Genomic DNA, 72,089 nt, shown 5'->3' with positions numbered 1-72,089 from the left:
ATTATTATTATTATTATTATTATTATTATTATATATGTATATCATTTTGGTCATTTTACATGTTAATCGCTAATCTAACCAGCTAATTTTACCAAATATATTTTTACAAACCGTTGATACAATCCGCTTGTCAAACCCGCTAACACAATTCGCTATTTGTTAACCGTTAATACAATTTGCTATCGCTAACCGCTAACCGCGGATTACTAAACAAGCCATTAATCCTGTAAGGGGTCGTTTGGTTCACGGAATGTCAGATTACCTTAGGGAATGTTAAATTGCTGGGAATGTTAGATTACTGGGAATGTTAGATTCCTGTTTTTGGTTAAAATTGAGGTATGTAATATAATCATGTTTGGTTTAGGGTTATCTTTATTCACACACTATAATATCCTTAACATATTTTCATATATTTTAATAAATTTGAAAATTAAAATAAATAAATAAGATAACGTTATCATATATAATTAAATAATTTTAAAATATTAACTAAAATATTGAACTTGAGAAACAAAATTATTTTATATGCTAACCTAACATAATAAAAATAAAAAATATATAATTACAAAAATAATTATATATATGTGTGTGTGAGAGAGATAAACTAACATAACCAATGTTATCTTACATAACCTTAGAAATTGAAAGGAATCACATTCCCTTCAAAATCCTATGTGGAGGGAATGTGACATTTCTGGGGAATGTTAGATTCCTGAGATAATGTGAACCAAACATAGGAATGTGAGCTTTGGAATGTCACATTCCTTTGGTTATGTTATATAACCTGAACCAAACACCCCCTAAGTCCTTAAATAACGGCTACGAATTTTTTCTATCACGCAAAATAAAAATAAAATATAAATTAAGAGTATTTTTTGAAAATAAAATGCGACGCCACCAAAGTGGTCCTACGAGCCTTCACGTACCGCGTGCCGATAGTCAATTTGAGGTGCCGATTGTCCAACGCCTACCGTTAGGTATTTCCGGCGAGACTCATACTAGGCCGCTGCAACAAACGTGGACCCCATCTCTTTAAATGCCAAAGACTAAACTCTCTCAATAGTCATCTTTGTGACTATTAATTTATATTAAATAAATGACTATGAAAATTATTTTGGACTACGTTTGACGGCACCGAAGATGGGAAATTTAATTAAAAATTGAAAATTATTGTTAAAAGTTTAAAACTATAGAAGTAGGTAATTAAAAGATTAAAAGTGTTTGTAAAAATCAACTTTTGTTGAGTGATGAGAGAAATATGTAGTTATTAATTACTTAAATATGTGCACTAGGTAAACAAGCTCTAAAGTGTTGGTCTTCACTGTAAACCCCGCTCTTGTGTAATGACCCGAAAATCAAAGAGGAAAAGTAAATGGCGTTAGAAAAGTGCTGTGCAATGGACTCAACTAAGCGAGTGTTGGCAATAATCAAACTTTTAATCTTCTAGTACGACTGTATGAGAATCGCGCTCCACCTACACGACCAACTGAGAGTGAGTGAAGGGCAGATTGGAGCAAATTTGGGATGAACCCGCATCTAATCCGTTAAAGATAGATTTAAAATTTTTCATATGCATCTGCATCCACTAAAGATGTGGATACAATCCAATCCGATAATGGGAATGATGAATTTGGCAGATTAGATGCGGATAAAATGATAGATTTTAAGTTTTAAAATAAAATAAATTATAATGCGAATATGCGATATTTCAAGCATTTAAAAAAAAAAAAAACAAATCACAATTTTTAAGCATCCAAATATCCAATTTAAAAATTACAAATAATTAATTTTTAAAATTTAAACAAATTTAAATTACAAATCTTCATTCCCTCAGTGAAGACGTTATTAACGCTTTATGCTTCATTAGGTTGAGAAAGTATATTTGAACAGATACTACAATGTAATAGAGTCACTAAGTAGCATTCAAAAAAATAATAATAATTACAAATCTTCATTCCCTTTCAATTCTTTATTCATCTTTTGCATAAATTTTATTGAGCTTGTAGCCTTATAATTGTAACACCATGAAGAAGAATAATTCTGACTTGAAGAGTAACAAAGGTGAAAAGTTGAAAACGACAATTGAGAAAGAGAGACATGTAATGTTAGACTAAGTGTAGAAAAATTAAAAATTAATATTGAATTATAATTTTAAATTGGCCTACAGTACACCTAGTGTATGACACTCCACACAGGTTATTAAGCTAGCTTATACTATAGTAGTGGAGCGAATTAGACATAGTGAATTTTGAGAAGTTACATCTGCATCAAATTAACTAGTGATGAATTTCCATTAATAAGAGGATATGCATCTTATCCACTTTAAATTGACGTGGACCATGCGTGAATTTACGTGATTAGAATATATTTGACATATCCTTACTCACCCCTATCGGCCACCACTTCATCAACAAAGATTTTTAAAAAGTCATTTTTTTTTACTCTTCAAGTCAGATACTACTACTACAATGTAATAGTCAGTAACATTCAAAAAATAAAATAAAATAAAATTCCACTAATCATTTATACAAAACTTTTAAAAGAGGATGATTGAATATAACGAACTCATGAGTCATGATGCTGTAATTAAAAATTAAATCAAAATAATATTTCTCAATTAGAAAAATATGGAGGGTAAAATTATTCAACAAGTATGCATTTATGATGTGATCCAGAAGAGTACTATGTATTACAAACTTTATCATAATTAGTTATATGTTTAAATTATTTAATTATTAGTTAGCTAAAATGATTAGTTGCACCATGTTCTCAAGTCCATTTGAGTCATATTCAGGTCGTTTGGGGAACTTTGTTGAATTAATATAATATTAACCTTTTTTTTTTTTAATAACTCAAGGTTTTTTATTTTATTGGGTTATATCCTCAACTCTATGAACTAGTCTCTCAAATTCATGAAAAGTTAAATCAAGTCAATCTAATTTCAACACCAATCTATTTTGCTCCACCTTGTGTGAGAGTTATTATAAGTTTTCAAAGTTTTCAAATTGACAGTTGATGATAAAAAGTGGTAAATAAACCAAAGAAAAAAATTGACCATTTATGGTCTAATTAAAAATCAAAGATAAAATTGATAAAATGTTAATACTCAAGGACTATTTGTGGAATTAATGCTTTCAAAATTTAGTCATTGATTTTTGTAGCTATTAAATTTAGTCCTTGAGTACGTACTGAACCCTTTTCAATTGTAATCCATTGTATGTTTTTTCCTGTGTGAATGGTTAAAATTGAGGGTGCAATTATGACTACTAGAATAAGAAAATTAGAGCATTGTTTTCCACGTGTGAAAAATAATTAGCGCTATGGTCTTGACTTTCTAATTTTATGCTAAACGTTAAGAATTCACATAAGAAAAAACTAATAGTGGATGTGAACAAAGAAAATTGAATATAATATATTAATATTCAAAATTCTAGAGTTACATTGAGTATCAAATGCGGTGTGGGTACAAGTCTCTGGATGGTTCTCTAATTCTTCAATTGATGTATTGAACACTCCATCATTGAAGGGCCTCCGGGTTTCAAGTGGCTTGATCTTCAAAGAAGGGCTTGTATATATAGCTTGTTCTTCTTGAAGGGCCTCCGGATTCAAATGGCTTGATCTTCAATAGAGGTTTGGATCAACATGCATCAACATATGAAGGAGGAGGGGCTTTTACTTTCAGGATCACAATTATTGTGATCTCTGAATAAGCTTCAGCTTTCTTTCTATGATTTTTCCTAGGATTTGTGATTACATAGAAATGAGAGCTCCTATTTATAGCGGTAGGATAAAAGAGTTTTGATAAGCTCAAACTCTTTTGATATTATCTAATTAAACAAATTAGATAATATCAATATTATCCAAAATATTTTAAATATATTCAAATATACTAATATTGATAAATAATCAATATTTATCAAAATTTAAGTTTGAGCTTATCAAAACTCTCTATCCTACCGCTATAAATAGGGCCTTTCATTTCTATGTAATCACACATCTTAGGAAAAATCATAGAAAGAACTCTGAAGCTTATTCAGAGATCACAATAAAAATCTGATATTGAAAGTAAAAGCTCCTCCTCCATAATGATCATACCTATGCCCATTGAAGGGCCTCCGGGCGTTCACGGTGGGACTCGGGTGATGAGGAAAGCCGTGACCGTCACTGGAGGCCCTTCAATAGGCATAGGCATGATCATTATGGAGGAGGGCTTTTACTTTTAGGATCACATTTTTATTGTGATCTCTGAATAAGCTTCAGAGTTTTTTCTATGATTTTTCCTAGGATGCGATGCGTGATTACATAGAAATGAAAGGCCCTATTTATAGCTGTAGGATAGAGAGTTTTGATAAGCTCAAACTCTTTTGATATTATCTAATTAAACAAATTAGAGAATATCAATATTATTCAAAGTATTTTAAATATATTTAAATATACTAATATTGATAAATAATCAATATTTATCAAAATTTAAGTGTCTACAGTGGATTAGAAGTAGAAATAATTTAATACTTAAGAACTAAATTTGATAAGTTTAAAAGTTGATAGACTAAAATTGAAAATGAATGATAATTAGAGTACTTAATTTGAAATTAACTCTGTTTAAAATCAAACCATTTGTTGAAGTGTTGAACTTTGATTATTTGAATTTGACTTAACTCGACTGCGGTACAATGAATTTGCCCCACCCAACATATGGTGACTGGCAAATTTTGTTGTGGACCATGATCTATGTAGTAGTGTGGACTATAAAGTATGTATCATTTTGATTAGACTTCAGCTTTATTTGACAATATTTTTATGTTTTTTAGTTTTTTTTTTCCTCCACACTAGTTTCATTATAACAATACTAAAGTATTATTTTAATTCTACTATAGTTTCATTTGATAATATACATTATTATTTGAGCTCTAATTACAGTAATGTTCCTGGCCAGATTTTAGGGCGTGCAAGATGGGCAACAACACATGCATGGCCTTAATTTTTAGAGGACCCAATATTTATTTTTGACTTAGCTACAAGAAATTAAAAAAAAAAACTACAATTAATCCTAAAACTCATTAATTTTATCCCAAATCACTTCTCTCTCCTAATAATTAGGACGTAATTAATTAATTAAGCATGACAAAATCATTCTGTTTTCCTAACGACACAGATGATGTCAAATCCTGAATCTGCAGAGATAACTTAAAACTTGTAGTCCTGTACCATTCACTATTCATCATTAAAGATTGCGTTTATACTTTTGGTAGGGTCTCATTTATTTATAAGAACGATGCCACAAAAATCTAAAAACTTGTCCTGGTAATGTTGAATTATTATTTTAATTGCACTTCAGGTCATTTGACAATAGAGTTAATTCCATTTTCGGTCATGGATTATAGGTGACAGTTCACTTCTAATCCTTTTTTTTTTCAAAACATCTTCCTTTGGTCCTAGTATTATTGTGGCATGACCATTTTTTGGTCATCTATCAACAAATCAGTTGAAATAACGTTAAATACAAGGGTATTACGATCTTCAATTATGACTTTTTTCAAAAAAAAAAAAAAAACATAAAAAAATATAATGAGTCAACGCACTTTGTATTAAAAAGATCAAAATGTCCTTGTATTTAACGAAATTTCAACGATTTTGTTGATAGATGACCAAAATTGGTCATGTCACCAAAATGGGATGCTCTGAAAAAAAAAAAAAAAAAAAGTGGACTCCTACCTATAAATCTAGGAATAAAAATGGAACCCGCACCGGCTTAGCTAATGGTTTAGTGGACAGTATTTGGGGTAAGAGACCAAGGTTCGAACATCTGTGGTGGCATTGTGGGAATTATGTCCGAAGTAGGCAGATTCCTTGTGCGCATCAGCATTTAGCCCTGTCTACTAACCCATTGAGTCACCGTGATTCACATGCTCTGTCGGGTCGGAGTAGGCAGATTTCTTGTGCGCATCAGCATTTGGCCCTGTCTACTAACCCATTGAGTCACCGTGATTCACATACTCTGTCGGGTCGGAGTGTGGGGCGCCCTTAGGGTTGGGGATTCATTCCAAAATGGAATTAACTCTTTGACAATATATGTTATTTTATGATTCTTGATTTTAGTTTCATTTTTCACGTACACTAGTTTTATTATAACAGTACTAAATTATCATTTTAATTATACTATAGTTTCATTTGATAATAATATGTTCTATTTTTTAGTGTCATTTTCTACACACTAGTTTCATTATAGTAACGTATGTGTCGTAAACTCGTAAAAACAGAAGTGAATAATTCAGTGTTGTGTTTTCATTTTAAATGACAATGTTTTAATGTGTGAAGACGTGAAGTATTCTTCTTAGCTTATTGATAGCTATAGTTAAGGTTGATGCGTGTTGGGTTCAATTTGAAATTTAATGTTGTGTTTCATAATAAATGACATTCATCAATCACAATGAAAGAGATTTTTTCCAAACTAGAGCAACCCCAAGAGATTTTTACATGATTTTTTTATTTTTATTTTTATTTTTTTTAAGTGGAGGAGAGATGAGGGGAGAAAGAAGAGAAAAACACACACTTACATACGGAGTAATGGTTTTTGAGGGATGGTTATTCTCTGCATCCGTGTGCACCATGCATGATGCATATGAATGCAAAAATGACATCGTTTTGACTAAAAGGAGTCAAAACGCGCGTCCCACTTTAAAAAAAATTTAGTTTCGATTCCCCCCAACAGCATTATGTTGTTCATTCATTCTGAATTTTTAGTTTATTGATTCTGAATTTTTAGTTCATTGATTCTGGATATTTAGACGTAAATCGAAACTGATTTTTTTTTTCATTCATGCTGGATATTTAGTTCATTCATTATGGATTTTTAGTTCATTCATCCTGTATTTTTAGTTCATTCATTATGTATTTTTAGTTCATAGATTCTGGATTTTTAGTTCATTGATTCTAGATTTTTAGTTGATTGATTCTGGATATATAGTTCAAATTATGCACAACATAATGTTGTTGCTGGGACTCAAAATTGATTTTTTTTTTTAAGTGAGACACACATTTTTAATAAAACGACGTCGTTTTTGTATCCGTGCGCACCATGTATGGTGCACACGGATGCACAACATAATTTGCCATTTTTGCATCCGTATGCACCATGTATGGTGCACACGGATGCACAACATAATTTGACCTTTTTTGAGATAATAAGTTTTGGAAGTATCCAAAAAACTTCACAATCAACGCACAACCAATTGACCCAAACAATGAAGTTAAAAAATCTTGATAAAAAGTCAAATAAATAGATGCAATAGTTTAAAAAATTGAAGTATAAAATAGATTGATATCAGAGTTAATTTCATTTTTTGTCTTAGATTTATATGTGACAGTTCACTTATAGTCATTTTTTTTTAATCAAAACGTCTATTTTTGGTCATAGTATTATATATATTGTGGTATGACCAATTTTGGCCCTCAATCATAAAATCATTAAAATTTTGTAAAATACAAAGACATTTCTCTCTTCAATTATAAATTTTTTTCAAAAAAAAATAATAAACATAAAAAATATAACGCGTCAGCGCACTTTGTATTAAATTTTAAACCTAAAATAGATTCAAATGGACAATTCACAATTGGACTTTTAATTTTAAAAAATTGAAATTAACCCTTACTGACACCCCCCCCCCCACCCTCCCCCACACACAATTACCTAAAGATTAGGTCAATTTTGACATGGCATCTACGTTGAATAATTATTATTATTTTTTTTAATATACATGTCCTTGAAATGTGTTAAAAAAATCATGACAAAACTACGATGAGAGCTGGTTGAACTTTCGTTTTGTACATTTTTTATTTATCATGGCAATTGTTGTTGAGGATCACTACATGTTTGAAATGTGTTAAAAAAACTCATGACAAAACTATCATAGATGAGAGTTGGTAGAACTTTTGTTCTGTACATTTATTTATTTATTTATTTATTTATTTATTTATTTACCATGGCAGTTGTTGTTCTCCATATATATTTAACTCAAGGTTTATTGCTCTATTTGATAAAAGTTTCTTTAGAACTTATAATTTATTTTAATATACAAATAAGTTATAAGTTCTATTTGGTAAAATATAAGTAATCAATATTTTCACTCTTTCTGCATTTTCTTCCCGTAGATTTGCGATGTTCTACCACGGATTGGACGCTACTCATGTATGTAGATTTGAGAAGGGTAAAAAAGAGCTTGAGTAATTACTTTTCAATATACTAAATCCCAAATGCAACTTTGAATAGCATTTCAAAAAATAACATTTTGAATCAAAAGCTAAGGAAAAAAGGTAATTACTAAATATTCAATTTTGTCTATTTAATTAAGTTAAACACTTAAAGTAAGTTAAACAATTAAATGTTGTTCCGAAAAGTTATTTACAAAAAAAAAGTCATTGACAAAGCTCACCTTATCTTTGGGAGGAGACATTGCCTTCTCCAGACAAAAGGTTTAAATTTGGTAGCTGTCTTCAATTATTGTAGCTTTACCATGTTTTTAATTTTTTATAATGCATTTCGCCCTCCACATATAACATAGAGAATTAAAATGGTTGAATTATAACAACAACAACAACAATAATAATTATTATTATTATTATTATTATTATTTTCAAATTCAAGCATCTAATTACATTTTCTTAAAATTTGTAAACTTATTTAACCGCCCCCTTATTCATCACTCTAACATTAATAATAAAAGTGCATCCTTACTAACTATTGAAATTTTAAATTTATAAAAGAGTTAATTACTGAAATGGTTCTTTGATTATAATAAAATTATCGATTTAGTCCTAAGTTAACATATGTAACAACAAAACAAACGGAGGATCAAATTAATCAAAAAAAAAAAAATCAATGATGAAATTAGTAATTTCAATATACTCAATTGACCATTTAGTTAATTAACTCTTTATAAAATACCAAAACAAATGAAAAGGTGCACCAGTAGATCTGAACATTTGGTAGCCGTAGGTAGGTAGCTGAACAACATAGTATTAGTTGAACAAACCTAGCTGAAATTTCATCGATAAAAAAGAACTCTAGTCTAGCTTCCTTTCAGGATTTTCACTATCTCTTGCCAAATAATAATAATAATAATAATAATAATAATAATAATAATAATAATAATAATACCACACAACAGTACGAAAGTTGCACCAACTTCAAACCCGACAGTGACAACTCACAAGCAGCTAGGTTGCTCCTACCTTGTTTTTTTTTTTTTTTTTTTTTTTTTTTTTTGGATGCTCCTGCCTTGGTTTTTTGGTTGAGTAAAGAATCACAAAGAGATAAATCTGTTAGATTAATTATGTCATATGAAATCATTAATATGTGACAATAAGGATCGTAATGAAAAATTAACCTTCATCTATAGCTCTAAGTGACTGAGTTGATGACGATTGAGTAATCCTAGACTACCTACAAAATTTATGTGTGCATTTCTTGATTTTGTCTCTCACTTCTATTCACCTCTCTCTAGATGGTGTATGAGGAATGTAAGTGAAGACTGGTGACCTTAAATAATTACGAGCCATCATTGTGGTAGTTGTATATAATTAGATCTCTTAAATCATAACTAGAATCCTAGTGAATTCTAGCTATTAGGCTATTAGTATTGCACCAGCCTAATTTACTCATAGTTGATAATCTCAAATTAAAAATACAGAAATTCAAATTTATGATCTAATACTTTAATAATTATAAATTTGTACCCTTAGTTAACTTGACCGAGATTATCCAGTATGATTTTATCATTAGGGATGATAGCTAGCTCGCAAAATTTGCAGATATTATAGAAATGAAATTGATGTTACGTACTCGAAACAAAAAAGAGATAAGTTGCGTTATTTCTATGAAAGAGCTCAAAGCACGTGTTCAATCATCCACCACTATCTGTCTATCTCTTATCTTCATTTTTTAAAATTAAATTATATAAATTATACTTTATAATTATAATTATAATAATGTGTCCTGAGAGTATGCACATTAGCACATTTTATTTGGTTTTTTCATATGAAAAAATTGAAGATAGATTTTTAACTAGTGTGGGAGAGGATTTCTTTTTATTTTTTTTTAAATTCATACAAGTGATAATTTTTGTGGAGCCTATTGATTTTACTTTCAACAGAAATTAATGAAGGCATCGCACACCTAATTGGTGCGTAAATGAGCTTTATATATATATATATATATATATATATATATATATATATATATATATATATAACCGTTGCCAGCTTTTTTTTTTTTTTTCTTTACTCCCTTCTTGATCCTCAATTTCTTTTCTACATGGACTGACATAAACCACAATAAAACTAAAACCACTATGGATGCTTTGACTTGCGTTGCCATGAAGATCATATAAGATAACATAAATCTTGAAAAGTCAAATTCTCTTATTGAATATGTTGATAAGTCTTTCCAAAAGGTTGAACCCCAACCCAAATCACAGAGGTTAGATTCGATCCCTGGTCATTCTTTCTAATTTTTATCTCTATGACCAGTTGCGCTGTTTATATAGAAAATATGTTGATAATTTGAAACTTGTTCAACACCAACAATGATTTACTATTTTACTCTTTTCATCCTATTTTATTTGATTAATTTTTCTCTTTGGTTTTTTTTTTTTTTAATTTTTTTGTGTGTAACAATATGATTCATTTTCTTAATTTAAACATCGGTAACATTTGAATTTTCTCTCTTTATTCTTTATACCTTTAAATTTTTTTAAAAAAATAATTAGATAATGTGAATCCCATTTGGGTTTCACTTTCAAATAGATATGAAAATAGGCCGAGCCGAACTTTAGAAAATTAGGTCTAGGCAAGTTACGAAACTCTAATGCATGAGCTTGGGATTGTTATACAGTGGACTATGGTTCATAGTGCTATGTGTACCATGGTTTTCAAATTAAATTGTACTCCGTAGTATATTAAAATGATACTTTAGTATTGCTAAAATAAAACTAGGGTGCGTAAAAATGGAACTTAAAAATAGAGTTAATTCAATAACGTATATTGTCAAATGAAACTGTAGTATAATTAAAATGGTATTGTAGTGTTGTTATAATTAAACTAGTGTGTGTGGAAAATAAAACTAAAATTCAGATTCATACAATAACATATATTGTCAAATGAATCTGGAGTGTAATTAAAATACTTTAGCATTATTATAATTAAACTAGTGTGTGTGAAAAATGAAACTACAAAATAGAGCTCATGCAATAATGTATATTATGAAAAGAAATTGTAGTAGAATAAAAATGATACATTGGTATTGCTATAATGAAATTAGTGTGTATGAAAAATATTACTTCATGTACCACACTGCTACATGGACCATTGTGGATAGTATCATGTGCAACTAGGGCTTCAACACAAAACCTCCAATTTTTTGGAGGTCCATTATAAAAAATACACATACATATTTTATTTATGTTGATTATGATTTGCAACAAATTTTTAATTGATAATATGATTTTTTTTTTTATCTAAGTTGATCAATATTTTTTTTTTTACAATAAATTTAAGAATATTTATAATTTTGGTATACGATTTTAATTTCTAAATTTCTAAATGTATGATTTTTGCATCTAAAGTTTTTAAATTTTTTTACTGTACTACAAGTGTCTTCTAATAAGTTCACTATAAATGAATATGTATTAGTGGTTCATTTTACAATATAGATTATATTTACAGTATAATTTGCCTATTTTGTTAGGACCAATTTATAATATTAATGTTGTGCACGTATATGAAAACTTGTAGAAGGTAGTTTTGATATATTCAGCATTAAGAGAAGGGGAAAATGAAGAAAGTTTGTTGTTGTTGAAGATTTCTTCGGTATTTTTTGTGTTGGAAAATTTGCTTGGGCTTTTCTAGCCTATTAGGCCTATTGAACAAAAGAATAAGCCCAACAAAATAGTACAATAATTATCAAGAAGTTAACAACACTGTCACAAACGGCAAATTATGTTGTGCATCATGGTGCACGCAGATGCAAAAATGGTATCATTTTATTTAAATAAAAAAAATTATTTTTGATTGTCATTAGTTACGTAAACATATGTTCATAATTTTATAATTTCACATTCTGGATTTATAGTTATGAAATTATGGATGTGTAGTTATGCAATTCTGGATTTATAGTTATGAAGTTATGGATGTGTAATTATGCATGCAATTCTAAATGTATAGTTATAAAGTTATAATTTCACATTCTGAATGTATAGTTATGAAGTTATGGATATGTAGTTATGCAATTATGAATGTATAGTTATGAAGTTATGAATGTGTAGTTATGCATGCAATTCTGAATGTATAGTTATGAAGTTATGGATGTGTAGTTATCCAATTCTGGATTTATAGTTATGAAGTTATGGATGTGAAGTTATGCAATTCTGAATGTATAGTTATGAAGTTATGGATGTGTAATTATGCAATTCTGGATGTATAGTTATGAAGTTATGGATGTGTAGTTATGCAATTCTGGATTTATAGTTATGAAGTTATGGATGTGTAGTTATGCAATTCTGGATGTATAGTTATGAAGTTATGGATGTGTAGTTGTACAATTCTGATTTTTTTTTTTTAAGTCGGACATCAAAACGACTTCATTTTTGCAACCGTGTGCACATGCATGGTGCACACGGTTGCACAGCATAACGCTCCGTCGCAAACTGCAATTGTTATACCGTGGATCATGGTCTACCTTATATTGTAAATCTTGATAAACAAAAATGTACTTGTAGTTAATATATTATGTGACTTCAGTTAATAAATTATGTGTTTATAAACAGGGCCGACCCAGGGGCATGGGCAGTTTGGGCACCTGCCTAGGGCCCAAGCCCATAAGGGGGCCCATAGCTCATATATTAATATATTATATATATAATATATATATATATTATATAATACTTCATATTTAATACTCCGTATATATTAAAAATAACGAAGAACAGATGAAAAGAGTGCAAGACGGGAAGACGGAACGAGTGGAAGACGGGAAGACCGAACGCGAAGAAGAGATGCAGTCCTCTGCCTCGCCGGTCGCACCTACACCACAGTCCACAGCAATCATTCAATTCTTACACCACAGTCCACAGCAACCATTCAATTCTTATTTAACGGTAATAATAGAGTTATTACAAGCTCAGAAGCCAAATAATAGTCTTCACTCTTCTTCCTCGCCTTCGCCACTCTCCAGTTCGCTGCCCTCTGCCTCTCCTTCACCACTCTCCAGGTCGTCGCCCTCTGTCTCGCGCCCTCGCCTTCGACCTTCGCCACTCCCTAGTTCGGCCTAATCTTAGTAATCTACAATTACAAAGGTATTTTATGATTTGAGAATTTAGGATTTAGGAATTGCATATTACTCTAAAAAAAAAAAAAAAAAAAAAAAAAAAAAAGAATTGCAGATTAGGTAGATTACTAGATTAAGAATTGTTTATTTTGAAAAGGAATTTTTTGAGAAGAATTTGTTGAGAATGCAATCTTAATTTATGAATTGTTATTTGTAAATGAAATTATGAATTGCTATTTGTTAATTGTTAGGATTTAGGAATTGCTGATTACATTTTCACAAAGAAAAAATAAAGAATTGCATATTACATTCTTAGAAAAAAAAAAGAAAAAAGGAATTGCAGATTATTTGTTCATTTTGAAAAGGAATTTTTTGAGAATGTAATATGAATTTATGAATTGTTACGTTATTTGTGAATGAAATTAGGAATTGTTATTTGTTAGGATTTAGGAATTGCAGATTACATTCTTAACAAAAATATAGGAATTTTGCAGATTATGTTTAAGATTGCAAATTAGGAATTGTTCATTTTGAAATTAGAAATTATTGATTTGTTGTTTAAGAGTTGGGAATTAAGAATTTTATTTGTCTTTTAATTCTGTTTCTTAGGATTCCTATGTATAATGAAATTGTAAGTTTATTAGGTTTATTATATGAATATTGAGTTTGTCAAAGTTGCAGATTGCTACCTTATGGATTGCTTATCGAATGTTATTGACAATACCCATGACTGTGGCATCACCAAAGATAAGTTTTTCAAAATTGAAGTTATTGAAAACCTACTTGAGATCTTCAATGTCACAAGAAAGATTGAATGGTTTGGCGATATTGTGTATTGAGAAAGATATGCTAGAGAATATTAATCTTGATGCAATTATCGATGATTTTGCATCGAGTAAAGCACTTTGAAATTTTTTATCATGATTTTTTTTTTTGTATTTAAAAAATTGTTGAAAATTTTCTAATCTTATTTCTTGTTATTTGATATTCTTATTTTTTTAGTATTATTAAATTTAAATTTTAGTTTTCCATATAGGGGCCATTTTTTAAAATTTCGCCCCGGGCCTATAAAATGTTTGGACCGTCCCTGTTATAAATAAACTGAACGCACATAATTTGTTGGAAAATTATGCCCTGGACCCGTGTCCACAATGAATTGTGGACACGGGCCAAAACGACGTCGTTTTTAAAAAAAAAAAACGCGTCATTTAGTTAAATAAAAAAAAACATTCGCTCGCGTTTTGCCGTTAACGGCGTTATTTTTCTTTTTTTTGGATTATGAATGTACAGTTATGCCGTTATGAATGTACAGTTATGCAATTATGAAATTATGAACACAGAGCTCTAACATTATGAACTTACAATTATGAACATATAGTGATAAAATTATGACCATGGAACTTTAAAATTGTGAATATAGAGCTTCGAAGATTATGAATGTACAGTTATGGAGTTATGAATGTACAGTTATAGAGTTATGAATCTACAGTTATGGAGTTATGAATCTACAGTTATGAGATTATGAATCTACAGTTATGAGATTATGAATGTACAGTTATTGATCGAATTATGAACAAAGAGCTCTGACATTATGAACTTACAATTATGAACATATAGTGATAAAATTATGAACATAGAGCTCTAAAATTGTGAACATAGAGCTTCGAAAATTATGAATGTACAATTATGGAGTTATGAATGTACAGTTATGGAGTTATGAATGTACAGTTATGGAGTTATGAATGTACAGTTATAGAGTTATGAACGTACAGTTATGGAGTTATGAATGTACAGTTATTAACATATAGTAATAAAATTATGAACATATGCTCCTATAACGAAGCGGTCTGAAATTTAAAAAAAAAAAAAAAAAAAAAAAAAAAAAAAAAGGAGATAACAGTGCCTAACGGCACTGTTACCCGTGTCCAGCATACATGCTGGACACGGGTCCAACGCATAACGATTGTAATTTGTTAACTACATACACATAATATGTTAACTGCATGCACATAATTGTAGTTAATATATTATGTGCCTTAAAATTTATTTATCGGCACATAATCTATTAACTATGGAGACATAATATGTTAATTGTAGACACAAAATTCGAATATCATTTTAGACCATCGTCCCCAATTCAAGGTGCGTGGACATTGATCCATCGTATAATTTGCCCACAAACTCTTTCTATTCTGATTACTTTTTTTTTTTTGTTTTTTTTTTGTTTTTTTTTTTGTTTTTTTGGAAAGGATCCAATTAAAATATTTAAAAATGCTAATTACAACTACATTTACTACTCGCAAAGTCACATACTTGCCACTTTCTTAGAGAAAATTTTAATTTTGGTCATATGATTATAGGAGCTTTGTTAATTTTAACACATGACTTTCAAAAGTGTCAATTTAGTACCTTGACTATGCAATTTTTATCAATTTTGGTCACTCTGGTCAAATTTCGCCGAAAAAGTTTAACTGTAAAATAATAAGGATATTTTAGTCATTTCACATTTCTTCCTTCTTCTCTGGCGAATTTTGGTCATTCCAGTTGCACACGATCCGATCACGCAAAGTATTAGCTTGGCGTTGGTCAAATTGAACTACTGTTGGCCCATCTCCATCTCTGCCTACGGGGATACTACAAAGATCTCGTCATCGGTTCAACAGGCCCTCAATAACACCGGCATCGCCCTCAACCATATCCCCGCAGGTATGTATCTCTGTGTTTGTAGTGGTTCTGGAAGGGTTTGAAGCGGAGAAAATGCGTCGCAGAGAGCACACCTGAGCAATGGTGTACGAGTCGGTGCCGGTGGTCCAAGGCAAGGCTGCTGCAAAGCAACTGAGATTGTTTGGCGTGAACATTGTCGGCGTTGAGCCTCGGAGTGTTGGTGCGGGTTGGGGCGACCCGGATCGCACCGGTGGTGTTCTCTGTAAATAAAAAAAAAAAAAAAAAGAATTCGCCGAAGAAGAAGGAAGAGATGTGAAATGACTAAAATACCCTTATTATTTTAACTGTTAAAAATTTTTGGCGAAATTTGACCGGAGTGACCAAAATTGATAAAATTACATAGTCAAGGTACTAAATTGACACTTTTGAAAGTCAGGTGCTGAAATTAACAAAGCCCCTATAGTCATATGACCAAAATTGAAATTTTCTCCACTTTCTTATCTGGCAAGTTTTAATAGATTTATTTCTATTTCTTTCTATATCTTGTTATTTATTTCAAATCTCAACTTATTAAAACTTATCATTGACAATTTTATGAGTGATAGGTGTAGGGACATCTAACATTTTCCTTAAATATGTAAGGTGAATGATCCGAACATGACTTTCAATTTTTAGAAAGGGTAAATTTAATATTTTAAGGGCATCCTCAATTGTAGTCTGTAGAGGTTTTTTTTTTTTTTTTTTTTTTTTTTTTTGTTTAAAAAAAAGTTTTTGAGGTGTTTTTGTAAGTGTGATTAGGGAAAAGATGTGAGGGAAGAGGAAAAAGAAAAATTTAAAACATAAAAAAATCTAAATTTAAAAATAAAAAATATCGTAACTTGTGCCAGAAACACGCACAGCATTGCACGCGTCAACTAGGCGCACTTGTGAGTTACACGCGAAGTACAAGCACTTGTCATTAATTTGTGGTGGACCCCACTTTCTACGAAAATTTCCTTAACTTATTTGCAAGATCAATTTTCATCTTCTCTCACTTGTTTCTCTTTCTTTCAAGTTGACATTTTTTTAAAAAAAAATTGTGAACAATCTCTCTGGATGCTCTAAATAATTGTTAAATGCATGTGCCCTACCATACCACCTTATGCTTATAGCTAATTTAATGTATGTTGCTTAATATAAAAAGGTAAAATTTAATATATTTTAATATATGTTATTTTCTTTCTAACTATTATGTCTATTGCCAAGAATCCAATTTCTTATTCAATTCAATAAATTGCTAGTGTATATTTTCTTTATTGAATATTTTGTATTTTGATAAAAGTTTTTAAATAAATGTTATGTTCTTTATTTTTCATTGCAAATTTGCAATGATATAAAAGAAGGTCCAAGTTAAATTATCGTTGTTTCTTCAAGATTGGCTTTGTCAACGATAATAACTACAGGGCATAATGATGTTGAGCATTCATTATACAAGCCAACACAAGCCTAAGATCCAGTGGTTGGACGAGATACAAACTAATAGGGAAAGTAATAGTCAACTTCCATCTGATGCTGCAAATATAGTAGCTAGGCTATGTGCATTTTTTTTTAGTACTATTGATTCTATTACAAGGTAGTATCTGTTCTATATCTATTGCAGTCCAAAGAATCAAGACCTCACAACGGGAGTTCGATCCTATGACCTTCTCTCGAAGGGAGCCACAGAGATGCCATATGAGCACTTGGCAGTAGGCTATGTGCATTAAGATTTAAGAAAGAAACTATACTAATCGATGCATGATCAAAGAACTGCACAGCTGTTAACAGCATTCACTATACCAATTTCTCTTCATAGTAGCCCATATGATTGCATATATAGGGATGATGGAGACTATCTCTTCATATACCATATCAGTTTGAGGTCAATTTTTTCAAATGTTGCAATGGAGACTATCATTTCATAAGGCAAGTAAGCCTGAATTGAGTGATCATAGACTAGTGCACTCATGCCAGTAAGTTCATCAATAAAATTGTAAAGATCAGAGATGTTTCTTATAGCTTTCTTTCATATAGAACACAAATTCCATCCATTGCTTGAGTGATCGAATCATAATCCATAAAAGTGCAAGTTAATTGCTCTATGCTGGGCTGAGATGTTTGCATGAGAATAATAGTGTGTTTATTTGTCATTGGTTACAGGAATAACAGCAATGGATGGAAGATCAAAGCTTAAGTTTATGGGTGCGTTTGCCGATGTTTTTCGAAGAGTCTTAAAGTAGAAATGGGAGGAGTTTCAAACGGGCAGATGTTTATCCATGTCTGCAAATTTGTGCATGTCATCTTTCTGATTCATTTGAATTACACCATAAGTTTCAAGTTCGCCGCCGAGAATGTTTATATTTGAGTACTCAAATATATTTGTTGTAATTCATTTCATCTTGCAAAATCGAAATTTAAACGCTCTTAATACCCTCGATCAAGAAGAGATGAATCAATTTTAAAGATAGTGTGTATGATGCTCGGTGTCGCTGGCCTTAGAATTTTTTTATTTTTATTTTTGAATTATCGTGACTAATTTTTGGAATTTTGACACTTGGGAAAGTGGATAGGAGGAAAAAAAAAATAGTCTCGCATTGAGCACTTATTAGGTGCGAACTAGTTGATAATTTTATATATAGGAAAGGAAAATGATATTTTTCCCTAATTTTTCTTCCATAGTTCTAATTACGTGGCTCAAAATTATTGGTGTCCACGCATTTAGGGCAATCATAGTGGTTTGTAGCAAATTATTGTGTAGATCACCCCCAATAGTTTTAATAATTGGGCCACTCTATGAAAAATTAAAGCTCCAAAATGGAGGACCTTCCTATGAAACGCATTGAGAGGTATTCTCCCTATCACTATCAATCTGATTTTAAAGAGAGTGGAAGTGGATCCATCATGTCCTATGTGTGGAGTGGTTCATCATGAGAGTATAATGCATGCATTAGTTTCGTGTGATTACTCCTTGTTGGTTTGGCGTGAATCTTCTTTGCATGTTTCTACAATATTTGACAATGACTTTCCAGTGTGGTTCTCTCATGCAATGAGTGTTCTTAATGAGAGGATAATCTTGTGTTGGTTGTGGCCTTATTAACTCCAAATCAACTATTTTAATGAAGCAATTGGATTAAATATGTAGTTAAGAATAGCAGGCCCATATCAAATTAATCAATTAATCCAATTGCTTAATTATTTAATAGTTATTGCGTGAATTGTGATCCACACAGTTGTGTCTTCCACTGCATATTATTGTGTCTTCCACATTTAAAAGGAGTGCGCTCCTTCCAATCCGGAAGAAAGGATTATTCTTCGGGTGCGTGCATATATAAGTCCACTTTCGAAGGAAGTGCGCTCCTTCCAATCTGGAATGAGAGATTGTTCTTCAGGTGCATACATTTTGTTTTTTAGGTGCACAAACTTATTAATTACAGAATTTTTTTGTAGAAGCCCTTTGCACCTTATCTCACACACACACAAACATATATATAATCAGGATCAAATGAGAACATGACTTATTATGAGAAGTGTGAACCATACATCTTTGTTAATTAATAACTAAAAAATAAGAAAAAATGAGCTATGTCAAATTCATAAACATTACAAACTTTCATGGTTGTAATACTTATGAAATTGAACTGTCTTTTTTGAATATCAAAAATATTTTGGATATCGAATTTAAACATATCCCTTTAAATTTTGAATCTTCAAATTAAAAGTCAAATATCGACCCCACACGAAGAACATACATGCTCACACAACTTGATAAGTTGATATTATTGTTACATTATCACTAACATTTGTATATTGATGTGAAAATAGTAATTTGATTTAAAGTAATTTTTTTTTCCTGATTTAAAAATAATATAAAAAATGTTGAAACACACCAATCGTTATGCTGTAGAACCATGTTTACCTTGCACAGTAGACACGGTTCTATATTCATAATTACTGAACTATATGTTCATAATTATAAAGTTATAAATTTATAATTTTTGAACTTCATATTCATAATTATTGAATTCTATATTCACAATTACAAAACTCTATATTTATAATTATTAAACTATATGTTCATAATTAAGGTTTAAATTTGTCACTGAACGTAACCTGAAAATGCAATAAGACAGAACGAAAAAAAAAAAGAAGTATAATTAAGTCACTGAACACTCCAAATGTATGCAATTTCACCGGATAGCATGTTACCATCAATTTTAGCAGGTTACTTGCTTACGTGGTAGCTGAATTGACATTTTTAATAATTTTAAAATACTTTTTAATAAATTTTTTTAAAAAAAATTAATCTTTTTTTTAAATGACAGGGTTTATATTTTTATTATTATTATTTTTTATTTTTTAAAATTTATTATTAAAATTTTTGAACATTATATTCACAATTATTGAATCTCTATATTTATAATTCTAGAACTATATGTTTATAATTATGTTCACAATTTTATGTTCATAATTATAAAATTGTATATTCATAATTTTTGAACTATATATTCATAATTAAGAAGAGTTGTTCCACAAAAATAAATGTTGAAACACACGCACACATATTAATTTCTCAAAGAAGATGTTTGATTTTGTTGGTTGAATCGACAACGTAGAAAAGACAACAAAAAGGGCAATTTATGAGAATATGAGATGGATGCAGAACGAGTGGGGCTGAAAGTAAAAATGTTAGATTTGGGCTGAAAGTGGTGCGGGGCCTGCATCCTTTAAGTTAATATGGCCCACAAAACAATTACGTAGCCGAACAAGTTGGTCAAATAAAAAATCGGATGAACACGATTACAAAAATGGCATCGTTTTGATTACGCATTTGACTTTAAAAAAAAAAAAACAGTTTTAATTGCTGTTAACGGCGTTATGTTGTGAATAATTTGAACTATATATCCAAAATTAATGAACTATATATCCATAATGAATGAAATATATATCCAGAATGAATAAATTATATATCCAGAATGAATAAACTATATAGTTCAAATTATGCACAACATAACGCCGTTAACGGCAATCAAAACTGAATTTTTTTATAAAGTTGGACGTCAAAATGACGTCGTTTTTACAACCGTGTGCACCATGTCACACAACATAACGCTCCATAAAAAATGAATAGTTATTGCGTGAACCTGTGTGAACCACGGTTCAAAACTGATATCGTTTCGTGTAATTTTTTTCTCATGTGACCCACTGCAATATACATTTTTATATCTCATAATGTACATTATTCTAACTTATAAAGTACATTATCTTACCCCAAAATTTTCATTATTCTAATACATAAGGAATAAGGGTCAAATAGGCCATTGAACTGCACACAATAATGCAATTAGGCCACTGAACCAAAAAAAACAACAATTAGGCCACTAAACTAAGCAATTTCATTCAATTATTCTAATTTACAGGTTTTGTAGGTTATTAACAGGTCACCCAAACAATTTAAATATTTTTTAAAAAATTATTATTTAAAAATAATAAATTAAAAAAAAAAAAAACTCGTCTCTGCCGGAGACGAAGAACCCATGGCCGGAGACGAAGAGTTTCTTCGTCTCCGGCCATGGAGATGAGGAAACTTTCTTCGTCCATGGCCGGAGACAAGAAACTCGTCTCCGGCGGAGATGGTTAATGTTTTTTTTTTTTTTTAAATTTAATTTATTATTTTTAAATAATAATCTTTTTAAAAATATTTTAAATTATTTGGGTGACCTGTTAGTAACATACAAAACCTGTAAATTAGAATAATTGAATGAAATTGCTTAGTTTAGTGGCCTAATTGTTGTTTTTTTTAGTTCAGTGGCCTAATTGCATTATTGTGTGCAGTTCGATGGCCTATTTGACCCTTATTCCAATACATAATATACATTATTCTAAAACATAAAATACATTATTTTAACTCATAATGTAAATTATTTCTAACTCATAAAATTCAATGACGTAATTTTGAATCGTGGTCCACACAATAATTTGCAATAAAAAATCACGTTTCCCTTTTTATACCTTCAAATTTTATTCTCCCTCTAAAATATTTTTATATGTGGAAAAATATTATTAACTGTTAGATTAATATATATATATATATATATATATATATATATATATATATGAAACAAAATAGTAGAAATCTTAATTCTCTCGCTCAAAGTATGTGTCTATTTGTATTTAATTAAATATTTAACTAATTACAATACTACATGTTATGAAATATTTTAATTTTTGAAATTCCTACAATAAACAAGATATTTTTAGATAAAAAAATGTTAAAAGGCATACTTTATGAAAAGGGAGGACAATCTTTAGACACACTTGTTGGACAAAAAATGTGCTTTCCAAGCTTTTACTCCACAAAGTACGACACACACAAATCATGAATGAATGTGCCTCTCCCTGTCTTTTTTACTTTTACACGTCTTTCCTATTCCATTATCCATATTTCACCTCCTAATATTTATTTAACAATAAAACTCTTTACTTTGCACGAGCTTAACTAAGTGGTTTAGTAAGCAATTTTGGTAACGATAATTTGAGAATTATGTAAAAAAATAAATAGATCTTTTGTGTGCATTGACAGTTGATATTGTCTGCTGAGCCATTGAGCCACCGTAATTTATATCATTCTAAATGTTTTATCGAGTTGGGGTGTGGAAGGTCTTGGATTGGGGGATGAAGATTCAACCTTTTGGGAGAAGAACAATAAAACTCTTTATATTAAATTACTTACAAATTAATCAATCTTATCCCATACCAAGACCATGTGGTCTAATGGTACCCGGGTTGGACTTCCATTTGGAAGGGTGTGAATTTGAGCCTCAGTAGATGCGTATAGGCAGATACTACATTATAATAGAGTCAGTAGCATTCGAAAAAAAAATCAATCTTATCCCATATTAAAAAATAAATTTACTTATTAATCAAAATACAAACGAAATCAATAATATATTACCACATAAGAAGGTAACACAACTTAAAATTAATTGAGCTTTCTACTCTCCCGAAGTATACTTAATATCATCTAATACATTTTCTAACAAAATAGAAGTTAAAAGTATGTTTGCCTTTTTTTTTTGGGGGGTAACAACATGTCAGTATTCAATAGTTTAAATTTTATTTTAAAATTATTATCGAATAATCATTATTATTTATTACCTAGTCACAATAATTTTTGCTGTCATTATTACATAATTTGTATAATTATGTATTCCCAATTTATCACAGTTAATTTTTGATATTGTCTTTCAAAAAAAAAATTGTGATATTGCAAATACTCAGTAGGACAATACCCACATTTATTTATTTAATAATAACAATAATAATATATATCATTGTTATTATATATTATATATTATATATTATTATTATTATTATTATTATGACAATCTCACCTTCCAATCCCCATGATAACAACAAATATTTTTCATACTTGATTTAGTGATTTATTAAATGTTTTAGACACTAACCAAATTGTTAACGCAACTGCAATTTTATATTATATTTGGAGAACCAGAAACGGAGCGGTATGGGATGCATGTCTACCGCGACCACGGAAAGTGATAGCCTTGGCCGAAGCCACCACACTTGCATGGCAACGTATCCACCCGATCCATCGCCAAGCAAACCACCAAGCTGCCGCACAGGGTCCTATTACCACCACTGCCGCACGCGGCAGCAGCAACAAGCCACTGTCGACGGCCTTGTGGTTGCCGAGGAGGGCGTACGGTTGGAGGCAACCGAGCCAATACGGAGATGTTATGTCAATGCCGGGTTTATGCCGGCTACAGGAAAAGCTACGGTTGGCGCGATTTTGTTGAACGAGGAAGGGGAATATGTATCGGTATTCAGTGCATCCTTATCAGATTGTCTCTCCCCGCTTATGGCTGAGGCAATAGCATGTAAGGAAGCCTTGTCTTGGTTATGGAATCGTGGGGAACGCTCTGTACGCTTACTCACAGATTGTTTGACCCTACAACAGTATTTGACAAATCAAACTGTCATGGTTCGGACTTATGTTGGCTACGCTATTAGTGCTTGTTGAGCACGCATTACCTCTTTTGATTACTGCTCAGTTAATTTTATTCCTAGATCAGAGAACTATTTAGCTCATAGTTTAGCGGCTTCTGCATTTAATTATTCTACGATTATGTATTCGGACGATGTCCCCCCAGACTCTATTTCTGAGTACTTTTAATATATGCCATATTGGCCACCTTTCAAAAAATATATATATGATATAACAAAAAATATATGCAATCATATTTAATACTTTTTTTTTTCCAAAAGCTTGAATCCCCAACCTTTGAAACCGTAGTCTCATCTCTCAAGTACTGCTTACTGAACCACTGAGTTAAGTCCGTGCGGGCTAATCATATTCAGTATTACTAATATTGATTGTGAGTTGCTCATATGGACTTAGCTCACTGATTCAGTAGAAGATAAGAGACCAATATTCGAATCTCGGTACAATTGAGGTTGGGAATTCAACCATTTTTTTTTTGGCAGATCATGAGATATCCTGAGCAGACCATAACCGTAAAAGACACTTTTAAGCCCGTACCATACTGAGAATCCTTGTTCATACCAGGCTGACCCAATTAAGGGACAAACTGCTGGTCAGATTGGTCTCGGTGTCCTTGAGGTTGGGAATGCAACTTTTGGGAAAAGTACTGATATTGGTTGTGAACTCTGACATAGGCCATGTTTAGTAAAATAGTTAGCCTATAGGTAAATTTTGACTTATTTGATCACTATTATTTTTTTATTTGGTTAAAAAATTAATATAAATGTTTGGTTAATTAGCTTTTTGTAACTTCAAAATGCTAAAATTCAAAAAGCGGCTCAAAACAACTTTTTCAATTAATTTTTTGAGAAAAAAAACTATACCAAACAACTATCGACTAACTAACTGCTAAATACTAATTTACTAAACTACTTTCTAAACTAATGTTATCAACTAAGTATATCTTATAATTAACCCAATCAGCTAACAGCTCACGGCCCATTACCGGGCCATAATTTTTAATTGATAATTAAAATAGGAATATAGAAGAAAAGACCCATAGAATTCTTTGTTTCCTTTTATAATATGTTTGTTTTTGAAGATTTGAGCTTCTTCACAGTTCATACTCCAATGCGAATGCGAGGATGAATCGGGCGGCGGTGGAGACGCCATATGCGTATGATGTGATGGTGACATTTTGGATGAATAGATCTGCAATGGGCGTCGTTAGATTTCGTCACTGACCGTGAATTTCGGCTTTATTTAAGGGCGTGTTTGGTCGTTTGTCGTTGTTGTTTGTTGGCCTATTTACCAGGGAACAGCCGCGTATGGGTTGCAACGGGTCAAAGGCGGTTGAAACGGAACTGGTGATCCGCTGCCGGGAGCGTAGGGATCTCATCAAGGCCGCCGCCGACCACCGCTACTACCTCGCCGCCACGCATCTCTCCTACTTCCACTCCCTCAAGGACGTCGGGGACGCTCTCCGCCGCTTCGTGGACGAGGAGCTTGTTGCCGCCTCCTCATCGTCGCCGTCTTCCCTCTCCTCTCCCTCGTTGATTCTTCATTCCGGTGAGCGTAAACTCGGCTCTGATGGCGGCAAAGGCGGAGGGAAGAAACGCGGAGGAGATTCCTCCGGATCATCCGGCTTTGTTCACCATGATGGCGATGAAAAGGAATCGCACTTGTCTTTGCCGTCAGATTCGTCGGACGACGAGCACTTCCACTTGCACGAAACCGGCGATAATGGCGGGCATTTGCACATAGATGAAGAGGAAGGGCATACGTCACCGGTTTCTCCTTTTCATCACCCGGATTTGCCAATGGGAACTCATGGGCCGTATGTGACGATGAATCAAGAGCCTCCTCCACAAATGGGGTACTGGGATCCTTTCTATGGCTACAATCCCCAGCTGAATCCCCCCTTTTATGGCGGAAATTCAAATACATATGCGTACTACATGAAGAGATCTTCCCCAACCATGAAAACAGTAATGCATGAAGCAGAAGCTGCTTCTACTGCGTACTCGAACGCGTACTGGAGCTCCCCTTATCAGAATGCTGGCGACTATTTTGGATATCCACCAGCGGGTCCATACGGGGGTGAAGGGATGAGGAATCGCGATAAGAAGCCCAGCCCTCCGGCGGAGCCGCCACCACCGCCTTCCCCAAAGGCCTCCGCTTGGGACTTTTTGAATCCATTCGAAGCAATTGAGCAGGAGTACTCGAGTTATTTTCCCCATGGCGGCGGCTACGGGTATGGGTCTAACAGTAGTAGCCCGGATTTGAAGGAAGTGAGGGAGAGGGAAGGGATTCCCGATTTGGAGGAGGAAACAGAAACCGAGCTTCACATGGATGAACCTAAATTGAAGAAGAAGTTGAATAATGAATTTAAGAAAAAAAAGGCAGGTGAAGGGGCTTCAAGTTCCAGTGGAGTGTCATTACAAAGAGGGGGTGGCACTGGGGGAGAGCAATTACCGAAAGGAATGCCCCGTCGAAAAACGCCAATGCCCACAAAACACAGTGAGGGTTCCTCAATTTCAAAAGGGCCACCATCAGAGGATAGTGGTGGCAGCACATTAAGACTATCATCATCAGGGCATGATGAGTGTTCTCTCAGTGACATGACAGGTTCAATTGATGTTTCGGAGGAGAAGGCTAGCTCTAGCTCCATTGTATCAAAAAGCCCGGAAGATAGCAGTGTGAAGACAAAAGGAGTGACTTTTGAGGTAGATCATGAAATCGAATCTTCCAAGTTAAGCAACTCGGATAATAAACCTGCTCATGGAACAAGAGATCTTCGGGAGGTTGTGGCCGAAATCAAAGATGAATTTGAGATTGCTTCAAGTTATGGGAGGGAGGTAGCTGTGATGCTTGAAGTTGGGAAACTGCCTTACCACCATAGCTTCATTAGAGGTAAAATATCCAGTTTTGTTTCATAATCTCTACATTCTACATTGCTGGATTATTGAATTATTGTTTGTCACTAACAAGTTCCTAGGATCATATGAATGCATCTGAGTTTTACTACTGACTCCTATAGGATTTCAGTCTGACTAATGGTTTTCGCATTTATGATTATTTAGCATGTCATAACTCTAGAAACAGTGTTTTAAAATGTGTAATTTAGATGCAAAGCAGATAACTGTTCAGCATCCCTGGTTCTATCTTCTCATCAATCCTATGTTTGTCCAATTTGTTTTTCTTCTTTTATTTTCTTATTAGCATTAGATGTCTCCCCTAATATGTCGCATATTTTGGGAAAAGTGGTTTGATTTGGGACTTCCCTCGAATGAATAAGACGTTGCACCGTGGTGTCAGAAGAAGTGTTTTTTTTTTTCCCTTTCTTTACAACATTCACCCAAACAGCACCTCAAACACTGAGGCTCTGCCTTAAGCATTTGGTGCTGCCTGATGTGCTTCACTTTAAAGAAAGGGAAGAACAAATAGGAATCTTGGAGATGAAGATGAAGTTACAACTCAAATATGAGCAATTGGGACTCCATCTGCCTACATCTTCCAAGCATTCAGTTCCATACATTTTCGCGAAATCTAACCAACATATCTTCCAATCACCATAGTTTCCTCTTTTTGTGCTTTCTCCCTTTCGTTTTGGTTTGTTGGTTTATTTTATTTCTTGGTGAGTTATAGATTATGGAAAGAAAGATGTGCATAGTGGAGTATTGTAGGAAGATAGAGTGATGGGAGCTTGGAATCCAGAAATTGGAAGTTGAGGACTAAGAAGGCTACTGAATATGGAATTCTATAGCTCTTCAAAGTTCAAAACTTTCTCCTCTCCTAGTTTCAGTTTCCAAGATTTCCTTTGTTTTATGTAAATACCGAATAATTTGCCTACTGTTTTTAAAAACATCTTATAATATTTTATGTATTTAGTACTCCGTATTAAAACTTAAGCATAAAATTCATGGAGCTTATACCTTGCTCCAAGTTGGATATAAGATGTTGCCTTAAACAGTTACACCCATGCCTCTTAAAAACGCTGGTTCTACCATTTGCAGCCACATTTAACTCCACCAAGAACGAATTCATATAATTTATCATTTACTGCTGCATGCACCTTATTATATTCCTTTCAATCTAATTTGGTTAATTGGTTTGTTATTTTGTGCCTTCATGCAGTGCTCATGTCCAGGATTTTGTACTCGATTGTTCCATCCTCATCATCTTTGCAAACAGTGTCATCACACTCAGTAAGATTAGATTCTAGAACACGGAAATTGATGGAGTCCTATTTTGGGGATGCCAGTCCAGAAAATAATTTGAAGCCTTGTAACCTTTCATCTACACTAGCCCAGCTATACGAATGGGAGAAGAAACTTTACAAGGAAGTAAAGGTAAATAATAGCACTTGTGATAAATTTCTTCTCTAATTTTGCTAAAGTGCATATTTTGTTTTGCTACTGCTATAGTTGATTCTATATAAGTATATATACATCAAAGAAGATGAGGCTTTAGGTTCTAAATGGGTTGTGTGTACCACTTTGTTATTGCAAAAAAGTATCCTAAGATTTGATTTACACTTGAATGCTTGAATTTTTTAATTCTTTAGTTGAAAGCCATATATCAGCCTAAACTAAGTTTTGTCTCATTTCTACTTTTCACCGCATCTATAATCTCTATAATAACTTTTATATCAAACTGGTCTTTTTACTTATTTAGGTGATTCATTTGATATAGGAAGAAGAACAACTACGGCTTTTATATGAAAGGCAGTGCCGGAAGCTAAAAGTGTTGGATGAGCAAGGAAAAGAGTCAAGTAAGATTGATGCTGTTCAAGCTTCTATTAGAAAATTACTGACAAAACTCAATGTTTCTATCAAAGCAATTGATTCTATTTCAAATAGGATACACAAGTTAAGAGATGAAAAATTGCAACCCCAACTTGCAGAATTAATTAATGGGTAAGTACTCACGCTTACTATTTTTTCAATATTCTTTTAATGCTAATTAAATACCTTGGTTCGGTTTTTAATATTTTATATTGCTACTCTTAAATTATATGTAATGAGAAAATGCAATTTATTTATTTATGTATTTTCTAAAACCCAATTCGACTAATGCCTTATTTTCAAAATTGATGGGATTTCTTATTTATATTCTATTTCTCCACTTAGCTTTCAGTTAGAGTATAACCCTTTCAGTAGTATGTCCTTTTTAATAATAGCTAATTAGCTACTCAAGTTGGACTTTACACACGCCAACATCCTACTACTACCGTGCTTTCACTCCTAATTGGGCATCTATAGGCTACAGTTAACATGCCCAAATCATCTTATTTTATCTTCTCTTAACTTCTCTTCAATTGGTTTATTCATTTGTAATCTGACCTTGTGTATTTCAACATGTTACAGCATTCTTATCTTTGCAACTAGATTTTTTTTTTTTTTTTCTTTTTTTAGTATCTGTTTGCACACTTGAATCATTAAATCCTTTTCCCAATAAGCAATGGTTTTTGTGTTTAACCTTTTTTTTTCCCCCTCTCTCTCTCTCTCTCTTCAAAGGTTGTTTCTTTTGTTACAAATGATTTGTTGGAATAAATTCTGTCTGCCAACCCAAATAAATAATACTCCCTTTGTCCCTTTTTACCCGTCTTATTTACTATTCAGTCAAACCAACTCTTTCTTCTTTGTTTATTATCTTTAGTATTTTCTTATTATTTTTAAATTTGATTTTATGTGTTCAATAGTATTTTTAGTGTAGTTTCTAAATATATACATTTTCTGTACTAATGCTAAACTTAGTATTATGAAAAATTGAATTATAAATAACTCCAGTTAAGTCTCATTAACTGAATCAGACACAAAATGGGATGGAATGAGTATTTCTTTCTTTAATCAAATTTATTTTGACTGACAGCTTGATAAGGATGTGGAGGTCCATGCTCAATTGTCATCAGAAGCAGTTTCAAGCAATCATGGAGAGTAAAACTCGTGCTTTGAAAGCAAACATTGGATTCCATGCTGATTCCACAGTGAGAGCTACTCTTGAACTTGAATTGCAGCTTCTTGCATGGTGTAGCCACTTTAACGATTGGATTTGCACTCAAAAGTCCTATGTTGAGTCCTTAAATGGGTGGCTTCTTCGGTGCCTTATTTATGAGCCAGAAGAAACTCCTGATGGGCCTGTTCCCTTCTCCCCTGGTCGTTTGGGTGCTCCTCCAATTTTTGTAATATGTAATGATTGGAATCATGCAATGGAAACCATTTCTGAGACTCGGGTGGCAATGTCAATGAACAATTTTGCTTCAAGCTTGCGGAAACTTTGGGAAAGGCAGGATGAGGAGCACCGTCAAAGACTTAGAGCCGAATACCTTTCAAAGGATTACAAGAGACGACTTAAAATGCTTAAGATGGAGAAAGGAAGAGTGGGGCATGATCGAGATGCGATGCCACAGAAAACTGGAGCGTCTATGGTTCCATCTGAAAATGGGGTTTCTCCATTGGATGATCTAAAGGTGGACTTGGACACGTTCCGGAAAAAGCTGGTTGAAGAGAAAGTGAAACACGAGGACACTTTAAAGTTAGTGCATGATGCAGCTTCCAGTAGTTTACAGGGAGGGTTGCTTCCAATTTTCAAAGCTTTGGAGAATTTCACTTTGGAGGCTGTCAGAGCCCACGAGCAAATCAGGTTACAAAATATCTAGCAATAATCTTTATTTCCAAGTTTCCAATATCTACTTGGAAGAATTGTTGGCCTCCCTATAATTTTATTAGTGAGAGCTTACAGTAGGTGGAATTTGGATGGGTGCAGCTACTTCAAGAAGCTGCAAAGGTTGGTGGAACAGGCAAAGTTTTTTAGGTTAATAATTTTTTGGTAGCGAATATTTCATCTTATCTAACATCTAACCTTTTGATTGCTAGGCTATTGTACAGTGACAGTTTATTTATTCATTGGATTCTTACTGATCAAAGTTTTGTCGATTGATGTAACAATGGAAATGTATGAAAGTTTTGATTCCAAAGTTGGCAGGATGAAGTCCGGCAGACCTGTTGTCAAAGTTTTTGCATTATTAGAGTTTATATATACTCTTGTGGCCATCACTTGTTCTTTTATTCCCTGTTTGCAGTTTTGCTAGTTTACCCATGAAATACCCTACTGACCCTAACAGGTAGCATCACCAAGGACTACTGGGACATACATTTTTATGTATCTAAAAGCTGCAATTGAGGGTAGCATAGAGGATATAAAAAGCAGGGACGGTCAACTGTGAGAAAAGCGGAAGAGAAAGATGAAGATGCCATGAGAACGATGTGGTGCGACACGAGGAAGAAGGCAGAAAGGGAAGGAATATTTGTAGAAATTTAGGGTAAGATAGAAGCCTAGACTCTGGTACAAAATGAGAAGTTCACAAGTTCGAATCGCAGCCATCTTGGATTGAGCTGGTCAGTTATGGCCAACCTAGATTGATTTACCTCCTTGTGTTCCTTTGCTAGTTAGGGTCAGAAGGCGGTGTTTACCCAGTACATACCCTCAGATAATGACTGCAAGTTTTTTTTGTCACTCAAAAAAAAAAAACGAGATGTATGTTGATTGTATGTTATGTAGTAAATTATAGATGGAGAAATGTGAAGGAGTACAAGAGACAGGATGACTTACCTCTTGAAGTGTTGGGAGTGAAGCTATGCTATTCCTGGTTTGCAGCACCTGCAGATTAGATCTGCACCATGGGAAGTGCTTGGATGTTAAGCTGGATCATAGTTGATCAATGATGGCCACACAATACATTATAATCCAGAGAAGCAACTTGTTTCACTACTCAAGAGTAAGTTCCTTGTGACTATTTGATTCAGCTAGCTATATGCCAGATACCATCATGTATTCCTTCGTTAGGATAAGACAGGCATTAGGACATCCATAATAGTGGTGGTGGATGTGTGTGGATGCAATGCTTCCTCATTAACATTTAATATCCCATCTCTTTCTAATATACTTTTGTGATTGTGAAGGATATCTTTGGAGTCTACTTATCCCACATCAACCATCTTTTATTACAATTTCTAATAAGAATTAAATATAGTTAAGAATTTAATTACAGCTATCAAGAGTATTTATAAATTGCTGGGATGATGTTGTTCCTTATGGGACGGTTGATGGTTGTATTTTTTTTTTTTTTTTAAATTCTTAAATAAATAACAAGTTTTAAATAAATTTTTTAAAAAGAGATATGTGTTAAACTTACGATGTGTTTGAATGATGTTTTTTATATTATTCAGTTTAGGGGGTAAATTAAACTTTTTTCCAAAATTAAAAAATGGCATTATCAAACCCTTAAAACGTGGTTACAAAAATGTATATATTTGTGTTTTGTTACAATTTTATCCAAACTATACTGTCTAATTTAAAAGTAATTCAATTCTTTTGACTCAAGTAAGTAATTCAATTCTTTTGACTCAAGTATTAATAAGTAATGTTTATTGGGTGATCAAACTAGCTAAATCATGGTAGCCAATCACAAAATAAATATATGATTAAAATTTAAATGTGAAAATTTAACTAATTCCAAAGTGTTTATGTATATTTCATAGTAATATATTATATAAAAGAAGATAGAGTTTTTTTTTTTTTAAATTTTATTTTTAATGGTTGTTTGCAATTTCTTAAATTAGTTATGTGGCCTTCTGGCTGTGTTGATTTTGATTTACAAATTGCTTACAGATGTGAATATTTCTTTCAAACAATTGATTCAATTTCAATTAGTAGGATTTTCACCTTATTTTTTTTATTATTATTTGCTTGTCTTTAATTCCTTTTCCAAATAATAATATTTCTTTGTAAAAAGTCATTCTCTTTTCATGTAGGAAATATAGAATTTTTTATTTTTATTTGTTGTGTTTAATGATGTTTTGTACTCTAGCTATAATTAAACATTATAATCACTTGATTGACTTGAACAAAATTTAAAACATATAAAATAGTGATTTTTATATTCTAGTTAAGCTTTATTTTAAGAGATAAAGTTTATTTTAATATTAAGAAAAATCTTAATCTTTTATTATTATTATTATTATTAATACCTCTATCTTAAAATATTTAAATTTAAAATATAATCCCGGCCTCCATCTATTTATATGAATTTTGTAAAACATGGATCTATATATTGGAGACCTATAAAAAGATTCGACGAAAAAGATGAATTAATCAAAATATTTTAATTACCAAATATTTATAACAATATAAACAAATCAAATTCTAAAGATTTAATAAGTCTATGTAATTAATCATTCATTAGTGTCTGAGATTGATTAAATATATTCATTTCTATACTCAGATTAGAGCACCACATTGAGATTTTTTAGAGGTTTTTGCTTGGGTGAGGAGTGATGAGACAGAAAAATTAAGTTCAATTGCAATGATTTGATAATTATTAAATAAAAAAGAAGGTGAGTCGCGTCAATTCAGCCACCTAACGAGCACGTACTCTTCACACGCCTATTGGGCACGTATAGGTGTTTGCCATTGAGTTTTTATTTTTTATTTTATTTTATTTATTTATTTATTGTCTGAAATCCACTTGGCAAAGGAAAATCTCTAATTGGGGTTTTTAATTGGAGATGTTCTTAAGTTATGTAAAGTTTTTTTTTTTTTAAATAATAATGTCAAAGCTACAATTATAGAATAGTGTAATTGAGTCATATAACTAGGAAAAAAAAAAAAAACTCCAATGGACCTCTTAAGCTGAGAAAAGTGCAATTGTCCATACTGATGAATTAAACAACTTTAAACAAAAATTTTAAAAAGTTAATTTTTTTTAAAAAAAATTAAAATGGATATTTTTAGTAATTTTTTCAATTTGCTAAGTGGAAAAAATATTAATCTAAAATATAATATTCCTTGATGTCATTGCAATAATATGTTGAACAACCATGCCTAAAAAAAAAATCGAATTTTAAAGACAAACAACCATGGTTGCCATAATTCAATTTTGAAAAAAAAAAAAGGTGAAATAGACTGTTAAATTTATAACTTTTGTGCAATTAAATTACTCATGAACTTAATATGTGTGTAATTAAATAAACAAGTAAAATGTGCGTAATTGAACAATTAAACATGTAAAATATGTAAAATATGTTCAATTGGGGCATTTAATTTTTTTTTCAGTGCAATTTGTGTTAAAATATTTCAAAATTTCATCCCAACTAGTACAATAGAGAAAATTGAAACTATTAATACATATCATGTAAATAATAGGGATGGCAATGTGTCGGTCGGGGAGGGCTACATCAATCACCAGACCCACCTTATATTTTCTCCACCCATCCCCACCTCCAACCCGCATTGGGTGGACTTTTTCAAAACCCACCCCCACCCCACCAGGTGTGAGTGCCCACTACGAGTACCCACCACTTATCATCTAATTATGTTTTTCAAAAAATAATGTTTAAATTACTTACCCATAATAAAATAATAAAATTCGACCATTAGTGATACTAAAACATAAAATAATAGAAATATTTAAATATAATAACTAACTTGTTAATTTTAAAAAATAAACTTAGTAGTTTAGATATAAAAAATAGTAAAAAGATACACAAAGTTATATGAATTTTTATAAATAACTACGTACTAGTACTTATTTTATTATTATATATACACACATACATGGTGGGTCGGATGATGTTCTATGCGAGTTTTGTACATAGAATTCGAATCCAACCCGACCCACCGCGGGTTTATTTTTTTTAAGATACATTCCCAACCTGTGCGGGGTGGATATCCATAGGTTTGTATTTTAAGGGGGTTTGCATGTGAATTCAACCCTATATTATATATATGTGTGTGTGTGTGTGTGACTTACTTAGCATACTAATGGTTATCCAATCTTTTGAAAGTAGATAGGAACCATTTAGACCCGAAGATGATAATTGAAATGTTTTAGGATCACAAGTCCATTACTTAAAAATGAGAGAGATTTGTAAGGATATAAAGTAAATAGTGAAGAATTTACAAATTTGATAATGTTAAAGTGAAACTCATTATAGAAAGTGAGAGAGATTTGCAGGATAATAATAGCCTTACAAAGGCACACTTAAAAAAAAAAAAAAAAAAACAAAGAAAAAAGATTACAAGGCTACATTTAAGCGATTTTTTTTTTAATATTGTATTTTTAAGGAAAAGAAGAAGAAGGAAAATGGGAATACTGTAATTTTATCCATTGCTAACATCTTGGACTATTGTTGTGAATGATGACCCGGCTTGCCTCAGGATTCTAGACAAGAAGCTTTGAGTCTGTCTCTACAGAGGTATTAAATCTCTTACTTATAACCAAATGCGTATATACGTGAATTTGTGTTTTTGTTTTGCTTTTGTTATTATTATTTTTGTTTATGTATTTGATTAATTGGCTCAATTTTTGGCGTTTCTCAATCGGTGAAGCTGACTCTGGAGCGCCTCAATTTGTGGAATTGATTTCATCTTTCTTTATTCAACTGTACAGGCCTTTAATTTGTGTCTGTTTAGGGAGATTTGAAATCTAATGGTTGTATTGAGCGACCGAATAAGCAGAAAACAAATTCCTGGAGATTATTAGTGGTTTATAATATTGCAAGTATTTCAAAATCCAATTGAGGTTTTTGTGAGATTTGGGGATAACTTTATTTTGCATTCCAAACTAGATTGAATTTATCCCCAAATACTTGGAGAAATGGATTTTTTTTTTTTTTTCTACAGTTAGATTGCACATGTATTTTTGTGATTTCAGAATTCTTTTTGTGTTTTTTGTGATTTCAGAAGTCTTTTTTTGTGTTTTTGAACAGTTGGAGTTTGATTAGTCATTTTGTAATAGTTTATTTAACACATGGAATTAGTTGCAGTTTTCTGCAAATAATGAATTTCTATGATTCATTATACTTTTAATATTCAGCTTCATGCAATTATCAACGATTGATTGTAGTTCACTTCATTTTCAGTTTCTTAGAGTTAATCATTTCTTTGATTCATTATTTTTGCTAGAACTTACACACATTTATAATGCTGATGGACCATAAGGATAAACAAGATTATTACTTCGTGTGCACTAATTATGGCCAGATGAAGTTTGATGCCACTTATTCCCAGTGTGGTGCCACATGCAGCAAATTTCACAAAATAGAAATGATCATTTCTCTCTTCTCTGAGCTCTATATATTTATACATATGATAATCGTGCACATAGTTATCTTTCCCTGATAGTAAATAGCGTGTAGATCATAGATGATTATTTTGTAGGCAGATAGTAGGTAACAAACTATGAACCTAAAAATGATCATCTCTAGTTGCTCCAGATTTTAACATTTTTGTTAGCTGCTTGACCTAAACTCATGGAAACTGTAGAGCCTCGAGATACAAAAACTTCATTTTTTTAAGGAAACTATTTTAACATTAGTTTTTTATGATGCATGTGCTTGAGCCATCACTTAGTCATGCCTGGGTAATATATTTCATCTTCTACCGTGTGATGGATGAAATTGTTTTGCTATTTGATACAGATTTCTAATTAGTTGAACTCATGAAGCAATCAGTATACAGTTTTTAGTGCACATATAAGGGACTTGTAATGTTCATGGTGGCCTGTAACTGATCTGCATGAGTTGTTTTTTATAAAATCTCAATGGTCTACTACCTTTTGATGTCTTTCATCCATTTTCCTTACCTTATATCCATAACTTATAATTTGCCATTTGTTCTATTTATACTCTTAGTTTGTCATCTATGAAGTATTTAGATGTTTGTGAAATTTAATTATGTGGAATTAGTAAATATGTGGTCAACTTTTGTTGTCTTAAGCTTTAAAATTTTGTTCCATTTTGTGTTTGCCAATACACCAAGAAATGTTTTCAATGATTTTTAGTTTAGAGAAACATTTTTTTTTATTAGGATCAACATATGGCTTATCTTGTAGAGAACAAATTATTTGGATGGTTTGCTTGGGGATTTAAAAGAAGTAGGTCATCAAGACTGTACTCTTCTGGTAAGGATTAATTGGGAATACTAATTCTTGGTAATTTTGTGATCGATCAATGTTTGACTTAGATTTCTGGCAGAAATTCTAAATTTCTAATTATTTTAGAGAAATGTTATCAATTAAAGTCTGAAGTATATGTGCATTGTCTTTTAATAATGGATTTCTGCCAAGAAAAGTGGAAAGAGAAGAAAAGAATCATTTTTCATTCCTTGTTCCTCAAGGTTTAGTATTTTGAATGTGACTGTTGTATGAATGCTGTCAAAGTAGTGTCTTTTAACAACTTATTCTGGTCTTAGTCTTTAGATTACTGAAATGCTCTTCACATTTAGTACCCAACTACCAATTGTCCAATTTGGACAAGAATAGTCCCCCGACTACTGAAAATGAACAGAAAAGATCCTCTGTTAGGGTTCAATTATTTGCCCTGATGGAAGGACATTTTGTTTCATTTACTGTTGAGGGACTACCACTAGACTGAAAATTAGAAGGTAAAGGTCCCCAAATATTGAAAGTTGGATAGAATGGTCCCCCAACTACTCATAACTGGAAAAAGTTATTCTATTAATGAAATCCCAAGAAAAGACCATTTTTGTCCAATTTTCAGTACTTGGTAGATCACTCTTGTCCAAATTGAGTTGGATACTAAAAATGAAATAACACTATATGTAAAGCTGACATTAGTGTATATGTGTATGCATGCATGTATAGTGTGTGTGAATGTATGTATGTAAAAGCACTATCTGATTGTTTGAAATTCCGAGAAGGGAGAACTCCTTGAAAGCAGAAATAATTTCTGAAATGATATCAAACTGAGTTGGTTTATAAAAAAAATGTAAAAAGTCACAGGAAACTGTTTGTATTACCTGTTCAGAATCAAAGCAACTCCGTGATTGGGGAGGATACTAGAATCAAGAAGAGAAAGGCACCCAAAAACCTACCTACCTCTAAATGGCTTCAGGTATGGACAAAAGGGATTAAAAAAAAATATCAATCGTAGTTGTCAGTAGCTTATTACCTTTTTTCCTACGTGTTAAGTATTATGATTGTTATTATTGAGTGATTGATTGTTTACCTCTATGGTATACTTCCATATGAGAATACCTTGCAAAGTTAGTCCTGATAGCCTTGAGGAGTTAAGGTTGTTTTCCTCAGGATCATCTACATTGCAAATTGACTTATTTTACAAACAAAGAGTTACAAACATTACATAAATACAAAACTTCCTGGATTTCTAATTGAAGTATTTCATAATTTTAACAATCTCATTATTAATGGGGAGTTAGAAAACACAAACTATCTATACCTTCTTAGTTTTCTATCTGGCTGTTTGGTATTTTTTTTTCATAAACAAAAACATGTTTTAATATTTTTTTCCCTAAAAAAAGAAACTACAAAAAAGAAGAAGTCATGTTTCATATTTTATCTCTAATGTAATGAGTGAGCTGACCAAAATGACATTAGATGGGTAGGTGAGCTATCCAACAGGTGGGTGGTGTATGACAGGGTAGATGGGGATTATTAGTAGATGGAGTAATAAACTAGTAATGTATCCAAATGGTATGGTCAAGGACTCAAGGATGTTGGGTGAAATACATATGGAGTTAAAGAAAGGGTGGGATGGGTGGTAGGGAAAACTGTGAATGATTGGGTGAGGTCAATTAGTCAATATAATGTGAAATATGGAGTTAGTTAAGAGAATGGAGTAGGGGTAGAGGGTGAGGTATAGTACTATAGTAGGTGGGATAGTAGAGGGGTATGGTAGGGTAGGTGGTGTGGAGTAGGGTGACAGTGGATATGTGCAGAAGTGGGAGGCTAGGCATAAGGATGGGTTAGTTGAGATCAATTGAAAACATTGGCCAAGAGAAGCTGGGGCATAGGTAGGCAGGATGGGGTTATGCGAGAGGGGCTTGGTAGGTTAGGTGGTGTGGTGTGGGAGTGGATATGTATGTGTACAAGTGGGAGGGTAATGCAAGGTTGGTTGAGAACAATTGAAAGAAGGCAAAAAAAAAAAAAACAAAAAAAACAAAAAAGAGAAACAAACTGTCTCCTTTGTTTTTTCCCCAGAATCAAGCCATTGTTTTAGGATTTTTTTAATACACAAATATTGCTAATTTTTATTTTCCACACAATATTTGATAACAAAAGCATCGAACAAGATAGAAACCCAGTTCCTGAGTCAAAAAAAAAAAAAGAGGAAAAAGGAAAACTGCCAACATAAAATCATTTTGTTATTTTGACAATCTCATTCTTATCTTTGACTTTTGCCTTGCAGATTACAAACTGACACTTGCCACAGACCTTGAAAAAGCACGCCTGAGAACTGCTCAATTCTTTATAACACAAAGGCCGTGGCTTGGTACAGACTTGGTTCTCCTTTACTTAGCAATGAAAGATATTTTTAATTTTTACTTTTAATTGTTGTTCATCCATTTTCATCTGGTTATTTATTTTAGATCTTTATGGGGTCAATGTTAGACCTGTGGCCCCCTTTGGCAGTGCAAGTAGCAAGACTTTTGTTGATTCTGCACTTATACACCGCTGCTTGCCTGATGAGCTCCTTTTTGAGGTATGCGTTTTGCTCGTCAATTATTTGAACCATTTTCTTCTTTATATCTTCTGCATTTTTGTTTTTCATCAGTTATTTTGGTAATGAGGCCAGGCTTTAATAATGTTGGTAGTTCTATAACCATATTATAATGAATCACATTAGTCTTGTTCAAATTTTGTTGTTCAGAATCATAAATTCATAATAATATATTTATGGCATATTGTAGCCTTAGTATTGTAACCATATTATAATTTTGTTTTCAAATTTCGCTCAAGTCTCTCTAAAACACCTTTGTCTTACACTACTAGCAACTATGAATTCAAGATTAAAAGAAAATAGAGAACTGCCTATTCATAGTGTAACACTGCGAATAGGAATACTTTAGTCAATCATGTGGTTCTTGCGCATAGAGTAGCTAGTAAAGAAAAATGATTGTGCCTTTGGGTACTGCACAAAGGACGTCATAGGTGTGGTCCATATTGTGGTATGTAATTTTTTTTTTTTTTTTTTTTTTTTTTTAATAAATGATTGCTTTTAATGTTTTATTTCCTGTTAGACAATAAGCTTTGGGTGTGACACTATGATAATGTTTTTGACATTGATAGATTCGTTTTTGAAAATAAAAAGTTAAATGTTGAGAATATAAAATTTACCACTTGCCTGAAGAATGGAAATCACAAAATTAAAAGAAATATATTTTAAATTTGTTTTAAGATCAATAATGATCAACCATTGTCCTTGGTCTGGAGGGGTGGGTTTCTGAAAAATAAGAATATAATAGTTGACTCTCAGGTTGCAGATGAATATAATATATAGTTATACCCACTCCTAATGTGCTCATTTCTACTTCGTGAACCAATTATCTTCTGTCATATGTGAACCAAGTGTGCAATGTTTGACACATTAGGTCTATATGGATGGAGTTCAAATAATAGTCAACTTTTTGCAAAAGACACATGGTTAAATGAGGCTTTAATGTTTTATTGAGCATATAATATATAAAGATAAATGTGTAGTCCAACTATTAGCTTAGGCTTTTAGTTGAGACGGAACACATGCTTCAATTTGGTATCAGAGCCAACCCCATGCAAGAGGTCATGGGTTCGGATTTCTGTGCCACCTGATAAAAAGAGACTATGGTCCACGTGTTGCTTGGAGTCCATCAAAAAGTAATTGGCCCGCACACGTGAGGGGGTGTGTTGAGCATATAATATATAAACATAAATATGCAGTCCAACTATGAACTATCAGTTTAAACTTTTAGTGGAGATGGACCACATGCTTCAATTGTTTTAGTTTTGAAAGGGCTGTATTACCTCATGCCAGACACTTGGCAAAACAGAGTTTCTGGGAGTCAACAATCCACCCTAATGTGAACCACTTTCTTCCCAGAAAATGTGCTTTGTCCAGTTTACAGTATCAGAGATTCAGAGTAGCTTCAAAATTGAAAACTGTTAGGTAAACTATGGCATACCTGCCTAGGTGCGCTATGTCAAAAATGTCCATGTTGTATTGCATTATATTTATAGATTGTAATCCAGACTTTTTTGTAATGGCATGTAACTACAATATATCATCCAGACATCATTGTATTATCACTTGAACATTATTGTATTACATAGTGATCATTATTGACACACCAGGCCTTGCTAGGAAATTGCATATGTAAAGGTTTGTTTCTCATTTTAAGTTCAATAACTCATTGTGAATCTATAATGATATTTGACACAGATCTTTTCAAGAATGAGCCCATATACATTGGGGAAGGCTGCTTGTGTTTGTCGGAAGTGGAGGTATACAATTCGGAACCCCATCTTTTGGCGCTATGCATGCTTGAAGGCGTGGCAGGTAGTAAATAGTACTAGAGTGGTGTTCCTATTGCTACAACTCATCATGGCTCTTTACAAAATGCTGTTTTTGTTTGAAGACCACTGGTGTGACAGAAAATTATAAGATTCTCCAGCTGAAGTTCAATGGCTCATGGAGGACAATGTGGCTTTTGAGGCCACGGCTTCGTACTGATGGTAGGGAATGCATCTCTTTCAGATTCTTTATACATTGATTACATTCTTTATATGTGTTATTATGTGTATAAGTGTATTCAGGTAACCTGTTGCTTCATCATCTAGCGAATATATGAAAAATCTTTGAGTAATATATTACTCTCTGAGAGAAAAGGACTTGCACCCTCTCTGTTTATTTTGGCTTATTTTGAACATAAAAAAAAAGATACCATTTTGATAGTTATCAATCTTCAGTGGACAAATTCATCCTATTTTTTGCACACACTTTACTTTTGGACTCATGGAAAAGCTCCTATTAGTGCTCTTTCTGCCTTTCCTTGATAGACCTTTTGGATAGGCTCATAGGCTCAAACCTGTATAAGGTCTTTGCTAGTTTTCTGTCTGTGTTACATTTCATTTTGTTGTACGTTCTTTGTATTTTAGATGATGCCCCATTGGTGCTCTATAATATGGTTTCATAAAAAATTACTCTGAGAGGGGCATTTTAGATTTTGATTTTGGATTAGCATCAATAGGAATTTAGTGCTTTTTCTAGACAACAGTGTTTTATGAACTGGTCCTATCGATGCATACTTTACTTCTCATCTGATAGGTTCAGGATTTCCTATGAAATTGTGAGTGTCACCTCTGTAATACTATCTGCTCCTATTACTGTATTACTATCCTTTTCCAACTCTATGTTTGACGAAGTCTTCTGCATTTAATAATGTTTCATTGTTTTCAATTTTCTTTATATCGCTGATAATAAATTATTCATTTCTTATTAACAGGTCTGTATGTCAGTCGGAATACCTACATTCGTGCAGGAGTTGCTGAGTGGAAGGTTACAAATCCGGTTCACATTGTAAGTTACTTCCCTTTTAAAATTTTGTTTATTTATTTATTTGTTTAGTTACTGTATGAAGTCTAATAGGTGGATATTATTCTTATGTTATTGCTAATTTTATCTGTCACCTGATAAAAACATTATAGCAAGAAGTTCTGACAAAGCCGTCATTGCTAATTATGTTTTCTGCATAAACATAAGGAGTTGGATTTTGGCTGTTAGCCTACACCTCTCGGGAAGCTCAGGAAAATTTAGTCTTGTTCCAGTTGGTGCAATGATTTTAGAGATTAGACCACATTGTATAAATATGAGAGAGATCTGGTCAATGAAATTGAAAAACTTTTTACTTGACCTAGGTTTTCCTTGGATATGAAAGTTGAACATCTTGTGCTTCACCTGATCTTTTGCCTTAAGTAGTGCGAAAAAGGACTTTTTGAGACTATTAGATGGTTGTTACTTGTTATCATGCTAATATCCAGTTATAAACATGTGTCTTCTTAGATATGGATAACAGTAGCTTATTGAGTTGGTAAGCTTCTTTGGCACCTGGCATTAGTAGGATTGGTGGAACACTCCTTCCTGCCATTTTGTGTGCCCAAAAAAGTAGTGTATTCCGTTGGGAATCTTAGATAGCAGCAATTTATATCTATAATTCATTGTGTTTGACTAAATGATAAAGTTCAGTTACTGATGAAAATTGAGAGTGAAGTCTGACAATAGGAGGTTACTGTTAGTGTTCTGCTAGTTTTTCATTCCTTCATTACATGTTACATCACTGTAGGTACGAAAATTTATAAGGTACCTACGAAAATTCATTCCTTCATTACATGTTACATCACTGTAGTTTTTCATTCCTTCATTACATGTTCATTCCTTCATTACATGTTTTCAGTTTTTCATTACTGTTAGTGCTACCTACGAAAATTTATCCTTCATTACATGTTACATCACTGTAGGTATGCTACTACCGGTATTTGAGATTTTATCCTTCTGGAAGGTTTCTTTATAAGGTAATTGACTATACTTGTTAGATTTTATACTACATAACTATAGGAATTTTTGCTTGTTCCAACTAATTCTAACCTTTCTATCTATCCTTAGAATTCGTCACAAAAAGTGAAGGATGTGGCAAAATTTATTAACTTCCGTGCTTCAAAGGCTGATTCTGTTTTTAGTGGGAGTTATACTCTGACAGAGGATAAGGTTAGCTTTCAATTTTACATGGTACCCACCAATCAAGTCATTGTATTCTTCATTGCATTATCTGGCTAACTCTCCTATTTCTGAAAAATTTCCTGTTTGACCTTTTTTAATTGGACATCCTGATAGCATCAGTTGATTATCCTTCTTAAAGCTCATATTTTGAACACTTCTTTCTCATCTGCAGGTTGAAGCTGCTCTCTTATATCCTGGTTTGCGTCCAACTGTACTGAGAATTCGCTTGAGGTATTTTAGTTGCACACTTGCACCTAGTATTTAAGGTTTTAAAGCAAAGAAATGAATTTGACAACCCTTGTTATTTTGTTTTGTTCTCAAGCGATGTGGGCTGAATCTGTTTTATATGAAGCACTAGAGACATTTAATGCTTGGATTTATTCCTTATCCCTTTAAGCTTAGTAGCTTTTGCATTGAGCTTTCACTCATAGTTATTTGTAGCCAGGAAACTTTGCAAAAAGTTATCCTTATATGTGCACAAACCAGTTATGTATTGACTACTAACTCATCCCACCCTAGTTCACACCCTATGGTATGTGTATTTTCTATAATTTATACTCTATTCCAAAATGGTTGTTGTCTAGTTTTTGTTTCTTGAAGGTCAACACAACCTACTTTCATCAATTTTTAAAGGCATATAGCTTCAAAATTTTGATATTTTCTGATGCTTTAGACATGTAATATTATTGTTTAGATTCTTCATATCTAAATTTTACTTAAAAAAATTTATACTTGGGAATATAAAAAATGAAGTCAAATTGACCAAAAACAGTACGACAATCAAAGTGGGAAAGGAAGAGGAAAGAGGGGGGGGGGGGGGGGGTGCTTCCTTATTATAATTCCCTCCTATATCCTCCAAACCAAACATAGGATTATTAACCCAAAGTCATCAGTGCTTATCCTATCTGTAGCCATCCTCCAATCCTGAGCTTACTAACCCCGTCCTTCTACTTCCTTTGAACCAAAAAAAACCCTTAAATATCATATGATTCCAATATCCTTATGTTTCCTGAAATTTTATCTAGATACCTATAGCATTGGTCTGATATTTCATATCATTCACTACTGTTAAATATTTTGTATTTTTTAGGTTAAATATCATATATTCTCATCATCCACTTGCTTGAGTGAAATTTATTTTGGGTGAATAAGTTTCTTGTATATTATGTATCCTCATGTAATCCTTAGCTTTTTAATTACATCAATATAAAAATTTACCATTAATTTGCTGAGGAAAGGTAAAATCCTTGTATGAAATTTTGTATCATGAATCTCATTTTTGCTCAATCATTTATTACTACTTCTCATCTACAGAAAATGATACAGTGTCTTTGACCCCTAGATTCTCACAAGTTATTCATGATTTAAAAAGTATGCAAAAATCAAGATCATAGAATGAATCTGTACTATTTTCCTACAACGATTAGGGATAGTTTCCTAGTTAGATTAGGAATATCTTTGTTTATCTATACACCTGTAGTTGTTGCTTAAGAATTCAACATCCAGACAATGATTCCGTTCTGTCTACTTATCACCCATTTATGGCAAGAATTATGCCCTGGGGCCTTTGCAAAATTCTTCTCCTTAGAATGATCGTACTGCTTTTCTGCCTGCATAAAAATGCCTCTGTCCTCTTATAGTCATGGTTTCACACATTAGATAAAACCATACACATTAGATATATTACTACTAGAAGATTTTCCAAATAATTGATGAGAAATGTGTACATGTCTCACATGTATATACAATATGTATCACCTCAAGGACTTGGTTTACTGCTATCCAAGTTTCTCTATTTTATTTTACTAGAGTTATTTACCGGTTATTTTATCTTGAACAGGTTAAGGGGGACAGTGAAGGGTGCCAATAACCGGATGGATCTACTGGCACTTTTAACCAGTGGTGTGAATGATAATGAGGTTAACGTCCCTGATGAAGACATTCTTGGAGTTGTTGAGGGTTGGCAAGAGGACGAGACACATAACCCTGATGTACCAGCTATTTCACACAAAAGGGGTCTTACACCTTTTGTCTTTGTCCCGTTTGAGGAGGTTATGTTTTTTCCTTATTTTTTTTCTTCAGCAACTTATTCAAGCCATTATTATTTCTTAAATTATCAAAATATGACTGATCATGTTGTCAAGTCTATGTTTGGGTAGGAAACACTATGGAATTTAATGGGTATGAACCCATAGGGGCTCCTTAGAAAGAGTTTCCACCTTCCAGCCCCCTTGAAATGAGTTGTGTGCAGTTGTAGGGCCTTAAAATGTTTTTGCCGGTTCTAAGCAGTGGCTGTGTTGCCTTCACAAATTTTTTTTTTTTTTATTTTTCTTTTGGCGACGAGGGAAACCCCAGTCACTACCTGCGGGGGTAAACAAAGGACCACAAGTAGGTAAACCAGCCTAGGTTGCCTATAGCTGACCGGCTCAAACCAAGAGGACTGGGATTCGAACTCGTGACCTTGTGGTTACAAGTTTGTATCCTTAGCCATCTTGGCTAGGGTTACCTCATTGCCTTCACAATTTTGACACATCCTGATCATTCCTGCACCTCATTGAAGAAACGAAGAATCTATGACCTATCATTTTTTTCCCTCTCTGTGAAAAGTTGGACCGTTTTCCTTAACTTTGCTGTCTTGGAGTTTATGTTGACATTCTCTACTTCAACCTTTCCTGGTTGTAGGTCGAGACGTCAGTCCTGAATCTGTCCGTAGAAAGAATGGATTACTTCGTTCCTGGTTGAGAAGTAGAAGGTTGGAGTAAGGATTACTTCCTTGCTGGTGGAGAAGGAGAACTAGCCGGTGAAGGATTCATTGGCTGTGTGCCTGTGTTACATATTTAAGTATAAATGTATTAGTTTTTTGTTGACATATAGAAATATGTATGAAGTCATGAATGGTTGGTTAGGTATGAAGTGGTATCTTGTTTTATGATACATGTGTGAAGTGTGATGGATTCCATGTCAAGTAAGTTGTGCCATGGTCTATGTTTCTGTAAATATAATAAAATTGATTACAATTTTAGTTTCGTTTATTCGAAGATTACAAATTCAATGTATGGTGTGTGTCTTTCTGAATTTCTGGTATGAAAATATTGTAAAAGCACCGTTCTTGACTATATAATTTTGTGTAATTTAGTATCTATATTTTGAATTATATGTAATTTAGTACATGTACTTTTAAAACATGGTATAATTAAAAATAATTATTAAAATTGTTAAAATAAATTTAACTTTATTGGTATAGCATCATCACTAACAAGTAACATTTCAATATGATATGATATGTTATGCCAATTCAATTTTTATTTTATAGTTAATTTTAGGAATGGTTTCTTGATTATTAATTTTTATTATTGATTGTTATTGATTTTCAATTTGATTATAAATGGTCATTTGAATATTGATATTGTTTCATGTTTGATTTTTTGGGTAAATATTTGTTTAGTAAACGTTAAAAATTGACATGTTGCCTTTCTACACTAGGTTTATCATTAGTGAAAATGGCCAATTGGACTAGGTTATTTGATAAGTCTTTGCGCTAAAATTGAGGTGATTATATCTTTTGTTTTACCACCCATAAATATGTAAAGATGAAATTTCACAAAAAGTTTTTCGAATTTGAGGCATTACCAGCTTTGCTCCTCAATTTAAAAGCCCTCCCCCCCCCCTCCCCCTCCCCCCACAATAAGTCCTCCAACTTCTCTAAAGATATCACCAATAGTCCATTGAGGCCAGCTGTTATACAGTGAACCATGATTAAAATAATAGCATTAAAATAATAATATTAAGTATTACTGCAATAAAATTAGTGTGTGAACTGCAATGAAACTAGTGTGTGAAAAGTAAAACTAAAAAACAAGGCACATATTGTCAAATGAAATTGTATTATAATTAAAATGATACTTTAATATTGTTATAATAGAACTAATGTACGTGAAAAATGAAACTAAAATTCAGAGCCATACAATAAAATATATATTGTCAAATGACCTAAATGACAATTAAAATAATACTTTAAAATTACTATAATTAAACTAGTGTGTGAGAAAAATGAAACAATAAAACAGAGTTGAAACAATAATGCATATTATCAAATGTATAATGAAACTAGTATAAAGAGAAAATGAAATTAAAAACATAACAATATTATCAAATGAAACTGAAATGTAATTAAAATGATACATACTTTATGATTCACGTTGCTATATAGACCACGGTCCATACTCCATAGTAAAATTTGCCCGGAAAGATATGTTACAAAGCATTAATAAGTATATAGATGTGATTGGCCAAAAAAGTGGGTGGAAAAGTAAAGGAAAATAGGAGCTTAAAAACCAAGGAAAAGAGACTTTTGTTTTTGTATGTCTATGGTGCAGGAGCCTGGACCCAGGATAATTGTCGTTATTTAAAAAGAGTGAAAGAAGTGAGAAGAGAATCCTTCTACTCACTTCCTTACACACAAGGGAAATCCCGAAATGTAGAAGAAGAGGGAGTGGGAGAGAAACAGAATCTGCAAGTCAACAGTAAGCATGTCGGACTCTAAAGTGGAGACGATTTCAAGGATGGCACAATGGAGGGTTGAGAATTTCGGATCCTCAACTTACAAACGATCCGACCCGTTTAAGATTGGTATCTGGAACTGGTAATAACAAAGCTCTTTTTATTTTATGCTTCAGCTCTCTACAAGTTCATATTTCTGGCAGAGATTGGAAACTGGAAAATCGGATGATAATTTTTTTTTTTTTTCCTTTTTCAGTTGCTAATTCGATTGATAATATTGATTTGTTAGGCATTTATCAGTTGAGAAGAATCGGTATTTGTATATTCGGCTGTTTCCGGAACCTTCTCGGACGTCCAAGGAACAACCTCCGGCGGCCAAGTTTGTCCTACGTGTCACCGCTCCATCCACCAACCGCCGCCCTCTCGTCTCCCAAGGCACGTTCACTTTTCCCTTGTCTTCTTAATTCTAGTTTTAATTCCTCAACTATTGCATAATTTATTTATTTTTTTGGTTAACTTTTGTTTTTCAGTTCAAAATCAATTGGATTCTTTAGGCTTTTAATCCTTTGTTACGATTTAGTGGGTATTCAATCAGCTTCTATACATTTTGGCTTTTAAAATGATGGACTTTAGTAAATTTTAATGACTTTCATGAATCTTAACTTTTTCAAAGTCTATAAAGTCTCTTGTCACAAGTATATTTACAATTCTTATAAAAAAAATCAAATTTGGTTGCCACAAAAAGAAATATATTATAAATTTAAAAGTAATCTCATTTCGGGGCAACCTAACCAAGTTGATTAGGCTGTTAACTTGGTAACCACAAGGTTACAAGTTCAACTCTCAGCAAGAGCGGCCTTGGTTTGAGCCGGTAAGCTTTTGGCAACGAATACCAAGCACACTTCTAGGATCAAAACTGATTTTAAATTATAATGTGAGCCCTGGCTTACCTAGGTAGGTGAGCCTTGGGCAGAATGTTCATCATTCTTGACTTAAATGTTCCTAATTGCTGTTAGATGGATCATTATTGATTACAAGCAGTCAAGCGCACTTCTTGTGAAGTTCTTTGCAGAAGTTAAAACCTGCTCTTCTTTGCTCAATCAAACTAATGAATTATTAGCAGTTTGAGTATGCTTTTTGATTGGTTTCACAGACTGGCATGTACTCTTCTTAGCATGGCTTTTCCTAACCGGTTTAATGCTTTAATTGCTCATTGCAAGTTTTGATATGCATATGGTTCTTAAATATCCTTTCATAGACAAAATTTGTTGCAATATCCAACTTGCTTCATGATGCTAGAAAAAGATTATTATGAATGCTTTGTGGTTATTTTAGTTTCAAATTTGTGACAGAATCATTGCTTCACTAACTCACAAATTTAAGTCATTGCAATTGTTCATTAATATCGAGGAATGGAAAAAAGCACTAGAGTAATTGGGGATTAAAAGTCTGAAAGAAACTTTATTAATCTTCTTGGAAAGTGGTTGTGGAGGTTCGGGTTTGAAGAAATAGGCAATGGAGGAAAATCATGGCAACCATGGAATAGAAACAGAGCAATGGTGCGCTGAGATAGTGACATTCTTACACAGCACGAAGTGTGTAAACATAACAGAATTGGCTAGGATGAGTTCTCTAAATATATAATTTTAGGGTGAAAATTGGGTATTGCAGAGAGATTTGGCTTTTGGACAAACTGGCATGCTGGTCAGTCAATCCTTAAAGATAGATTTCCTCTTCTTTACATTCTTATAAAACTTCCTGATTTCTTATGTTCGTAAAATTCAAGCCATGGTGGCAGATAGCGTATTGCTTTTATGAGAGATTTTATGCAGGGAGTATTGGCTTTAGTAGAGATTTCATACTGCTGGGAGAATCGGCTATTGGACAAATTGTTCAGTTTGTCAATCCTTAAAGATTTATTTTTTGTCAACTGTTCAGTCTTGCCAAACTTCTTGATTCTTATAGTCACCAGAGTTATGTGCAATCAAGTGATGGAAAGTGACGGGATATGTTTTTTTAGGAGAGTTTGCTATTTCAATTATTGTGAAAAACAATTTTCTTGTTATGAACTTATGAAAATTATCTTAGTATAGTAAATACAGAACATGACATATCATTTTCTGTATGAGTATATGAGATAAAAGTAGGGGTGTAAATGAGCCGAGCAGCTCGCGAGCGGCTCTGTCAAAGCTCGGCTCGAGCTCGGTCAATATCGAGCTTGAACAGCTCGTTTAATAATCGAGCTCGAGCCGAGCCTAGATATTCTAGGCTCGTGGCTTGTCAAGCCGCTCGCGAGCCATATAATATATAATGGCCCTGTTTGGTAAAAAATTGGCCTATAGGCCAATTTTGGCTTATTTGACCACTATTAATTGTTTGATTTAGTTAAAACATCAATATAAATGTTTGGTTAATTAGCTTTTTGCAACTCCAAAAGGCTAAAATTAAAAAAGCTACTCCTAGCAACTTTTTCAATTAGCTTTTTGAGAAAAGAAATTATACCAAACAGCTATCAGCTAACAGCTAATTAACCAAACACTTTTCTACAATCAGCTAATGTTATCAACTATTTATACCTTCTAATTAACACAATCAGCTAACAGCAAACAGCTATCAGCTAACGGCCATTTTACCAAACAGGGCCAATATATATAATAATGATATAATATAATATAATAATAATATATAAAAATAACAATTAGAAATTAGAATTTTAAACTCAAAATCCCTAAAAGATTTCTATTATTTATGTATGGATAAAACAAAGTAGTTTGAATTTTAAACCAAAAGTATTAAATATGTCAAATTCAATGTTAAAATCGAGCTCGAACTCGAGCTCAAGATCGAGCTCGAGTTCGAACTCGAACAATCGAGCTGCTCGAGCCGAGCCTCCATTAACGAGCACGAGCTCAAGCCTACCCGTGCTCGAACTCGGCTCGGCTCGTTTACAACTTTACACCCCTAGATAAAAGTGGTTAATTCTCTGTCAAATCTTTCTATGATATCTTTTTTTTTTTTTTTTTTTTTTTTTTTTTTTTTTTTTTGTTCTGCTTCTGTTTTTAGAGAATATCAGTTTGGTGAAATGTTCACTAAGTGAGGATATTTTAGATTGAATTTGGTTGATATGAAAAAGTTGAAAGGCAAATAATTGCCTGCTCTCTATTTTATGTTTCTCTTGTTGCTTTAATGAGCTAACTGGCCAGTTGCTTTTCATGTGCATGATTACCTGTTTCTCCGTATTGCAGTTTATGAGAGAGTTCTTCGGTCAAGTGATGATTTTGTTTGGCCTATCGATTCTAACCTTCAAGGATACTTTGTTATTGATGTTGAGTTCCATGACCTAAAGATCAGCCAAAAAAATGTAAGCTAATTTCGGGACTTCTTTTTCTGCACTCGTACATTAGCTAAGAAACTTTTTAGCCTACTGACTTGAAAGGAACCTTGATAAATTGTGTGGATTCACCAATTGAGTTTCCTTGGTATTAAAGTAGTATATTAACTTTTTAGTATAAGTTAGTTCTCTTCCTAGGGAAAATTGGCCGAGAATGTTGTTGATTGGTTATTAGAAAAAATAAAAACATTCATGATTCTTTACAAGGTAGTATGTGTTCTGTACTTTATCAATCTTTTTGAGTTTAGGGTTCGATCCTGTGACCACTCATTTGGAATGGTAACAGAGGTGATGATTGTCCAAAATCCACACACACACACACATATATATATATATAGTTGAAATACTCTCGGTTTATATTTACTGTAGTCATTAAACACAGGGTGAAGGGACTTCCATATGGCCTAGTGACAGTACGATGCAGTCTTTGGCTACTCAAACCACTCTCCGGTGTCTATCTCGCTTGCTTTTAGAGTCCATACATGCTGATGTAACTATCAACACCGCTGATGGATCGCTACAAGCCCACAAGGCGATTCTTTCCGCTAGTTCTCCGGTATTCCACAGCATGTTCCTCCATGACCTAAGGGAGAAAGAGTCCTCAACTATCGACATAGAAGACATGTCAACGGATTCATGCATGGCTCTTCTGGGCTACATATATGGGACAATAAAACAGGAGGATTTCTGGAAACACCGATTAGCACTGCTAGCTGCAGCCAACAAGTACGACATGTCAGACTTGAAAGATTATTGCGAGGAAAGTTTGTTAGAAGATATTAACACGGGGAATGTCCTTGAGAGGTTGCAAGAAGCCTGGATTTACCAGCTCCATAAACTGAAGAAAGGGTGCTTGACGTATTTGCTTGATTTCGGCAAGATTTATGATGTGAAGGAGGAAATGAATAACTTCTTTAGACAGGCAGATAGAGAATTGATGCTAGAGATGTTTCAAGAAGTTCTCCAAGTTTGGAGACCTGCATAAGATTTACGGGTGTGGCTAACTATATGTATGTATATTGCTGTTTCTGTAAAACACAGGATGCTTTATGTGTTGCATGCATGCATGGTTTTCAAAATTATGAGGAAATGGTTTTGAAATATAGACCACAGGTTACTAGGTAATTTTAGAAGTGATTTTAGTGAGCTCAGAACAACTCCTATTTCACTGCTAAAAGTTAAATCCTATATATAATAAAGCTATATGGTCTTGTGAAAATTAAATGGTGATAATCAACATTTAATTTTCACAAGACCATAATAATATTGTTATTGTGAAAATTAAATGTTGATAATCAACATTTAATTTTCACAAAATCATAATAATATTGTTAATTATAATAACAACAATAATAATAATAATAATAATAATAATAATAATAATAATAATAATAATAATAATTTCCACGGACAGTTTCTAATATATATATATATATATATATATTTATTTATTTATTTATTATATTTATTTATATTTCAATTTCTACTGGCAAATTATTGTGTGAACGATGGTCCACATAATTGTATGGATCATGAATATCAAATACATTTTTAATATATTAAAAATACATTATTTTTATATTGAAAGTACCTTACATACATATATAATGTACCCTTAGTATATTTAAAATATACTTTTTATTGCATGCAACCCCAAAGTTCATAAGTTTGAAATTAATATATGGCATAGCTAGGCGGCCTAATATTTAAGATTATTGATGTGCATATTGAGGACTACGGAGACAAAGATGGGTTATTCGTGGATTCATCGGATACTATCTAACAACACTCTCCAACTTAATTGACGTGAAGTGGCTTAGTAACATTAAGATTATATTCTCATCTTTTATTGATTACACACTTAATTCGATAGTATTTGAAAGAAAAAAATCAATGTTCGAACTAAGATTGTGATTTTAGTCTTTAAAGGTCAATTGTATGTTGCTACATCTAGAGTTAGAAATCTCAAAGGTCTAAAAATTTTGATCCGTGGTGACTCTAAAATTGTCATTCAATTACTATTTGTAGTTTACTAAGTTCTTAAAAATTTGTAATATTAAATACTATATACTAAATTTTTAATATAGTTTAAGATTTGTAGTAATCACCCACCTTAAATATTATTTTAATTGTAAATATATTTATGTTCATAATTTTATCATAGGAATTCACACATAATAATTATTAAATATAGGGTATATTTTATAACATATTTTCCGTGCATCGCACGGGACAAATACTAGTAATAATAATAATAATAATAATAATAATAATAATAATAATAATAATAATCATCATCTAATAATAATAATCATAATTATTATTATTATTATTATTATATTTAAAAATATATATATAGTTCTAATTAGAATTACAATTTTTGAAGGTAATAACACGAAAATATTTAATCAAACCAAATAAGAGATACAAGGTGTGGCCGAACAGAGATTCACGATCCTAGAACAGACGAAGAACCAGTTGCATTTGCTAGCACATGAACCATATGATTCGCTGACCTCTTGACATGGTGAACAAACACGTTCCGCTGACTTCTTGACATGGTAAACAAACATGTTCCCAATATCACTACCAATATCACGACATTGCTTTACAATCAAACCCTTATACAAAAGATCTAAAGAGTGTGAATTAAAACTACTAGAATAATTAAGACAATCGAATTCAATAGTTAAATGACTAAAGAGACAAGACTTAGTTTATTAAAAAAGAAAGGAAGAAAGATTCCTTAGTTTATTTTTTGTGGTACATCGGAGGAGATTCCTTAGTTTAGGACCTTTATGGCCTGTTTGGTTCACAGAATAGGCCGAGAATGACATAGCGTTCCTAGTAATAGGTATATTCCTTTGTTTGGTAACCATTTATATTATCAGGAATAATATTCCTGGTAATAGTCTATTACCTCAAATAAGGTAATAGCTATTATTAGGGCCCCCCACTGGTATTAGTCTATTACTGAACGCTCAGGAATAGATTTTAGAATCTATTTTCTTTTTTACCTCTTTCTTTAACCTAATTTTTTTATCCTATATATAAATTTATCCTATTTCACCACCGTCGTCGCCACCACCACCACCACCATCACCGCCGCCGCCGCCACCACCACTACCACCATCGTCGCTGCCGCCACCACCACCACCGCCGCCACAACCGTCGCCGCCCCCACCACCACTGCCACAACCGTCACCGTCACCACCACCACCGTCGCTCCCACCACTGCCACTGCCACCGCCACCACCACCACTACCACCCCAGCACCACCACAACCACCGCCACCACCACCATCACCATCACCATCACCACCACCGCCACCACCACCACCACCACCACCACCACCATCACATATTTTTATAAGGGTATTTATGTCTTTTACAACATATTTCATTTCTATTCCTTAAATCAACCAAACACTGTAATATAATTCCTCAAGTCTATTCCTTCCGCGAACCAAACAATAGAATACAATTCCTATTCTATTCCATTCCTTATGGAATAACATTCCTATTACCTCAAAATTCATTCCGTGAACCAAACGTGTTGTTAATGTTTAATGTAGCAAAAGAATTATCAACAAGTTGAATTTTGGCAAATTATGCAGTGGACTCGTGTCCACAATGCATTGTGGACATGAGTCCAAAACGACGTTGTTTTCAGGAAAAATGCGTCATTTCAGTTTAAAAAAAAATTAATTTTGTCTCGCCGTTAACAGTGTTATTCGTGTGTGCTATTATGAATGTACAGTTATGTGATTATGAATGTACAGTTATGTGATTATGAATGTACAGTTATGGAATTATGAATGCAAGTTATAAAATTATGAACACATAGCTCTGACATTATGAACTTACAATTATGAACATATAGTGATAAAATTATGAACATAGAGCTCTAAAATTGTGAACATCGAGCTTTGAAAATTATAATTTTACAGTTATTGCATTATGAATGTACAGTTACGGAATTATGAATGTACGGTTATGCAATTATAAATGTACAGTTATGCAATTATGAATGTACAGTTATGAAATTATGAACATAGAGCTCTGACATTATGAACTTACAATATGAACATATAGTGATAAAATTATGAACATAGAGCTCTAAAATTATGAAATTACAGTTATTAAATTATGAATGTACAGTTACGGAATTATGAATGTACAGTTATGGAAGTATGAATGTACAGTTATGGAATTATGAACATAGAGCTCTGACATTATAAACTTACAATTATGAACATGTAGTAATAAAATTATGAACATATACTCTTATAACGAAGCGGTCTGAAATTAATTTTTTTTTTTTTTTAAAAAAGAAGAAGAAGAAGAAGATAACAGTGCCTAACGGTACTGTTACCCGTGTCCAGCAAGCATGCTGAACACGGTCCATAGCACAACGATTGTTGAATTTTGAGAGATGAATGAATGGACTAAAGTGGCAGTTGCTAATCCGTCGTTGTACGAGTTATTCTCTCAATTTTCGCAGATTATTTGTTTTTCCCCAGTTTTTGCAACCTTTTTAAATTCAGCTTTTTAGATTAAAAAATTTGACCTCAAAAGCTTGGTTATCATTTGTGAGAAACTGAAATTGAGAAACAAAATTTTATAAAATCATAATTATGGCATTCATTAATTAAAGGCATATATCTTACAATTTTTCCAAAAAAAAAAATATTGTTAGAAATGATTTGTAATAGATTTTGATGATGTAAAGATAATTGTATAAGTACTTTATACCCTTCATAATTCATTGTAGATTTAGTTAGACTTCGCAATCCAGCTGACCGGAAAGAAGCAGTCTCGCCATAAAGAAAGGCTTCGAAAGGAAGTATCTGGAAAGAAAGGCTTCGGATGGAAGCATCCGGAATAAAAGGTTTCGGAAGAAGATGTCTGGAAGAAGCTAGATTAGAAGAAAGTTAGGCTATCCGCACTCATATATGCAATCTTCTCTCACTTTTAATATGCCACATCACAAAATTTGCAATTATTTACTATTTACTCTTCTTCCATGCAATTCTCTCATTTTCCGAAAATAACCCCACTATCACACCAACTTATTAAAAAAATTATTTTTATCAATAAAGTATTAATAATAATACTAGCGCTAATGAGAATTTATGCGATGGAGATGGTGGGAGAGAAAGAAGAATTGATGTGTAGAGTAATTGACAAATATAATCCCATGAAAAAAGGACTTATTAATCAAATTTGTAATTATATAATTCTAAGGACTAAATGTGTCACACTATAAACAATTAAAAGATTAAGTTTGGTCAAATCAATTTAAAGTGGTCAAATTTCTAAAAGTAAAAATAATTCAGGGGCTAAAATGACCGTTTTCTCTCAAAAATATATAAAAGGGGAGAATTGTTGTTGCAATTCTACCCTGTCAGAATTGTAACACGCAAAAAAAAAAAAAAAAAAAAAACTAACCTTTGCAAGTGCCTCAATCACAGCGGTGCTTGGGGCCTTAAAGGGAACAGAATTGAAGGAAAGCTATTCAAGCATGAACTTCTTAGAAGATGAAAGGGTGTTTATTGCTGCTCTTCCAAGTTCGTAGGAGCTTCATTTGAAGACCTTTTAAGGAAGATTGCAATTTGTTTGGCACCTAAAAGTTTATGTATAAAATAAAATGGTGATAAGCATGATCAGCTCTTTTTTATTTTTGAAGCACTTATACACAGTCACAGATAGGGTAACAGGCATTATTCTACGGATACCCAGCTGCACAAGTTGAGAATATGGCAGCGGATTATAGGGGATTATGACAGCTTTTGGATGGCTACCATCTATTGAGTGTCAACGGGCGGATTCAAAATTTCAAGTGGACATTCACCTCTCTTCAAGTATAAAAGGAGGACTCCAAGCTCCGAAGAAAAAAATTGGTTGCTGATTAATGCTGTGTCTAAAAAAAAAAAAAAAGCCATCTCAAGTATTGAAGCGTTCAAGCTACATTTAAGTCTTCAAGGCAGAAGAGAAATCTGAATGATTTTTTCAAAGTCCGGCACTCAACAACTTATAATCATCCACATCGGAAGGAGTTAGTTGTTCGACTACTCTAACAATCAATGTGAAGTATTCTAACTCAAACATATGAGAAAATTACTCAAGATATCATTTAGAGTCTCATTTAAGATTTACTTCGGGCTACTATATTAGAATGGGCTCATAGTGTGCAAAAATGTATAATTTGGTGTTGACTTTTAAAACTAGATTGGTGAAGTCAAAAATTTCCAAGATTTGTTAGATTAAGATATGAGAGAGGGAGTTAATATATTATTTGCATTGCTTGGGGAAAAGTTTTGGTTTGGATTTTCTAAAACATGAGATTCTAAGTGGACAAGATTTGAGGATCATCAGACATTCTGATATCTTATCTTTAATTTGGCATCATCACAACTCACAAGACACGATATGAAAACATATAAACTAAACTATCATCACTACAGATCAGACGACAGAACTGCATGCCTAGCTAGCTCTTCTTAATTTTAATTGGCATCTTTTTTTTGTTCCGATCGATCCTTATGAACATCTCAACAATTAGTAGCTGGTCTTGAATGGCCTGTAAACCTTAAGATCAGTGACAACTCCGGCGAAGGACCCGACGGCGGCGGCAATGGAGATGACAAGGCAGGCGGCGCTGAGGACTTGGAAGCAGACCCATTTGGTGCTCCATTTGGGTATCTGTTTCTGAACTATATACATTTCGACGGGGAAGTAAACGGTGAGAGGCCAGAAGCCGAGGGCGCCGAGGATGCCCACGATGTCGTTGAAGAAGGGGAGGAGCATGGAGATGACGGTGGTGATGACCACGAAGACGGAGCGCCATACGAGGCGGAAGAGGTTGAGCTTGAAAGGCTTGCCGCCGGGGAAGAGGGGGATTTGGAGGTCTCTGGTTATGAGCTTGGAATCTGGGAATCGGTCTTTGGCGGTTTTCTCGACGAAGGCGAAGAGGGGCTGGCAGTAGACCTGGTAGGCGCCGACGAGGTGGATGACGATGGCGGCGTTGGCGATGTCGAGAAGCCAGAAGGGGTTGTAGAATCCGAAGCCGGTTAGGAGGTTGCCGGGGGAGCTGTCGCCGAAGGCGGCGTAGCCGAAACATCCACACAGCATGTAGAACACAGTTGTTACTGCTACGCTGATTAAGGTTGCCTTCTTCATTGTCTTGGATTCTCTTGGTGGAGATTTCACTGTGTCCTGTTTTTGCATTTAATTTGCACATTAGATCCCAGTCTTCTAGAAGCTAAGGAAATGGAAAAATTGCACTTTTTGTCCTCCAATATACATGTGGTACATATTAGTCTCTGAGTTATATGCATAATCATTCTTAAGCACGGTTACAAAAATCAATAGAGGTGGTCCCATCGAGACGCTAGTTGCTCTTAGGCCATAGTGATTTCCCCTAGGCAATCGGTCGCCTAAGCGCCTAACTCAGCCGAGTTAACTCGACTTGCAAATTTTTATTATTATTATTTTATATATATATATATATATATATATATATATATATATATGACATACACCCACACAGGAACACTATTTTTCTTTAGTTAGCTGCCTACGCCGTTTAGGCACTAAGTGCTACTCGACCGTCTAACTAGCACCTAGTGCCTATTGCAACCATGTTCTTAAGTTATGCGTAAAGTAATGATTTTAGCCAATCTGAATGACCAAATCAGCCTATTTATTAAGTGACAAATTGGAAGCAAGCATAGTATACGAAGGACTAAAATCATCATTTCACGCATAACTTATATTTTAAAATAATTATATATATAATTTAGGGGCTAAGTTTGTATCACAGATACAGTGAAAGGACTAAAAATGTAATTTTTTCGGAAGTAAATGAATAGGATAGTTAGTAATATACCTGAATTTCAATGAGGATGAGGGAATAAGAATAGGCAAAAGCTATGGCTCCAAACGCTTGAAAGCTTAACCATATCTTGTGTAGTTCAGAAACAGTACTTCCAACGCTGATTCCAGTAAGGCTTCCTTGGATTTTCCCATTTTCTGAAATTATATTAATTGTAAAAACAATACAAAAATGAATTTTATTTTTAATTTAGTAACCTTTTTTTGCTTTGTTTCTGTTGTAGTGCAGAAAAGATTGAAAAGAGTGAGAGTTGAAAAGAAACCTGCAACTTGGGCAATGCCAAGGCCAAGTCCAATGGTTGAGTAGGTGAAGGACATGACAGCAGCAACAATGGAGAGCCACCAAATCTGATCAAAATCTGGGATTTGAGAGAAGATGATCTCCACCACTCCAAATATTATCATGTAAGGATTGCTGTTTATATGGCATGGGTTCTTCCCTCCACTAGCGTGGAAACAATTCGACCTCTTGATTGCCCTTTTCATCAATTCCAATTATTAATTAATTAGCTTCCTTCAATTCTAAATTAATCAACAAATTCAATTTCATCTCATTGCATATATACTTACACCATGCTTATAGCAGAGGCAATGGTGTACCCAATTGCCACTCCAACCAGATTTGCATACTGAATTGCCCCACAAATCTTAACCTGCAATCCCCCTGAACACACACAAAACCCATATCACTTCCATACTTTAACACATCCTCAATAGTTGTAGTTTTTGAGTAGTTTTTACATGTATAATTAATAAAGAGAGATAGGAGGGAAGATAAAAAGAAAAAAAAAAACAAAAAAAAAAGATGAAAAACAAAAATAAAAAAGGAAAAAAGCGGCATTAACTCGCCCGGCTGGGCGCTATGTTGCGCTTCACGCGACCAGGGCACGAAATGTTGTTTTCCTTAGTGGGTCCCACATTTCTAATAAAAATCAATGTTTTGCGGCGTGATTTTTCTCTCTCTCCTCCATATAAGTCTTGTTTTCTCAAAAATCACACCAAAATGCATTGATGAGGATGCACTTACAATACCAGAATCTGGCTTGGCAAATTATACTCTGAACCATGATCCACATTGCAATATAAATCATGAATAAATGTTCATTTTTAATATATTAAAAGATTATTTGTGTACTAACTTTAGTATACTTTTGAAAAATAAACATTCAATATATTAGATGGAAGGAGTGAAATAGCATACCAAGATTGGAGCGGACGGCGTCCATGTAGGTGTAGTTTCTCTTGCCGGTGACAGGGTCGCCGGAACGGTAACATTCGGAGAGAAGAACGGAGGTGTAATAGGTGACGATAGAGAACAAGATCATCATAGTTGGACCAGCAATCCATCCCAACTGTGCCACGGCCCATGCTAAGGACAAAACTCCCGAACCTATAACAGCCGTTATTATGTGTGCACTAGCCGTCCAAACACTCCCTATAACAATCCGTCCAAAATAAATAAACACATAAATTAAATTAGCATAAAATGAAGTCCGTGTGAAAATTACATTTCTACCCACGCTCAATTCTTTAATCATGCCTCAGTCAAAGCTAAGGACCGTAGATAGAATACCATGCTTATCTTATCAACGTAACCTCAATAATAATAATAATAATAATAATAATAATAATAATAATAATAATAATGAAAATAGTTAAAATAAGCTATCAAACTATATGCAAAACATTAATTAAACAATTAAATTATTAAAAATTTCAATGAGACAGATCAACTCATTAAATTGATGTAATTAAATCAATTAGCCAATTAACAAAAAGTAACGACATAAAATGTGTTGACGTGCCATTTTTATTTAAATAACTAAATTAAAAATAAGAATATTTTTGCAAGTCATGACTTTTTTGTCTAGATTTGAACAAAATAACTCGTCGACTTCTCAATTGAAAACTAATAATTTTTCTTATTTAAAAAAAAAAAAAAAAATCAGCACCAACTAAGATTCCATGACACTCTTTACCGATTTTTACTTGGACTTTATAAATTAATTAACTCTATTAATTAATTGTATCTATTTGACAAACTGAAAAGTCTGATTGAAACTTTTTATAGTTTAGGTGTAAATAATAATTTTTAAATCAAATGGTTTATTGAGGATTGAAACCGTGACATTTGCCTAAACAGTATTATTTGAAATACAAGTTTTCTACCAAACGGATGGATATATAAATATATAATGTTACTAAACATTCAACCAATTGTCCAATTAATACCTTAATTGATTATTTAACATTTGTTTCTTTCAAAAATATGGATGAATATAACGTTACTAAATACTGAATACGAAGATGAGTTTGAAATACACGTTCATTAAATTTGAACGTGATGTTCATCGAATTTATGCAGCTAAGATATGGTAGAAATTAAATCCAGTAAGGAAGAAGCAGAGTGTTAGTTACCAGTTCTCTTGAGACGGCCGTCGTCGTCGAAGCATTTGGAGTCGCCGGCGCGCGACTGAGCGTCGACGTTGATCGAGAAATCGAGCACTTGCCGGTGATAATTCTGGTGCTTGGCCGCCGCCGACGAGTTATCTCCCATCTTCAATTTCCAGAAAGAAGAAACAGGAGAATAAGTAGAAATACTTGATCGAGCTCAGGAGTCAGGAGTATATATGGCAGCCAATTCAATTCAATTCAATTCAAACAGCGTATAAGTTTTGTTATAACACTGGACCACTACTCTCTCTCTCTCTCTCTCTGGTTTTGCTAATGAGGCTTTAAACTAATCTGACACAGATTTGTCGATGAATTTTGCAGAAACGCAAATGAATGCGTTGTCGATGATTATCTATATGCGCTCAGAACAGTACAGTGGAGAAAGGTCAAACGAGAAAAATAAACAAAAAGCTCAGCTCGTGGGGGCTTTTTGCAGGCAGGCCTCTGATCTGCTTCTTCTTCTGCTTGCAGGGGGAATTGAGAAGAAGGTGAGATTATATAAGCATTGGAATAGCTGAAATTTTGTAATGGACCACATCACCACACCAAGCATTTTCCTTTAATGAATATTTTGTTGGCCCACAACAACTAAACTTCAGCGTTTATACTGTTAAAATAAATGCCAATTTATATTCATGTATCAGAGGGTCTACGTGCATTTGAAATGACGAGATACAGGATTTCATAATACTAGACACAAAAAAATCATAACACAAGACACATATGTTATATATTTACTTATTTTTCAAATCTGATTTAAGTATATAATTTGTGTACATAGACACAGAATTTCACAACACAAGACATAAATTTATAATATAAAACACAATTACTAATTTGTTTCATGTACATAATTCATACTTTTAAGATATAGAATTTCATAACACAAGATATATACACATGTACTAGGATCCACAGTGCATTATGAACCTTGATCAGTAATACAAGGATTGTAAAAAAAAAAAAAAAGTTTTATAGTACCGTATGGTATATGATATTAAAAAAAAAAACATGTATTTAATGTTTGTCCTTTTGATTGTGCTGTCAGTCTTATTTATTGTGTACAATTTTGATTTTTTTTTATAAAAAAAAATTCAGTACTTACTTTTTTTATGTTTTATTTTTGGAAAATATTATATGTAATCTCATTCTCTATTTCCAATTTTTATTCACACACAAGATCTTGATGTAGACACTTGTATTGTGATCCATATAAAAAAATTAGTTTATCAGTACCAATCACATTAGAGAGTAAAATTTAAAGAGTAAGATTTGTAAAGAGAATGAAGTGAAAAGATTTTTAAAATCAAAGAATTAAAAGTAAACAATTTTTTTTTAAGTGTAGTATAAGAAGTAAAAATATGAATGATTGTGGTTGAATTCCAATTTTGAACTGCTAGTTTTAGGTTTCATGTTTCAGAAATAAAAATCAAAACCAGAACCTTGAACCGGTGATTTTGGTTCCAACTGCACGTTAGAATTTTTATTTAAGCTTCTTAATTTCTATTTTTGAAATTATTAAAGTTCTGAGCTATTTTTCTCTGGCATAATTAATCCATGACAATGACATAATTCTGGCAACTAATTGTGTGGCTAACTAGCTACCAAATGACTAATTCGTGTTTAAAAGACGGAAATAATGCACTTTTCTACATGCTTTGTGCTACCTAAATTGATTTTGTTTTTGGGGAACTTTATAACCACAAATAATACTGGAATATAATAATAATAATAATAATAATAATAATAATAATAATAATAATAACAACTAAGCATGCATGCTAAATTTAGGTCAGATTCTCAATTTCTCAGCTCGCTGACTTAGGTTACAAAAGGCTATAAAAATTGTATTTTATAAAATATTATATAATATGGAGTATATTATTGCATTGTTAATTATTACGTACTTTCAAAATATAGAATATGCTGATATTATAATAATCAACCCTAAATGATTAGCTAATATATTACTCCTATTTTTTTTTTAAAAAAAATATTTCTTAAAAAATACGCAATAATTTTGTGAAAGGATGAAAACAAATATATTCCGTCCATTGTTTATCTGAAAGAAGCGGCGGCACGTGACGAGAAAACAAGTTGGGGAGACGCGTTAGTCAAACTCAAACACCACCAAAAGCGAATACAAATTTGGCCAAAGACCCTTGTGGACCCCACCTCTAGGTACGTGGATTGACTCCTCACTCCATAATATATTTATTTATTTTTAAAAACAATTTTTATATATTTATAAATTAATAGTCAAAATTGTGTCCTCAAAAATATTATATTTTCATGGGTAAGGCTATCCTTATTCCAAAAATTTCTCTCACTTTCTAAAATGGGTCTCACTTCCACATCATCAATTTTGTATATAATAAAATAATATTAAAAGAAATAATAAAAATAAAAAAAGACATAAAAAGTTGTGCAGTTGTCCTTTTGCAGCTTTTTCTTTCATTAGCAAATTCTCTCTCCTATTTCTATTTTAGCAATTCTCTCTCCAATTTCAATACACATCAGCATCAAAAAAGAATAAAAAATGTATTATCTCTCTTCCATGTCATTTAGAAAGGGGTAAAATTTTTGGGATGGGGTTAGTCTTACATTTTTCAGTATAAGTATTAAATTTTCATATTGACTGATGACCCAACCCGATCCGCAACAGACCCGATCTCACACAAGTGTGACCCATTTTATTTACATTAGAATAACACACATTTAAATAAAAAGAGTTGAATGTGAGAAACAAATAAAAGTTGGAGAAGTAGTGAAAGAATATTTAAATATTATTTTCTTTTGATTTATGAAAAAATCTATCATCACTATTTGAAGAAACACTTTAAGTGAAATATTTTTTGTGAGTTGTGAATCGAGCTAATAAAAAATTATTTTCAGTTGCCGTATAAACGCCGTTACTATGTAGGCCTATTGCCACTATGTTAAGCCTATGTTACTATGTACGCCTATTGTTATATATGTGACTGAAAATTATTTGCTTTCTATTTTCATATGAACATTTCTGTTGTAACATCTACGTCGGTGAAATATAAGTCATGCGATTTTTTATTTTTATTTGTTTGTCTCTTTTATCTTTTCAAACATGATTTAAAAAGTAAAATAACTTTCCTAATTTTGTCTTTTGTAAAAGATGGATTGGGGGCCTACATATGAGGGTTAAAAGGAATTAAAATAAATTAGAAAGAAAATGTAAAAAGTTAAGTAGCTTTTAAATTAGGAAAACGAATATTATTTTTAGGTAAATTAAAGAGTGAAAAATATCAAGTATTATGAGATGTACTTCGTATTTTTTATATTGGGGTCGTTTTACATATTATGATAGTTGTTAGCTGATTGGGTTAGTAGATTTAACTAGTTGATAGCATTAGCTGATTATAGAAAGATGTTTGGTAAATTGGTTGTTAGCTGATAGCTGATTACATGCAAAATTACTTTCTCAAAAAACTACTTTGAGCAGTTCTTTAAATTTTAGCATTTTGAAGCAATAAACTGTTACAAAAAATTAATTAATCAAACACTTATATTTAACCAATTCAAACCTCCAATAGTGGTCAAATAAATCAAAATTGACTGATAAACTAACTATTTTACCAAAAATGACATAAATATGATAAAATACTTGTTAAAAATGTAAAATATTAAACGCTAATTAGATAAGGGTTTTGCTTGTATATAAGTATAACATAAGATATTTACACCTAAACACAATAAAAAATTCATTCCGACATATCATAAAAAAGGACAATATAATTAAAAGTGTTAAATTAAAGAACTAAACAAGATCGATATCGTACCATCTATATTCTCTCCTTTCTCTTCTTCGAGTACAAGAAACAAATATAATAAGTAGATATATGGTGATTAGTGAGTGAACAGTTTTGTGGCTCACTTTGTAGAAATATCTTGGGATTATATAGCAGTGCAAAAAATAATTAAAAATAAAATATCTTAAAAGACTAAGAACCTTTGAATAAAAAAAGGAAATCATATTCTCATAAAATTAATTGCTTCTCATCCATTGTTTGTGAATAGAATAAGGTTCCTTTGCCATCAATAATAATTCCCAGAAATAATTGCAGTCAAGTGTATAAGTACAAGTCTACAAGAGCCCGTAATTGTCAGTCAGACATGATATGCTGCTTGTTCAAAAAGTTTTGGAATATAATATATAATCTCAAAAATAATAGTATTGCCTCTTTCCTATCCCTAAAAATTTATTTGGAAACCGACCAAATATCTTAAGAAGATCAGAATAAATTAAGATATTAAGGTCCTGTTTGATAAAATATTTAACCTATCAGTCAATTTTATTTTGTTTAATTACTATTAGCTGTTTGACTTCGTTAGACAACCAATAAAGTGTTTGATTAATTTGCCTTTTGTAACAATTTATTTCTCCAAAACACTAAAAATTCAAAAAGCTGCTCGAATCATTTTTTTCGATCAACCTTTTGAGAAAGTCATTTTGTATGTAATCAACTATCAGCTAACAGTTAATTCATCAAAATCTCTCTACAATTAATCAGCTAATGTTATCGACTAGTTAAATTCACTAACCCAATCAGCTAACAGCTATTTACCAAACACCCCTAAAAATTTTGTCTAACTTTTTTTTTTTTTTTGTGAGTATATATACAAGTGACTTGATCGATTAGGTTTGTACTGTTATAAGCAATAAGATGTCTCTTACAAAATAATTATAGCAAAAGTCACGATCACAACTTAAGGGATACATTAATCCTCTTTCACACACAAACACCTTGTGCTCCAGGATTTTAGTATTAGAATTTTGTATCTCTTAAAAGAATTGAATGTACAACTTTGTTCCCTAACTTAGGTATTTGGAAAATATGTAAGCTCAATGACTTAACCTAAAATCTTGGAAATAAAGGATTAAGTACTACTAAAAATCTAAAATGAATTGGTTTTTCCACATACAAAGTTAATTTTTTGTATCAAAAATGCCATTTTGACATATTTGGCACATATATAGTGATATGTGTATAATTGTCTATATGTTTTTATTCCTTACTTGGACACATTTTAGTTGATAAATGCTTTGAGTTCATGCAAAATGTGCCTTAACTATGTTGTTTACACCTTTAGTTTCATATATTTATGATTTGGAAAACCAAGACAAAAATGGAGCAAAAGAGTGTTGAGTTGTATGTACGTAATTCCTACTCAACATGACCACTGCCTGGTATCTTGATCGTATATTAGCTTAAAAATGTTTAAATTGAGTAATTCATGTGTCATTGGAATCTCAACTCAAAGAACTAACACTTTCATGAATATCATCAAACCTAATTCTAATGTTAAAATAATAAAAAATGATGAGGAAAGAGATTTTGTTAGGAAGGATGAACGTCCCTGAGACAATCATGGATGCTCTACTTTTTTTTTTTTTCAAGTTAAATTGTATTATATGCCAGGTGATCGACATGCATGTGTTCATCAGGTTGTCCATGAGCTCATCCCAGTGCACTCTCTCCTATCAATTTAAGTGTGATTTGAGTTTTTCTCCATGGTTCCGGTTTCTAGAAGAACACTAGTCATTTTCTTACCTTTCTTTACACATTTTATGTTAGATTAGGCCTAGATTTAGTTACCCAAACATACTTTGAGCTTTTATTCAATGATTCAACACTTGGATTTCAAGAATACTCTTCCATTTTCAATAAATAAATCTATTTCTCTTTATCTATTTCCTTTACAATATTTATATGTTTATTACTTGTGTTTTTATGATGGTTATGCTTAATATATGTGAATAATTAGTTTATGGACTTAGCTTGGAGAATTATTGGCTATACCTAGAGTTGCGTCAAGGATTCAAGTCACTCTTTCCTTAAACTCAATTTTTTTCTATGAAAATAGGGTGATTTGGGACATTTGGATACTTTTGTGCTTAAAGAACTTGAAGTTAATGCATCACGAAATAAAACAATTTCTTGTTCTAATATATGTTTAATTGATATGAGAGTGCATGACTTGTTGACTAGCTTAGGGTTCCTATATGCATCGTATCAATTCTTTGGTTGTGTGTTTCTCTCCAATCCTATAGGTTTGTTTGCATCTAATAGATAATGCTTCATAACTTAATTGAGTCCTAATTTTCTTATTTCCTGTTACCCTTTACTTAAAATGTTTGTTTTGTCTTGTTTAATTATTATTGCCTTGACTTATTGTTGAATGCTTAGCTTCTTGTTTTTTTTTTTTTTTTTTTTTTTTTTTTTCTTAAAAATCAGTACCTAGTTGCTTGTTATTACATATTACATATCGAACCCTTAATCCCTAGAGAATGACAGAACACTACTTCCCTGTTTGGTAACATAGTTAGTTTATTAGTCAGTTTTGGCTTATTTGACCATTATTAACTGTTTGACTTGGTAAAACATTCAATATAAGTATTTGATTAATTAGGTCTTTGTAACAATTTATTACTCTCAAAATGCTAAAATTCAAAAAACTGCTCAATGTAGCTTTTTCGATAAAATTTTTGAGAAAGTCATTTGGCATATAAGCCGCTATCAGCTAACAGCTAATTTACCAAATATCTTTCTAATGCTATCAACTAATCAAATACACAAACCCAATCAGCTAACAACTATTTACCAATCACCCATATATCTTACATCACATTAGAAAATACTATGTTGATTAAGATTTTGATATCTGACACGGTACCAAAAATTTATACGTAATTTGATACATTACAAAAAATTAAAAAGTTCTCTGGCCATATCATTAGACTTTGATAAGTGTCATTTGATTTTTTTTTTTTTTTTCAAAAAATATACCCACACGTTGGGAACTCCTAAAATTACAAACAAAAATGTTATTTTCCCACATCTGTCAGAAAATGTTTTAAAACATTTTTAAAAATTTGATAAATATAAGTACCAAAACTTGTCAAGTACATGGGTTAACCTTAAACCGCTCCATGGTAGGACAAGTTAAGGTTAAAAACTTTTGACCAGCAAAATCAACAAATTAAATTAAAGTTGTCCTTAGACTTTAGTTAAATCATGTGGTGTAGGTGAAATACACACACACACACACACACACACACACATATATATATATATATATATATATATATATATATATATATATAGGGACGCACTCAGGTGCGAATAAGTGCCCAGGCAGGAAATGCGAACGAATCAGCGCGTGACACGTGTCCAGATCTAATAACTTAAAAAAAAACGCGGTGGCATTTTCGTAAATAATTGAACATCGAAGTGCAAGTAAAATCTCTTATAAGTGCACCTATTTTCACCTATAAGTGCATGTAATTTTGCCTTGTTAGCATTCACTTTCCACAACCATTCATGCACCTGGGTGTGCTTATAACTATATGTGCAACTATTTATAACTATAGGTGCAACTACTTATAACTATATGTGCACCTACTTTCACCTATAAGTGCATGTAATTTTGTCTTGTTAACATTCATTGATCTGAGTTCAGCGGGTAGTAATACTCCCGAAAACCACTCGCAAACATTCATACACCTAGATGCAACTACTTATACCTATGTGTGCAACTACTTAGAATTATAGGTGCAACTACTTAGAACTATAAGTGCAACTAAGTATTGATGCTCAGTGTAAATTTTTACTTGCACCTATAATACCTTTTACATGCACTTGTAATACATTTTACTTGCACTTCGATGTTCAATTATTTACGAAAATGCCACCGCGTTTTTTAAAAAAATCAGTATTTCTCATCCATTAGATCTGGACACGTGGACGAACAGAATCCATTCCTATTTCGCGCCTGGGCGAGCCGTTCGCACCCGAGTGCAACTCTATATATATATATATATATATATATATATATATATATATATATATATATAATGACAGCTTACAATATTCTTTGATATTTTTATATTTATTTTAAAACTAGCATGCGGACTGACCTGCCACAGTACACCAGCATGAGGCAGGGTAAGATCAGAGGAAGAAAATTGAGACTTATTATACTATGGACCATGGTTCATATTGCAATATAAATCACTAATAAATGTTCATTTTTAATATATGAAAGGTTCATTATTAATGTATTGAAGGTTCATTTTTATATAATATATCAAAAAATGATCCTCAATACACAAAAAATGAACTTTCAAAAAATGAACATCCACTGTACTAAAAATGAACATTTAATATAATAAAAATAAACCTTATATCAGTGATCCATCTTACAAGGTAAATCATGATTCACTATATAATGATTGGAAAATTGACTTGTGGGGCTCACAAGCCGAGCTACACAAGCCCATGAAATTAAATTCTAATTTGTTATTGTGGACCCGGGTCCACCATAAACATTGTCAACCCTAGTCCAATTTATGCAGCAATTATACTATGGACCACAATCCACAAAGCTTTATGGACCATGGTTCAAAACGACAGACACTATAGTGTATCTAAACTGACATTGTCTCATGTATTATTTTTATTATATTATCAAATGAAACTGCAATTGAATTGAAATGAAACTGTAGTTGTGTTGAAATGAAACTGTTGTGTATACAAAATGAAACTGAATAACAATTTCACATATTTGAGTGTATATTGTCCAGTGAAACTGTAGTTATATCAAAATGATACTATAATTGTGTCGAAATGAAACTACAGTGCACATTTGATGCCTGGACCATAATGCATTGTGGACCGCGGTATAATAATTTGCTCAATTTATGTACATACAATTAATATATTACGTACTTTCAATTAATAAATTATTTACATTCAATTATTATGTACAATTAGTTAATTGATTATGTCAATTCGGTTATAAGTGAATGTAAATAGTATATTAACTATATATACATAATTTGGACCAAGGTTCATATATAATTCATTAATTTGTGATTCATTATGGGTGATAATGTAGAACAATAAACCAGAGGATCCAGAAAAATAATTCCAAATGAAGTTGACAACTCCAAATATAATTCAAAGTACAAAATAAGTTATAATATTAAAAAGTCTAAATTAAATCTAATGTGTAACAATATTAAACAAAATTATCTATACTAAATTAAATATTTACAAAAACAATATTAAAAAGAAACTTTTGTATGTTTGAACAAAACTCTAGTTATCTTAGTATTTTAATTTGGATATTACAAAATATATTATCAGTTATAAATTATAATATGCCTAATGGTTTCTATAAGCTACTCCATTCTTTCCACTTTATACATCAGTTAGCTAACTTAGCTTATCAAGGATTGACTGAAAATTTGAAATGGTTTATGATTCAAATTTATATTAATTAATTTAGTATTGACAAATAAAATGTATAATATATTAAGAACCTAAATAAAAATAAAAATTAATTAAATACAAAAAATCAAATCTAAAATTTATATGAAAACTTATTTTTAAACAAACAAATAGTGATTATTCAATTTGACCTTTCTTCTATTTTTGCACAATTAAATGTTGGCATTTGACAATTTATATTTATAATTTGAATTGAATTTAAAATGTCGCGTTTTACAACGTTTCATAGTTCAACAAGATAAAATGGTACAAAGGAGGGAATAATAGTAGTAAGTTGGCCATATGAACAAGTATGGAGATGGGATAGATTGGAAAGGAATGAGAAGAAAGAACTAAAAAACGATAGAAATAATGATTGTCACAAACAAAAAGAGAATAAAAAGATGGATGAGAAGATAAGCTATTAAGAGAACATTACAAAATTCGAAAAGCCTAAAGGCAAAAGCCAAGAGAGGTACTACCACTACATACCAAGCCTCAAGTTGGACAAATTATTATGTTAGGAATATGGACCATAAGAATTGGAGGAGAGTAAAAACGACATATATATGACAATAAAAAGAGTTCCGAAAGGAACTGCTACATTACAATGCATGCAGCCAACTTTTACTAAGGACCAAAAACAAGGAATTGAATAAATATATATATATATATATATATATATATATATATATATATATATATATATAATTCAGTTCCGATGCAGTTGGACATGTCCCGTGCGTTTGTGCAGATTAAATCTGAGCCGTTGATCTTGTCTAAATCAACGTTCAGGATTAACAAAAAAAATGCGGTGACAATTTGATAATTTTTGCATCTAGGTTAAATTTAAGGTGCATGGTTTTCCAGTGCTTTAATTTAGCGAGACAAACACGTGGTGTTGTGCTGTGCTCTGGGTGACAAAATCGTGTGCACACTCGCCACACGCCACACTAATACATTACAAT

At 32.4% G+C, this 72,089-nt stretch overlaps 4 protein-coding genes and 1 long non-coding RNA gene across 10 annotated transcripts; 3 read left to right on the top strand and 2 right to left on the bottom strand.

Annotated features, from left to right (window-relative positions):
• The first annotated feature begins 25,040 nt into the window (after positions 1-25,040).
• Positions 25,041-31,046, top strand: LOC109190543. The gene is made up of 4 exons (XM_019341041.1): positions 25,041-26,918; positions 28,143-28,357; positions 28,701-28,924; positions 29,880-31,046. Exons 1-4 carry the CDS (start codon positions 25,334-25,336, stop codon positions 30,664-30,666), a joined length of 2,811 nt encoding a protein of 936 aa, XP_019196586.1. The 5' UTR covers positions 25,041-25,333; the 3' UTR covers positions 30,667-31,046.
• LOC109190547 lies at positions 29,416-29,910 on the bottom strand. Its single transcript, XR_002055739.1, has 2 exons — positions 29,823-29,910; positions 29,416-29,791 (listed from the first exon to the last, which is right to left on the bottom strand). It is a non-coding gene; the product is annotated as an uncharacterized LOC109190547 (long non-coding RNA).
• A 4,085-nt stretch (positions 31,047-35,131) lies between the features above and the next one.
• On the top strand, positions 35,132-46,651 carry LOC109190544 (F-box protein 7). Of its 5 annotated transcripts, XM_019341043.1 has the most exons (13): positions 35,134-35,263; positions 36,901-36,969; positions 37,835-37,921; positions 39,236-39,319; positions 39,417-39,529; positions 41,243-41,359; positions 41,439-41,535; positions 42,306-42,379; positions 43,318-43,371; positions 43,463-43,564; positions 43,749-43,807; positions 45,417-45,627; positions 46,259-46,651. In XM_019341043.1, the coding sequence occupies exons 3-13, from the start codon at positions 37,912-37,914 to the stop codon at positions 46,316-46,318; spliced, it is 981 nt and encodes a 326-aa protein (XP_019196588.1). In that variant the 5' UTR covers positions 35,134-35,263; positions 36,901-36,969; positions 37,835-37,911; the 3' UTR covers positions 46,319-46,651. The 5 variants fall into 5 exon arrangements, with proteins under 5 accessions (XP_019196587.1, XP_019196588.1, XP_019196590.1 ...); XM_019341042.1 differs by lacking the exon at positions 36,901-36,969 and having other exon boundaries at positions 35,132-35,263; XM_019341045.1 differs by lacking the exon at positions 36,901-36,969 and having other exon boundaries at positions 37,810-37,921.
• Positions 46,652-47,970: 1,319 nt separating this feature from the next.
• On the top strand, positions 47,971-52,570 carry LOC109190545 (BTB/POZ domain-containing protein At1g21780). The gene is made up of 4 exons (XM_019341047.1): positions 47,971-48,218; positions 48,366-48,511; positions 51,322-51,437; positions 51,850-52,570. The coding sequence occupies exons 1-4, from the start codon at positions 48,106-48,108 to the stop codon at positions 52,450-52,452; spliced, it is 978 nt and encodes a 325-aa protein (XP_019196592.1). The 5' UTR covers positions 47,971-48,105; the 3' UTR covers positions 52,453-52,570.
• A 5,178-nt stretch (positions 52,571-57,748) lies between these two features.
• Positions 57,749-65,730, bottom strand: LOC109190777 (amino acid permease 3-like). 2 transcript variants are annotated; one of them, XM_019341371.1, is made up of 7 exons: positions 65,629-65,730; positions 61,781-61,919; positions 60,564-60,797; positions 59,933-60,026; positions 59,626-59,840; positions 59,358-59,500; positions 57,749-58,684 (listed from the first exon to the last, which is right to left on the bottom strand). In XM_019341371.1, exons 1-7 carry the CDS (start codon positions 65,629-65,631, stop codon positions 58,028-58,030), a joined length of 1,485 nt encoding a protein of 494 aa, XP_019196916.1. In that variant the 5' UTR covers positions 65,632-65,730; the 3' UTR covers positions 57,749-58,027. The 2 variants fall into 2 exon arrangements, with proteins under 2 accessions (XP_019196916.1, XP_019196917.1); XM_019341372.1 differs by lacking the exon at positions 65,629-65,730 and having other exon boundaries at positions 61,781-62,318.
• Positions 65,731-72,089: the final 6,359 nt, after the last annotated feature.

Source organism: Ipomoea nil, unplaced genomic scaffold (assembly GCF_001879475.1).
Source record: "Ipomoea nil cultivar Tokyo-kokei standard unplaced genomic scaffold, Asagao_1.1 scaffold1576, whole genome shotgun sequence".
Lineage (NCBI taxonomy): Eukaryota > Viridiplantae > Streptophyta > Magnoliopsida > Solanales > Convolvulaceae > Ipomoea > Ipomoea nil.
This window is presented reverse-complemented; position numbering and strand designations above follow the sequence as displayed.

Bases quoted from the DNA above. Each gene is read 5' to 3' on its own strand.
- LOC109190545 (XM_019341047.1), top strand. From the start codon at position 48,106: ATGTCGGACTCTAAAGTGGAGACGATTTCAAGGATGGCACAATGGAGG. The intron at 48,219-48,365 runs GTAATAACAAAG...TTGATTTGTTAG, and splicing joins AAGATTGGTATCTGGAACTG to GCATTTATCAGTTGAGAAGA. The intron at 48,512-51,321 runs GCACGTTCACTT...TCCGTATTGCAG, and splicing joins CCGCCCTCTCGTCTCCCAAG to TTTATGAGAGAGTTCTTCGG.
- LOC109190543 (XM_019341041.1), top strand. From the start codon at position 25,334: ATGGGTTGCAACGGGTCAAAGGCGGTTGAAACGGAACTGGTGATCCGC. The intron at 28,358-28,700 runs GTAAATAATAGC...CATTTGATATAG, and splicing joins AACTTTACAAGGAAGTAAAG to GAAGAAGAACAACTACGGCT. The intron at 28,925-29,879 runs GTAAGTACTCAC...TTTGACTGACAG, and splicing joins CTTGCAGAATTAATTAATGG to CTTGATAAGGATGTGGAGGT.
- LOC109190777 (XM_019341371.1), bottom strand. The intron at 60,798-61,780 runs GTAACTAACACT...GGATTGTTATAG, and splicing joins CGGCCGTCTCAAGAGAACTG to GGAGTGTTTGGACGGCTAGT. The intron at 60,027-60,563 runs GTATGCTATTTC...GTGTGTGTTCAG, and splicing joins CGCCGTCCGCTCCAATCTTG to GGGGATTGCAGGTTAAGATT.
- LOC109190544 (XM_019341042.1), top strand. The intron at 39,320-39,416 runs GTACAGACTTGG...TATTTATTTTAG, and splicing joins AACACAAAGGCCGTGGCTTG to ATCTTTATGGGGTCAATGTT. The intron at 43,808-45,416 runs GTATTTTAGTTG...TATCTTGAACAG, and splicing joins GTACTGAGAATTCGCTTGAG to GTTAAGGGGGACAGTGAAGG.